Source organism: Mauremys mutica, chromosome 5, assembly GCF_020497125.1.
Source record: "Mauremys mutica isolate MM-2020 ecotype Southern chromosome 5, ASM2049712v1, whole genome shotgun sequence".
NCBI classification, from domain to species: domain Eukaryota; kingdom Metazoa; phylum Chordata; order Testudines; family Geoemydidae; genus Mauremys; species Mauremys mutica.
The window spans coordinates 130,650,677-130,722,765 of record NC_059076.1 but is presented as its reverse complement, the minus strand read 5'-3'; the positions used below and the strand labels follow the sequence as shown (position 1 = coordinate 130,722,765).

Sequence of the window (72,089 nt, the reverse complement as noted above, 5' to 3'; positions counted from 1 at the left end):
TCCCCTTGTTGTTCTGGCTTTGTCCTGCCCTACACTGAGGCGTGTAGGTGGCTCTGGGTCTGCAAAGGGAATGGACGTTTACACAGAGATGCTGCTTTGCATATTTCCTCCCAAGTGACAGTTCCCAGCTGTTCAGAGCAGATATAAATGTGCCACCTTCACACTTTGTGCTTCTGAGCTCGGTGTTTGTCACTCTAGGCGTATCAAGATGAGCTCCCAGACTCAGCTACTCTGGCTCCTTGTGCTCTGCATTCAGGGTCAGAACAACAACAGGGGAAATTCGTTTAAAATAAAGTTATAATATTTTACTAAACTGCAAATGCTCAGAATTTCCTTTTCAATCAAGCATTCCCAATGGCATTTACAATGTTATTGAAGGAGGGATACAAGATAGTCACTTAAAAATGCAGCTTTGTAGTTAGTTAATAATTAGGAAGTTTGAGTAATTTTATACCCTTTTTCTTTTAAATGTTTTTCTCCCATACAGACTCCAGCGGGCAGATTGTGCTGACTCAGACTCCAGAATCCCTGGCAGTGTCTCCAGGAGACAGAGTCACCATCAACTGCAAAGCCAGTTCCAGTGTTAGCTACATGGCCTGGTACCAACAGAAATCAGGACAAGCTCCTAAGCTTCTTATCTATTATGCTTCCACCCGTCCCTCTGGGATCCCAGACCGGTTCAGTGGCAGTGGGTCTGGCACAGACTTCACTTTTACAATCAGCAGAGTTGAAGCGGATGATGCTGGCGATTATTACTGCCAGCAGTATACCAGTTCCCTTCTCACACAGTGATACAGACCAGCACAAAAACCTCTCTGCTCTGTTTAGTTTCAGACTCTCACTCACAGTATTTCAGCTGCTTCCTGTGCAGTTTCCTGGTGTTGGTGCTTCTACTGCCCTGCTCTGGGACGCCGGGGTGTGTCAGACTTGCGTCCCCTCCCTCTTCACTCCAAATTTCTAGTCCTTTCAGGTGCTCCCTCCCACCACGTGGTTCAGCACACTTTACTCGGCAATTGCTCCCCTGCCACTAACATGGATTTGCTCTTATGGGCTGCATCCAACTTCCAACTGACAGCAGGTTACAATCCAATACCTTGTACTAAGATGAGACAACAGACAGAGAATTGTACTCCAGCTTTATAAAGCACCCACAGTGACAACTGCAATAGACTAATCCAAACAAGTCAGACTAAAAACTGCTATAGGATTCAGCTTCTTATCTAGCAAAGCACAGTCACTGATGCAGCTCCCCTTTCCTAGCAGAAACCCCTCCGCAGGGTTGGGACTCTGTGATACTGGCAAAAATGAAACCCAGAATTCCTCCCCAGTGCCCATGGAGCAGGGTTACATCACACGGTGGTAAAAACACCTGAGCCATTTTACACTGCAGCTTCCAGCAGTGCCGCCATCGCTGGAGCTGCACCCAGGATGAATTCTGGGTCCCAGTTTTTCCAGCACAGGTGAAGTCAGTGGGGTTATGGGTGCTAGGGCAGCAGGGGGAGGAACACAGCAATCGCGATACCTGAGCTGTGGTCCATCTAATCCAATATCACTCTCCACCAAGGGCCAGTCCCCGCTGCTTCAGAGCCAAGAAACTCTTCAGGAGCAGTTAGGGGATAACCGGCTCCACGGAAAGCTTCTTCTCCTAGTCCTTACAAGAGCAGTTCTCCGAGACATCCTCCCCTCCACAGCCAAGAGGAAATGGGACCAAAATCATCACTGCGGGAAGCACTATGAACTCACGCTCAATGTCACCCTTTCTCCACCACCTTGTGGATTATAAGATGGTAATTGATATTCAGAATCAGCCATGCAAAGATGCAAATAAAAATATTTCCATTCTCCACATTGCTCACTGGATTGAGGATCTCTAGGTACTGATTTAATTATAAGGTTTTCATACATTTAGACTCTGGGGGCAGATTGTGATGATTCACACTCCAGGATTCCTGGCAGTGTCTCTCCAGTGAGGCCACCGCCATTTCAGTGGCAGTGGATAGAGAACTGATTTCACCCTCATAATCAACAGGGTTGAAGCTGAAGATACTGTTGTCAGCCAGGCTACCACCTCCCTCTCACAGTGATACAGATCAGCACAAACCTTGCCTGGGCTGTTCTGTAGCTTTGCTCATTAAAACATCTTCCCTGACACAAAATCTTCTAAACACCTGCTGCTCCTGCGGCAGGGTCAATGACTGTGTCAGCCCCAGAGAGGTAACTAAAGGCTTTTGCCTTCTTCTCTGAATCACCACTAGGGGGAGCAAGGTCAAACAATTCAGAGCACAGAGCTTAATGTGGGGGAGGAAGGGAGTTCAGTTAAGTGACAGTGTGGCACATTTGACACAATTGATGGTAAAGAAGAAATTGGTGCAGGAAGGGAAGACGAGCTCTTTGCCAATGACCAGACACAACACTGGATTCCAGAACAGAATCCATAAACACTGAACCACCATGCTACTTCCAGACAGCGGGCATCCTAGAGAAAGCAGGGAGGGGTGGAGGAGGGGATGGGGAAGAGAGAAAGAAAAGACAGGAGAAGAGGAGGGAAGGGCAGCTTTACATTCCACTTCAGTCTCCATAGGCAGAGCAGCAGATGTCCAAGCTCCACAGAATGACATTTCAATCTGAGCGTATCCAGGTGATTTCCTGTCATTTTGTTTACGCTTCCTTTCAGCCTATAAACATGAGGGGGCAGAGTCTGTGCTGTGTTTCCTGAGAGATGCATCCCACAGGGAGGGGGCAAACTTAAGATTCTGCCCACACCTGGGCTACTTCAGCACCCAATGTAAGTTAGAGCAGCCCCTGGGTCTCCTGTAATTTACAGCTGCCTCCTCAGAGCCGACTGTCAAATCCACAATAGGTCCCAGCTACACTGCCAGGCTCTGCAGGCCTGAAAAAATTGTTTCAAATTGACATTTAAAAGAGACTGTTGAAGCTGTTCCATGTTGTGTACATAATTAAATATTCATTGGCCCAGGGAGAGACACTGGTTAGGGCACAACCTGGAATGTGGAAGACCCAAGTTCAAGGATCTGCTTCGATGCCTATTTAATTAGTTACACAAAGTGGACAGCTCAAACAAGAGAGATTTAGAGACACCTGCCCCACGATACCGCATAGCTCTTTTATAGCTAGAGCTCTCAGGTGACTATTCCTCACATCACAATGTCACCATCATGGGAGGCCAGCCAATCGGGATCACTGCTATGTCTGCGAAGGGCAAGGTGCCCTGAAGGAAGTGACATTTGAAGAGTGACCATATGGAGAGGGGTAAAATGAAGGCTCATGCCTACACACGGGCAGCACAGCCCAAGGGAATACCTAGGGGAGATATGTCAGATATGCTAAGATACATGGATGATCGGCAGAGGGTTCTGTGTACGTTAACATGGGAATCTTGGAAATACAAAAGATAATTCTAACAAGAAAGGAGCAGGAAATAAACCAAATATGAACATTTCAAAACTCTATTGAAACTAAAGGGCAGTAAATTTACATGCAAGTGTCTCCGGAACACAGGGTCACCTGAACTGTAAAGTCTGCTCAGAATCTCACAATTGCTTAGGCTGGGACCAACAGAAATTGGGGCAAGCGTCTTATTTATTATGGGGCTTCCACCCTTGCACCAGCCAGTTCAGTGGCAATGGACACAAAACTAATTTCACCCTCACAGTAGGGTTGAAGCGGAAGGTGCTGGAGATTATCATCATCAGCCAGGCTACAACCTCCCTCTCCCAGTGATATAGATCAATACAGAACTTTCCTGTGCTGTTCTGTTGCTTTGCTCACTAAAACTTCACCTCCTACTAAGAATCATCTAAACAGCTGCTACAGGTGGTTTCTTGTCATTTTGTTTACACTTCCTTTCAGCCTATAAACCTGAGGGGGCAGATTCTGTGCTGCGTTTCCCGAGAGATGCAGCCCAAGGGGACGGAGGCAAAGTTAAGATTCTGCCCCTGCGGGGTCCACTGCAGCACCCAGTGCAAGTTAGAGCAGCCCCGGGGGCTGTTCTAACTTACAGCAGCCTCTTCGGGGCCAACTATGGGCTGCCCTGCAACCCAGAATACCTCCTAGTGTAGAGTGCTATGGGCATGCCCTCTCCTGCCCCTAACTGTCACAACTCCTCCCCCCTTCCATCAGCCCTGTGCTGCTCCAGCACTGGGGGAATTGTCCTCTGCCATCTTGCAGCCCTTCCCTGGTAGCTGGACACCACAACAAAAAGGTGGTCCCTGCCCCAAAGAGCTTACAAACTAATAGGAAACTGTATATAAGAGAACCCAACAGCGCATGGATTGTATTCATTTGTGACTAACCTGTAGCCAACTCAAAATTCAAAACAGTCCGTTTTCATTCAGAAAAGGTGTTGAGACAATAAGGACAGGACTCAGATCCTCTGATTCCTATGGCATAAACCTCAACAACTGAAGATAAAATAGAATCTTCATTAGCTCTTAGCAATCTGGGGCCATTAACATTCATTTGTGTACTTTTGATTCTAATCAGATGAAGGTATGTGCATCCTGCACCAGATCCAGTTCATTGCAACATTAATTTGTGGTTCATTTCACTTCTTTTGGGAAAATAAGGAAAAAAAGAAAAAGTAGACAGAGATGCATTGATCACACAGCTCCTCTGAATTACAAGGGACTAACACAGACTGAATTTAATGCAGCTGTGTCTCTCTAAATGAGAAGAAAATCTGAATGGAATGGGATAGAATATTTGCACTGTTATGTCTCCTGATATTTTCATTTTTTTTACTTCCCTCACATTTGCGGGGCCTCTGGATCTGCTTGTCAGTGATTCCCCTCGAGTGTCTCACAGACCAAGTCCATTAGAAAAGGCTGCACAGCCACAAACCCTGTTGCTCAGCGGCCTGCTCTCTGTAGCAGACACAATGTCTGCATGTTTCTGTTCTCTGACATCATCTTCACCAATAACGACTCACCATGATCCTGCCCAACAGCGAAACCAGGTGTTATTCACAACAGGATTTCTGTAGACTACTAGGACAATGGTGTAAATGACATCAGCATGATATGCATTATATGGGGACAAATCTATAGCCACCTTGGAATTCAAAATGGTCACTACACTACATACTGTAACAACACAGGTTAGCCAGTCAGAATGAACCCTAGGCTCCCTGCTACATTACAACATTCCCTGTCTCCATGAGACTTGTAAAATGCGATCGCTGACATTTGTAAAACACACTTTTTATTGTTGTGTAGACAAGAGCTAAGAAATTCCAGCCATAAAGCAAAGCCTCCCTGCTTCCCCCTGAAAATCCCTATGAACTGAAGAATGTAAACACTGAATATAAATAGAGATGGTTCCAAGTGATCAGTGACACACTCACAGGGCACTCAGCACACAGGCAACTAAAGCTGATTCTGATGGACACGAGTGCAGATCAGAGCTCCATCGAAGGCAATCATGTTACATTGTTTAAAAACAGAACGAAGAGAGAGCAGACTCAGAGCCACAACATGGAAGAGCCATGTACCACCCTGATCCTTGTCTGCAGCTCTCACTGCCATTAAATGGTATTTGTCCCTTCACTGAAGTCTCCGCACTGGGCCACAGGGGATGCACATTTACATAGAGATGTTTTGCATATTTCCACCCGAGTGACATTTCCCTGCTCTATGGAGCAGATATAAATATTACAGGTGAATGCTGTATGCTCCTCAGCTCAGTATCTTTCAGTCTAGAAGCATCAAGATGATCTCACAAATCCAACTTCTCTGCCTCTCTGTGCTCTGGATTCAGGGTAAGGAAAGCAACAGGGGAGAGGTTAACTTATTGTTACCAAGATATAGATGATGACAACTGTGGCTCTGAAATCCCTGACTGCCAGACATGTTCTAACTCATATTAAACAGATGAGTGGGTTTGTTTCTTGAGACCACAATAGCTCTTAATTACAACAGTTGTCCAACAAGTGTCAGAAGGTACGAATATAGCTACACTTTAAAAAAGAGAAGAAGACACTAACATTGCATCATCCCTTTGTTACACTGTATTTGATTTACATTGACTTTCTGTTCCTTTATTTTAATGTTGTTCTCCATGCAGGATCCAGAGGGGACATCCTTGTGACTCAGACTCCAGAATTCCTCTCAGTGTCACTAGGAGACACCGTCACTATCAACTGCAAAGCCAGTTCCAGTGCTAGCAGCTATATGGCTTTGCACCAGCAGAAACTAGGCCAAGCTCCTAAACTTCTCATCTACAGCACTAACTCTCGACCCTCTGGGATCCCAGACCGGTTCAGTGGCAGTGGGTCTGGCACTGACTTCACTTTTAAAATCAGCCGTGTTGAAGCTGATGATGCTGGAGATTATTATTGTCAGCAGCATTACAGCACCCCTCTCACACAGTGATACAGACCAATACAAAAACCACCCTGCTCTCCTCAGCCTCCAGTCACTTTAGTGAGTGGCTACACTGAAGCATTACAGTGGCACAGCTGCAGCATTTATAGTGAAGACATAGCCTGAGTTTCTGCAGTTTCTGTTCCTCTGGTGTTCCAGCTGCATCCTGCACAGTCACACATTCTGTGCACCTAACACTGTCTATGCGGGGGGTTTGGTCGCCTTAACTATGTCTCTCCAGGATGTGGATTGTTCACACTCCTCAGGGATTTAGCTATGCTGATATAACTTTTCAGTACAGACCAGTCCTGTGAAACTGCTGCCCGCTACAGGGAAGATGGGGCTCTCTCATGCTTCTCGCTCACCCTCACTCCTCCAACCAGTTCTTTCCTGTCATTCCTTGACCCCTCACCTTTCAATAGCCGTTGGGTTGGAATTTATGTTACTCCTGACATTATACTGTAATGTGATCACTCAGGGTATGGCTATACTTGCAGCTGTACAGCGCTGGGAGTTAAACCTGTCTTCATACAGCTGAATAGGGAAAGTGCTGCAATCTGGCCACACTGACAGCTACCAGTGCACTGTCATGGCCACATTTGCAGCATCAGCAGTGGCATTGGGAGTGGTGCATTATGGGCAGCTATCCCAGCGTTTAAGTGGCTGCAACATGCTTTTCAAAAGGGGTGTGGTGGGGTGGGGTGAAGTGTGACAGGGAGCGTGGGGGAGACAGAGAGTGGATTTTTGGAGCCAACACTCTGTCAGCAGCTGCAAGTTCCGACCCCCTCCCCCACCCCTCTCTCGCTCACTGAAAGCAAATAGCCCTCTTTGGTTTTTTCCTCACAGACCAGATAAGCAGCCTCCCCAAAACAGACCCCACCCCCGCACGCCGTGCTGCTTCTCTCCTCAAGCCCCCTCTCTTCAAGCAAACACTAGCTGTGTGTGTTCCAAAGGGAGCTCATTCACAGCAAACAGGAGCTGTGTTTGTTTTTTTGATAAGCAGCTCTGGGAGTCCCAGTTCACAACAAAACAAACAGAGGCATCATAACAAAACAAAGAGAGTTCTCTTTACTTAAAGCATTATGGAAAGCTTCCGGAGGTCAGTTACAGCGTAGTAAGATTATTCCCTGTTTACACTGGCACTCCAGCGCTGCAGCAGCAGCAGCACCATAATCTTTATTCCTCTCGTCGAGGTGGAGTACAAGCAGCGCTGTAGCCAGGGAGATACAGCGCTGTATGTGCCTTGCCAGTGTGGACGGGGAGTGAGTTACAGCGCTGTAAAGCCACCACCAGCGCTGTAACTCTCAAGTGTAGCCAAGGCCTCAGCCTCTTTTGAATGTGTCCTTGAGTTTGAGAACCTTACCAAGTGGCACAGTTAATTTCACTTTTCCTTCTGTTGTCCTCTAACTTTTCTACAGTTGGAGACATTCTGAAAAATTAGTGTGTGGAGAAAGGAAAATACCCAAAAGAGTGGGGGTGAGGGAGAGGAACCTAGAATACATCATTTGTTCTAATCTATTACTAGGAAGGTGGTGAAGCACTGGAATGGGTTGCCTAGGGAGTTGGTGGAATCGCCATCCTTAGAGGTTTTTAAGGTCAGACTTGACAAAGCCCTGGCTGGGATGATTTAGTTGGGGTTTGTCCTGCTTTGAGCAGGGGGTTGGACTAGATGACCTCCTGAAGTCTCTTCCAACCCTGATATTCTATGATTCTATTGCATTTGAAAGGGAGAAAGGGGAAAATAAAATTGGAAATTTCAGAATTTCAAAATTAAAATTTGCGGGGGAGGGAACGTAAAAACCAAAACAAAATGAAAATTTAAATTCAAAGTGAATCCAAATCAACGTTTTCTGGTTTTGTTTAAAAATCACCCATTGAGAAATATCAAAAGCAACAGTTATCTTTCCAAAACAATTGTTTGACAGAACTAGGGTTTTCAATTTTGGTTGGGCATATTCCTGGAGGTTTCATCCCATGACATAATCTTTAATTAAAAATTAAATTTCTATTCCTGGAGACTCCGGAACAATCTGAAGGGTTGGCAACCCTAGACAAAACCCTTAATTGTGTTGAAAAATTCCAACCAGCTCTACTTGGGATGGCTGCTATCCTGCAGGGTATCTGAACAATGAGCCATCCTCCATTCTATCTCCTGGAGTTTAACAGGAGGTAGCAATTAGGAGATTGAAATAAACTGAGAACTCAATAGTGTGACATTAGCAGTGCTAAGTGGTTTTTCCATCCTTTAAAAAATTATACTCATAGGTATGTCTACACTGCAATCAAGAGGTGTGCTTGAAGCACATGTACAAGCTAGCCCGAGTAACAACAACAGTTTAGCTGTGGTAGCCAGGATGTTGGCACAGGGTAAACTTCCATGTGCAATGCCGATCAGGACCTTTGGTATATACTTGAGCAGCTAGCCTGTGACACTGATCATGCTGCCACAGTGTGTCCCTAATAGTCCCTCAATGTCTCCTGGCAAAGGGTTCACTGTCATGTAACACCAACTCCTATCTAGGCTGACCAGCTCACTACTCCATACATTGCTCCATACATTGCTCCATACATTGTGTTTATCTACAAAGAATGTCATACGAAGTATCGAATGAAAATTTGTATCACGCTGGTCACTATGATCAGTGTGTGATGTATGGATGGACAGCAATTAAGAAGTTGTACGTTTATACTGAAAATAGGTTTAAACCAACCAACTAGGCAGGGTCGCTAAACAAAGGTTTCCCAGATAAAGGAATGTTGACTTGCCTGTCTGCCCAGGTCTTGAATGTAAGCAGAACAAGGTTAGCCAGAGATGATGGGAATTCTATTTGCATACTGAGTCAACAGGAAAAGCAAATTTACATTAGGATTAGATAAAACAACATAGACAACATGGGGAGCTGACACACAGATTAGCTCCAGCAAACCTCTCTCACTGAGGCAGAGGGGTAACAAGGTGACCTACAGTTCTGGGTGCCCCGAGAAAGCATCACACACAACTACACTGCTATTGTTACTTAAGTTAGCTTTGATCTAACTCAGTGGTTTTCAACCTTTTTTCATTTGTGGACCCATAAAAATTTTCAAATGGAAGTGCAGACCCCTTTGGAAATTTTAGACAGAATCTGTGGACCCCCAGGGGTCCGCAGACCACAGGTTGAAAACCACTGACCTAGCTACATCTAAGCTAGTTTTGGGTACATCTACACGTGCTGCAATCACATCTCCCGAATGCTGTGTAGACACAGGTAAATGGCTGAACAAAGTTGCACCAGAACAGGAGGGAATCGAGTCCTTTATTGTCAACCTTCTTCCAAACCTGGCAATCCCTGTTCTTGCACAAATATGCAAAGAAGTCCAGCAGAGAAGTAAAACAGCCACATTTCACACCTTGCAAACCTCCCAGGAGAAGCTAAAAGCCACATAAAATAGAGACGGCTACAAGTCACTAGTGACAGACAATGAGGACCTCATTTACCACTATGTAACTCTACTTCTTTGCTGTATAACTCTGTTAATTTCAAAGGAGATACACTGGCATAAACTGGTGTAAATTGCATGGTGACTCAAGCAAGCCCTAAATAGTGAGTTAATGTACAAATTTAATGTTAAGGCTCCACAGTCCCTAAATACAAGCATACAATCATCACTGCTATTAAATAGGACATGTACTCACACAGGTTGTTGGTTGTTATTTGTGAACAGTCCTAGTCACAATGTGCTAGATCAGCTGTTCTCAACCCAATTAGCACATTGTGAATAGAAAAATGGAACAAATGTTGTGTTATGGAAGGTGGCAGGGTTAAAGTCTATTTTAGTTTCACTGGTGATTCTTATATCTCCATTTCCAACTCCTCACACACCTGGCCCCACTGAAGTCAGAGGCAAAACCTCCACTGACTTCAAATGGGCTTAGAATCACCCTCTGTGATTTTCTGGAGTGAGCCCATGTTTTGCATGCATACAGACTGTGCTTCTTCATAGTGCTGGGTTGGGAGGGGGAGTTGAGTGGCAGATCGCATGGCCAGAATTTTGAGGAAAGTTGCTACTAAAAAATAATAGCAAAGCACATGACACGAGAAGGCAGTGGACACATTCTTCCTAATGTTATTCTGAAGGTTAATTGTGATGGATTTTCCTCAGCATACGTTTAACACCAAGGAGAATTCTGCAAAGAGCAGCTGTACAAGAAATCAATGTGCTCATGAGATACACTTTTGCTGCATCTAATGAAGAACATGGACGAAAGAGGTTGTAAAAATATCCAATGATGTTGCATATACAGAAATACAATGAAGCATTTTAAAATAAATATTCAACCTGTCCAAGGAATCAAACAGATGAACCAAAAAAATCAAGTGCCACAGAAGGGGGCAAACAAAATACAATGTCAGATACGTAAAATCTTTCAGCCAGCACATTTCTGTTTACCAAAATTAAAGCTACTTCATTATCCACTAACTGAGTGAACCTTCACAGAAGAGACCAGGAGATGATCTGTTTGTACTACTAACAATTGTTTCTGCTTAATTATATTCTTTTGTGATTGTTAAATGTTCTTGTATGTCGTTAGATGTGTATATCCTTGTATCAAAACAGGATATTGGCAACCTAAATCATTGTGCTGCATATCCCCTGTACTGCCACCAGGTGGCACCAAACAAATGTTTCACTAATCCAGCAAAGACGTAGATCGCTAACATTCTGAATACAGACAGCACTGTATTAGTATTCTTAGGTGTGTGTGACACTTCTCAGCACAAATGAAGATAGTTTTTGACCCTGAAGAGCTTTCAAACCGTGTCCTAGATCCTGCTAACAATTATGCAGGTGAGTAACTATAGCAGGATGTATACTGGGTCTCCAAATGTTCAAAAATCATGGGATTCCCTCTAAAAATCATGAGATTTTTTAAAAATTATAAAATTTGAGTTTTTTTCATTTGACTTCCAGATTTGGGGCATTCAGGGTCAAACCTGTCTCTGAAACCAGTACAGCTGGAAACTCAGTTATTAAAAAACAGACTCTCACTTAATCATTTGCCTCCAGGAGCTGGATCTTTAAGTTAAACATCAACTATCATGAGAAGTGCTCAAATTTCTAGAGTCGGACAAACTCCTTTATGCATGAGCATGGCCCCTCCTAGTGCGCCCATGATGCACCTTAAGTCTGGAATGTAATGAATCTACACGAGTGTAAAACTGAAAATTTGCACAAGAGTTTACAGGACCAGGGTCTAAAAGACCACCACCACAAGAGGAGATAACAAGGAGATGGAATGGGGAAGGGGCAGGGCAGTGGAGAAGGTTATGTGGTTACTTGGGTAGCTAGTGAATGTATCCTGGTGGTTACTAGTTTCTTTCTCTGTTATTAGAAAGTGCTCTGATGGAATTCAAGAGATGGTATATGGGGATTTGAAGAAGTGGGGTTTGGAGAAGGGACATTGAGGAGGAGGAGTGGGCAGTTCCAGGCTAATGTGGCAGCCTGCGTAAAGGAGCAGAAGTGGGTGTGGAGGTACCCATGCGGAGGGAGGGGGGTATCCGCCTGGACACACACCTCCTTCTAACTGTCTCTGGTTCTCAGAGGGCATAAACCAACCCCCAACCATGAGGGCAGACACTCAGACCCAGGCAAGCAAACCCTCCTGGCTGAGGGCAGAAAAAATGTCTGTCCCTCTCTCCAGCCATGAGCTCAGGGACACACCCTCCAGCCCATCTCCAGTGTGTGGCAGAGTTTGAGATCACCGTGCTGTGGCTGGTCAGGTAGGTGCCCCATGCTGAAGAGCTAGCTAGAAATCCTGTCTCTTGATGACGCCTTCAACAGACAGACTGGAAGTCACCACCAGCTGGACTGTGGGATAGTCAAACCCAGAGTGACACGATAGCAGGCAGGGCTGTTCCCAGCCACTCCAGAGATTCTAGTCTCCTTCCGCTCACCAGCCCAACCTCTGCAGCTAGGGGGGTTCAAAGTCTCCAAGTTCCTGGATATTTCAGTTATTCAGACATACAAACCCAGTTCTTTTTCTGTTCAACTTCTCAGCAACGTCGGCGCCAAACATCCCAAAGGAGAATCTGCTCAAAGTTTCTACAAACATGAGTGAAAACCAGACTGATCCCAGCACAGTACATACATGGGAGGACACACTTTCCTCCACCATGTTCATTCCTTTCACAAATGTCATCTGTATGACACTGAACTTTGGTCCAGCCATCCTGGAAGGAATGCTGTGATGTAGATGACACTTGGTAAACGAATTTCCATGCTGGAGGAAAACATTTCTGAGCTGCTGCTAGGAAATCCATTTTCAGCTCCCCAGGACTGAGCCTGTGACACATGGACTGAGGTGAGATGCTTTGCACAGTTCTCTCCCATTCAAATTCCCCTGCTGCTCTCTGCTGTTAGAAGTATTTTGTTTTACTCTTTATGGCTAATGGATCAGCACTGGACAGCTCCAAGCCTGATCTCACAGGCTCTGCTCAGCTGGTTGCTAAAACTCTGGATCCAGGGTAACCAGCAGAACAAGATGATATTGCCCCTCCCTTCCCCCCCCTCCCCTCCCCCAAAAAACAGATCTACAAATGCCACCATGTATATTTCATGCTTTATATCCAACCAGTGGCATCACTTTGGTATTTATATTCAACTTAGAAACTATTCCCCTATTCCCTTTTTATGTTAAATTAACAAAACTATATAAACAATGTCACAATGTGAAAAAGTATGGAGATGTGTGCAATTAGCGAAAGATAAAAACAATTAAAACAAACCTATTATTTTTATTTTCATATATATGTAGTTACTTTTTTTATATATATAGTTCAGTCAGAGTCCAGCCAGGACATTGCAATAACTCATTCTCCAGAATCCTTATTAGTGTCTCCAGAAGAAAGTCATGATCAGCTGCCAAAACCAGTTCAAGTCCTAGCAATTACTTAGCCTGGTACTGACAGAAATCAGAGCAAGCTCCCAACCTTCTTATTTATTCTGGCTCTATCCTCCCTTCCGGGGTCCCACCCCAGGGCAGGGCCCTGTTCAGGAGCAGCTACATTGATTACACCCACACTGTTAGTGCAGTTGAAGCAGATAATGCTGGAGATTATTGACAAGAAACTGTCAGCTTCCCTTTCACATTGCACAGCTCTGAAATGAAACCTTCCTGCGCTCTGTAGTGCCTGCTGGTCTAGTGGAACAGTTGCTCCATGAAGACAAGCTCGGTGTCAATATGACTGCTGTCTTCCTGCCAACTGCTCACTCCATGCTAAGAAGCTTCTGTCTGGAACAAAATGCAGAGGGTTGGAAACCCCCTGCAGCAGCTGCTGTGAATGCACAGGGAGACTGCAATAAAAAATGTAGCACATCTGCTGTAGGGAACACTCCAGCACAGAAGATGGAGTGGATGGACTAACAGGGATTATCCATTTGGAACTGATATTCTTTGCAGTCAGCCTTAACTGCTCAGCAGGAATGTTATGGAGAAATGGGAATAATACAATGCATCTGCTTATACATATGGATGGTGTTATTATTGCCACCATATAGAGAGATAACATAGGGGTTTCCAGTACAAGAGTATTAAAGGAATACATCTGGTGGGAGATGAATCCTCCATTGCTTCAAAAGGGAGAATGACATAAGAAAGAAAACCTCTCTTCTAAAGCACCCATTTGTATGTAACACCTGAGACCAACACCTTCAAACTTGGGTGCCTGAAGTTAGGCTCCTAAACCTAGATGGAGGCTTGGTTCCTACAGCTGCTGAGCACCCACTCACTGCACTGAAATCACTGTGAGATGAAGATGCTTTGTCCCTCTGAAAATGAGACCATTTTTACTTAGGTGTCAAATATGGTTTTAGGAGCCTAACTTCTGGCACCTGGGTTTGATCATTTGGGCCCAAAAGAATATATGTCAAATGATAACTTCCAACTAGAGGGCACATTCAGTATAGTCCTAACCACAGCTCATGTGGTTTTACACCTTCAAGCCTCTGTTAATGTTGACCAGGAGGTCTTGCGGGCTGTTCTTTTTTGCTCTGCATCCATCCCTTGCTTTTATTTTCACCTCCACTTTATGCGTCTAACAGGTGTAAACCCTGTAGAACCTCAGGCCATGATGTTTCTTGGGTTTAACAACCTCCCATAGACAATCAAGGAGTTCTTATTCGTCCATTCCTCTGACTTTATCCATCATCTTTACCTGTCCTCCAATCCAGTTTTCTAACCAAACCTCGAATTGACCAGGGATTCTGCCTGCCTGAGGAAAGAGCTACAATTTAGCGCTGAAGTGGCAACAATCATCACCCACCTACCATCCAACCATACAAAGAAGCATTTCATTCCATTTCATTTTAGCTTCTCCTCTCTCCTCTTTTATCCATGTCTCTTTGTATTTGGGAAACTGTCATGTCAAATCTAATTACTTTGTCACTACGCAGAATAGTTTGGCTGCAACCTACTGTAGTTAATATTTTCATACAAACAAGGTGAATTTTCCAATCAATTTAATACTGAGTGTGGGGTGAAAAATGTAACATCACAGTCCTCCAAAAACCACAACACGTCCTTTATCATCTCTCTAACAGGGCTCAGTACGGGGCAGTTGCTCATCTGGCCTGGTGGGCTTTCTTATGCAAGGTCCTACAGGGTTCAGTTATGGTATGTCACATGATATCCAAAACCATTAGCAGAGTTATAAGGCAGTGCAGGGTGCTGTGCCTTCATTGATAGTTATATTATCGTTTAGCATCTGTCTTACAGTCAAAACCTAGAGGCCTGCTCAGGATCAGGATCCCCTACTCTAGGCACTGTACAGACATACATACTGAGCATCACTGCAAGGCATTAAGGATGGAAGCCTCAGGGGTCCCTTGGCAGAGTGGGAGAGGGGAGGACAACAACCAACCAAACTAGATGCTGTAAGAACAATGCATGAAGGGAGGAGGAGAACCAGGACAGGGCAACATCACAAAAACCAACGGAGCAGAAGACTTCTGCAATGAGTATGTGATTGACAACATCCAACGCAGCCAGGAAGTCAAGGAGGATAGGGAGGGAGAGTGGTCCAGGAAAAGGTGAGAGCAGTTCTGTGGAGTGGAAAGGGCAGAAACCAGAACAGATGGGAGGAGGGGAGAAGCAGAATTGGAGGCAACAGCTGTAAATGGCCCATTCAATGAGCTTAGGGAGGAAGCAGATGGGCAGCATTGCAACCATCCACAGCAAACAAGTTTCATCTCTTCAAGCTTAAGGACCTATTTCTATTCAGTGACAGATATTAGAAAGTAATCTGGCAATAAGGTAAAATATAATATTAACTATATAATAAGAGTAATAATTAATGAGCCCTTACAGAGCACTATACTTTTTCAAAGCCCCGCAAAACAGTCAAGAACTCACTAACCAGTATCCTGACAACCCATCTGGAAAACTTCTCTCTGAATAAGCAAACACTGTAAATAAGCCCCGGGAATTTGAAGTTACTAGTGATGCAGACACTGGATACCACTGAGCTTATGAACTCACTGACCCCAGTCCTGGAATCTTTGCTCAGGAAAAGCTCCAGAACAACCTGGGCTCATTGATTATAGTGACAGTCCCCTGCCAGACCCACCTGGGCATCCCTCACTTCCAGGAACGGGAGATGCATTACCAAACTGAGGTGTGTACGTGGCCCTGGGTCTGCAGAGGGAACGGACATTTACACAGAGACGCTGCTTTGCATATTTCCATCCAAGTGACAGTTCCCAGCTGTTCAGAGCAGATATAAACATGTCACTTTAGCACTTTGTGCTTCTGAGCTTTGTATTTGTCACTCTAGACGTATCAAGATGATCTCCCAGACTCAGCTACTCTGGCTCCTCGTGCTCTGCATTCAAGGTAAGAACAACAAGGGAAGATTAGTTTAAAGGAAAGTTAATCATTTATTAGGATTTAAATAGTACGAATTTCCCCTTCCAGCAATCACTCCTAGCAGCAATTACAGTGTTAACAGAATGAGAGCTCCAGGCTAGACTCCTGGAGATGCAGCTCTATCTATCAAATATTCTCACGTTGAAGGATTTTTATATTTCTTTTTATCCCAAATTTATTCTCCAATCCAGACTCTGGTGGGCAGACTGTGATAACTCAGACTCCAGAATCCCTCTCAGTGTTTCCAGGAGACAGAGTCACAATCAACTGCAAAGCCAGTTCCAGTGTTGCCAGCTGGGTGTCCTGGTACCAACAGAAATCAGGACAAGCTCCTAAGCTCCTTATCCACAGCGCTTCCACCCGCCCCTCTGGGATCCCGGACCGGTTCAGCGGCAGTGGGTCTGGCACTGATTTCACATTCACAATCAGCAGGGTTGAAGCTGAAGATGCTGGAGATTATTACTGCCAAAAGTGTAACAATGCCCCTCTCACACCATGATACAGACCATCACAAAAACCTCCCTGCTCTGTTTAGTTTCAGACTCTCACTCAGTATTTCAGGTGCTTCCTGTGCAGCTTAATTGCATCGTTGCCTCTGCTGCCCTGAAGTGGGGTGGCTGGGTGTGTCAGACTTCGGTCACCTCCCTCCACACTCTTTACTCACCAATTGCTCCCCAACCACTAACATGGATTTGCTCTTGTGGGCTTCATCCAACTTCCTACTGACAGCAGGTTACAATCCAAGCACCTTTCTACTGAGCTGACAAAATAGATGGAGAACTACACCTCGATTTGTAAAGCATCCACACTGGACAACTGCAACAGTCTAATTCAAACAAACTGTGCTCAGTGTAAAAGCCACTATCTGATCCAGCCCCTTTGGTTCAGTTAATTTTGCTCATTACCACATCTGCTTCACAGATGGAACCATCCAAACACCTGCTACTCCTGCTTCAGCATCAATAATTGTCAACCTTTGATGCTCTCTTAATTGCTATTAGGTGCATTGGAGTCTATGGACTCATCCAAACATCTATTCCTCCTGCCTGAGCATCATACCAGTGGACTAGAGTCCAACCGTTCAGAGAAGAGAGCTAGAACCTCAGTTCTTTTTTGAGTTCTACATAAAAGTGCAGCACGTTTGATACAATTGATGGTAAAATATAAAATTGGTACAGGAAGGAAGACTAGCTCTTTCCTAAGGACCAGAAACAACATTTAATTCCAGAATAGAGTCCATACACAGTCAAACACCCCAGTATGTCCATAAAGTGGGCATCGCAGAGACAGTACCTGTGATAGTCTAATATCAACATAGGAAGGTGGTTTCCTCTCCACATCCCCAACTGGTGCAAATGGGTTTGATCCTGTGCATTTATGAACAGAGATTCTCATTGGGACATCCTTGTCCTTCCAGCATCTGAAGGTCTCTCACCAATCAGACACAGAGAGACTCAGTAACTCAGTTCACAGAATGTCTAATTGTAACAATACCCAACATATAGATTTCTTCTATCTGACATTTCTTGTAAACCCCACTAAAGAAATTACAGCCCATCTTCATGCTGAGCAAGTGTCAAGGTTCCTCCCCAACTCTGAACTTTAGGGTACAGATGTGGGGACCTGCATGGACACTTCTAAGCTTAATTACTAGCTTAGATCTGGTAACACTGCCACCATCCAGAAATTTCAGTGTCTGGATCACTTTCTGTCCCCCCAAAACCTTCCCCTCCCTGGGCAGCCTTGAGAGACCTTTTCACCAAGTTCCTGGTGAACACCGATCCAACCCCTTGGATCTTAACACAAGGAGAATTTAACCATCCCTCCTTCTTTCCCCCACCAATTCCTGGTGAGTCCAGAGCCAATCCCCTTGGATCTTAACACAAGGGAAAAAATCAATCAGGTTCTTAAAAAGAAAGCTTTTAATTAAAGAAAGAAAGGTAAAAATTATCTCTGTAAAATCAGGATGGAAAATACTTTACAGGGTAATCAGATTTATATAGCCCAGAGGAACCCCCTCTAGCCTTAGGTTCAAAGTTACAGCAAACAGAGGTAAAATCCTCTCAGCAAAAAGGAACATTTACAAGTTGAGAAAACAAAAATAAGACTAACACGCCTTGCCTGGCTATTACTTACCAGTTTGAAACATGAGAGACTGATTCAGAAAGATTTGGAGAGCCTGGATTGACGTCTGGTCCCTCTTAGTCCCAAGAGCGAACAACCCCCAAAAGCAAAGAGCACAAACAAAGACTTCCCTCCACCAAAATTTGAAAGTATCTTGTCCCCTTATTGCTCCTTTGGGTCAGGTGTCAGCCAGGTTTCCTGAGCTTCTTAACCCTTTACAGGTAAAAGAGACATTAACCCTTCACTATCTGTTTATGACAGCAAGCCAGCCCAAAACAGCAGAGCAGCTGTAAAAAAAACATTTTCCGCAGCTGTGTTTGTGATTCATTCCACAAAGCAGGGACCCAATCATATTATTTAAAAAAAATTTAAAAGGCCAAAATTCTTGTTTCAATGGACCACATCCTCAGCTGGTGTCGATCAAGAGAGCTCCACTCACTTTAAGGGAGCTCCCTTTATTTACAGCAGCACAATCTGCTCAATATCTGTGTCAAGTTACTTCTGTATAAGAGCATTTACCCTAAGACAGCTCTGTCAGCTTAGATGTTTATCACTAGAGTGGAAGGTAATTCTTCAGAGGTCTTTATCTTTCTGATGTCTATCATATTATAAAGTTTGGGCTACGATGGAGATTTCAAAAGCTTGGCTCAGGTCAGTCATGAATTTCAGTGTGCTCTGTCATATTTTTATTTTCCTTCTAGACTCAAGGATGCATCACAGGAGTAACTAAGGCCTGGTCTATATTACGGGGGGGGGGGGGTGGTCGAACTAAGGTACGCGACTTCAGCTACGCGAATAGCGTAGCTGAAGTCGAACTACCTTAGTTCGACTGACTTACCCGTCCTGACGCCCCGGGATCGTTCGCGGTGGTGGAGTTCCAGAGTCGACAGGAGCGCGTGGGGAGTTCGAACTATCGCATCTTGATTAGACGCGATAGTTCAAACTCTGAGAAGTCGAACTCTCCGCGTCGACCCGCGCGGTAAATATAGACCTACCCTAAGTGGGAATGCGGGTGTTGTAGAAAGGAGCAGTGTGACATGTGAAGAGCCAACATGATCTCAGTGTCATCTAAGTGCCGGACTGTAGACTAGTGTCCCTACGGAGTCTGTAGTTTAATGGATTCTTTGATTACAGTGGAGCACCAGCTCTGATATATTAAGGCTGAGCTGTACTTTCTGGTTAAAGTTCAGCTCTTAGCGAATGAGCAAGCACCTGGCTCATGGAACGTGTTGTTGATCTGGTCTCATACTGCACAACCCCCAAATAATCCTTGCCCCATGGCCAGCGCCACCATGTTAAGGAACAACACACATCGTTGTGTTTATATCTAACTATGGGCTGTTCAGGAATCAGCCGTTCCTCAGTAAGAGCAACGAGAGAGTTCACCAGATCCCCAACATGGGATATCAGGTGAACTACCTGGACTTAGTTCCATGCTGCTTCTTACGCATGAAAACTCCTACCCTGTTTTGCTGAAATGGAATTGTCTCACCCATCAGGGCTCACTAATGTGTTGCAGTTACTGACCCACCCCCATCCTGTAGGACTCCCACCACCCCATTCCTTCCACTGATTGAAGTAAGGGGACAAATCTAGGGCAGGCTGATTGTATTATAACTGAAAACACTCAGCAGAGTAGCAGACCCACACCCCATTCATACCAAATGGACAATAATATTCTGAGAAAAACAGAGCTCTCTTTGCCCAGCACAGCAGTTTCAGGAGTGAATATACCGTCTCACAGAACAACAGCTGGGAAGGTGCATACTGGCCAAAGACAGGACTTCTGCTTGAACAGGATAGTTTTGTGCCATATTGCGACAATATCTCTAGGTAACAGTGGGTAGGCGGGAGAACGGGAGGCACTTAGAAAGCGTGCATTATTCGGTGAGGTGAACTCTAAGTCTCTGAACACAAAGCAGGATCCCCAACTATTGATGTTCACCAGCAATAAATCATGCAACAGGCAGACACAACCAGGAGAAATAGAACTTGGAAAAACACGCAGAGACACGTGTCACATGAGGCAGCTCTGGAGTTTGTCCCTTAGCAGCCTGGCCTCTGCTTGTTTCCTGAGGCCTGGTCTTACCAAAAACAGTTCCCCCTCAAACCTGACCCGCTTTCTTTGTTTCCGCTCATCATGCTACAATTTAGAGCCTTTTAAAAACAGATGCTTTGATATAATAGGTGAGGGAGCCACCACAGAGTGGAGGCACAAGCACCTGGCTCATAGAACCCACTGTTGACCTGCTCTCTAATTGCCACACTCCAGCCAGCCCTTGTGCCATGGCCAGTCCTGCCATGTCAGGTGGCCACAGGAGATTCTACATGTGAAATCTGCAGAGAGGTCTGAGTATATTAGCACTTGAATCCTAGAAATACTCAACCTCATTCTGTTACATCGCACTCGAGCAGGAACAGAGCCCAAGCAGAGAGAGAGAGAGAGAGAGACAGCGTGTGTGTGTATGCATATGCTTCTTTATTCATTTCCCAGCATGCTCTTATATACAAGATGGTGGCTAATTGATTAATCAAATCAACACAGCTGCAGCTGTAACCCATAGGGTAATTATCCTACACACCTGTATCCTATTTACAATTAGCTGGCCAATGAGAACAAGCCCAAGGCCAGTCCTTCACACACAACTCCCAGCATAATCAGCTCAGTATCTCACATTCTAATCCCACATCTCCCCCCTCTATTCAAAATAAAGAAGAGGGAAAGGAAAAGAGGATAAAAAACATTCACAAAACATTTCCAACTTATAACAACATAACACCACAATCTATCTTAGTCTTGTCCAAGAAGTTTAAATTATCATAATAAATATTATGGTGAAAAACTAAAGAACAATAATGTTTAAAACAGATAGGTGCAGGTCCTCAGCTGGTGTAAAATAACACCAGCTGAGGATCTGCCTCAGAGCGTTCAAATAAAATCACAATACACGACCACTAAATAATCTGTTCACAAGCCAAAAATTAAAACCTATATAACCATGCAATCATTAACATATAACCGCAAAAACACCAAACAAACAAAGACAAAATACAACAAACAAGTGATGTGAATTTTACAGGATTCCCCCCTCTCTGTTTTACCAAAGCATTCCTCAGATGTCAGGCGATCAAACTGACACTGAGGATGGGGGGGGTATTCCCCCTTCTCTGTTAAAAACACATCACTTAACAACAACAACAACAACAATTCTGGCCAGAAGACATCACAAGACAAAACAAAAAACACAAAACATAACTCTTAATAATAATAATTGCATGGTACACTAAACACAAAATTTCATGAGCAAGTGATAGAATTGTAAAAACTAAAAAGCAGTTATAGCTTTAACTCTCCAATATAGCTTCTCTAACACAATTTTCAAAACAACATCTTGAGAAGCACAAATAAAGACAGTAAACAAGTTGGACATTCTGTAGTGAATGTGTCATAAGAATAAAATCTGTGAGGCAATTTCTATAAAAAACATCACATACTGATTTAAAGGCAGCTGCAAAGCAGTCTGAGTTAACTCCCAAGTCTTAAAAATTTAAAAACAAAACAAAAAACCTTTCCATTTAGCAACACTGTTCTCTTATTAAAACTGAGTTCTTATATATTTTAACATGCACTCAATGGCACAGAGATAGTGTTTTCTTTAGAAGGAAAGGCAGCTGTTCATGCTTGAAGAGAACTCCTACTAAAGTTCTGCAGCTGCCTGAGAGACCTTGATCTTCTCCACCCCCGCCTCCAGCTTGATTTCAAAGTTCCAAGCTCCTCCTTGTTTCACAGCATGGAGTCTAGAGGACTCTGGTAATTGTAGGGGAAGTAACAATCCCACATGATGATCTCCCGGGCAGTCTTAAGGATCTCAACACTTGCTGTGCTCAATGTCCTGGAAATCAACATCATTAACTGGTAAGACCTGGTCTCCCTCCTGCAGCCTGCCCCGCTCCGCGATGCATATCTTCCGCTTCCACAGCGGTTTCCATGGCAACTGCTCTGCCCTTTCTGCGACTTATAGCCGCTCTTCCCTGGGCTCAGCCTCCCTTTTAACTGCTCTGCCCTTCTTTCGCGACTTATAGCCGCCCTTCTTCTCCGCGACTTATAGCCGCCGCTTATCTCTGCGACTTATAGCCGCCCTTCTTCTCTGCGACTTATAGCCGCTCTTCCCTGGGCTCCCTTTTCAGATGCCCTGCAGCTTGCCGCTCACCACTGAGTTCAGGTGCGCCTCCTTTCTTTTTGGGACTTCCTGCGGCTCCTAGCCACGCAACACTGAACTCAGGTGCGCCTCTTTTCGGACGCCCTGCGGCCGCTGCTTCGACTCTGAGCTCAGGTGCGCCTTCTTTCTTATTGGGCTTTCTTGCGGCTCCTAGCCACGCAACACTGAGCTCAGGCACGTCTCCTTTTTCTCAGGCCATCGGCATCAATGCCCGCAGCTTCTCCGCCATTTGTTACATCGCACTCGAGCAGGAACAGAGCCCAAGCAGAGAGAGAGAGAGAGACAGCGTGTGTGTGTATGCATATGCTTCTTTATTCATTTCCCAGCATGCTCTTATATACAAGATGGTGGCTAATTGATTAATCAAATCAACACAGCTGCAGCTGTAACCCATAGGGTAATTATCCTACACACCTGTATCCTATTTACAATTAGCTGGCCAATGAGAACAAGCCCAAGGCCAGTCCTTCACACACAACTCCCAGCATAATCAGCTCAGTATCTCACATTCTAATCCCACACATTCTAACATCTAAAAGCAGCAGGAAATTTCACCAAACTAATGTGCAGTAAATTTACATACATTTTGCATATGGGTGAGGTTTCTTCACTGAGCGCTCATAAAGGTTACAATTTACAACCCAGGTTTTTTAGAAGGTTTTCTAACCACAATCTGGCAAGATGATCTCCCACACGCCCCTTCTCTGGCTGCTGGTTCTCTGGATTCAGGGTAAGAAATTTTTAAAAAATAAAGCATTTGAGAACCTAATAATCCATGTGACTGAACATAACAAATGTTGCTGCTTGGATTTATTTCCTTAATATTTGATGTGTTTTATTTTAGTTTAAATTGCCACTGGCAAATTCAAACTGTATTTCAGTCTTTGAACACTCATCATATCCAGCATTGTATCACTGTTCATTCCCTACCCATCTTCTCTCTTTATTTAGACTCCTCTGGGCAAATTGTGATGACTCAGTCCCCGGAATCTCTGGCAGTGCCAGTGGGAGGGAGAGTCTCTATCAACTGCAAAGCCAGTACGAGCATTGGCAGTAAAATAAACTGGTACCAACAGAAACCTGGACAAGCTCCCAAACTTCTCATCTATAGCGCTAGCACCCTCCAGTCGGGGGTCCCAGCCCGGTTCAGCGGCAGTGGGTCTGGCACTGATTTCACATTCACAATCAGCAGCGTAGAAGCTGAAGATGCTGGAGATTATTACTGCCAGCAGGATAGCAACTACCCTCGCACACAGTGATACAGACCAATACAAAAACCTCTCTGCAGCAGGCATTTCAATTCCCATTTCTGCAGATATAACTCTGAGGTTTTCAAATGTTCTGTCAAACGTGAAGGAAGAGGGTAACTTATTCTATATCTAAACACACAGTAAAAAGAAGAACACCAAAGACTCAAAGAGTTTATATAATCATATAGACACTTGCATGTACAGAGACCTGAGGCCCACTACAATTTTTTCCTGCTTTATCCTCACTTTATCCCTGTGCACCACAGATACTTATCTGTTTTTCAGTACACATCGTTCCCAACAGCTGATAAGCCTACCTATCTTTCACAATAGAATGGCTTCTTCTTATAATAAACAGACTTCATTCTATTTTACAGAGCTTGTCTGAAAACAGAATTCCCATTTTGTCAGAAATGTCAAAGTTTCCTGTGAAATAAAAATTCCAAAGTTTCCTTTTGGAAAAATCAAAATGCCTTTTTCTTTTGATAAGTTTGAAACATGTTTTTTAAACTTTATTGACTTGAATTGTAGGGTATAATATAAAAGTCACAATGATAAAATCCAAACAAAATATTTCAACCTTATCAAAAGGAAATGCTTCAATCTTATCGGAACAAAGCGTTTTGATAATTTTCTGTTGAAAATTTTGACAACTGAAACTTTTTCAAGGAATGTTTCAATTTCTTCCAATCAGCATTTTCCAAATGAAAACTCTTGCGTCAGAAAAATTTTATCCAGCACTTCCCTTATAAATACATTTCCAATATGGCCTCAGGGTTTTGTTTCATTTCCATAAAACTTCAATGACACCCATTGAGAAGATCTCAGAAACCTGGGGATTTTTAAATGGCTGTGTTATGATCAGGCACCTGGTTGCTTGCAGAGTACGGTAAGACTTTGTGATCCAGATTCTCAAAGGCCTCTGTGGGAGCAAATCCCCAAATGCACATGGACCCTGAGGGAGAAGCAGGTAATAGACACACACAGGATTATTGGAGCGACTGGGTAGATGCAGAGTGTGTCCCCCAATGGGCAGGGCATTGGAGTGGCCACAAAGGGGGGTGCTCATCCCGAGTTCCAGAATGGCCTGGGGTGTGCATATGCTCAAACTGGGTCTGGCGGGCATGAAGCAGCAGGAGCTGATCGAGAAGTTCAGACAGGTTTCCAGTGGCTTCTTGGCTGGCCAAATCTGCCCTCAAAAAGGCAGCAGCTGGGAGGGATGATAGGGGGATGTAGGACAATGTCTGGGTCTGTGGGGTGTTTGTACAAGTTGGGGAAGGGAGAGGGGGTCATGATGGGACAGGGGGTGTCAGGAGTTCACTGAGGGGGCCCACAATCCAGTCACAAGACTTCACCTATGTGCTGTAAACGGAATGAGCTTGGAGAAGGGAGAACTACTAGGGACATGTAATGTGGGGTCTTCCTCTGTTAGCATCCCCTTGCAGCAGGAGGGGGAGCTACACCAACCTGGCTTTGTCCCACCCTTCTGCCACCACTTCTGCCACCACGATGTTACACCACTGAGCACATGTCCAATAAGGGGTCTCTTGGAGGGTTCAGCTTCAAAGGAGAGAGCTTGAGCCCAGCCCCTGCATAAACTCTTTCACTGTCTTGGTGTCACTGCACTTGGACCAGATGGACCCTACTCATTTCACCATCCAGATCCCAACCCACAGAACAGGGACTAACAACAGACAGACACAACCTCCTGCTTCTCAGTCAGTCTGGCAAAGCAATAAATACTCGATGGAGTAGACTCTATACACTAAGTGCCGGACTGTAGACTAGTGTCCCTACGGAGTCTGTAGTTTAATGGATTCTTTGATTACAGTGGAGCACCAGCTCTGATATATTAAGGCTGAGCTGTACTTTCTGGTTAAAGTTCAGCTCTTAGCGAATGAGCAAGCACCCGGCTAATGGAACGTGTTGTTGATCTGGTCTCATACTGCACATCCCCCAAATAATCCTTGCCCCATGGCCAGCGCCACCATGTTAAGGAACAACACACATCGTTGTGTTGATATCTAACTATGGGCTGTTCAGGAATCAGCCATCCCTCAGTAAAAGCAACGAGAGAGTTCACCAGATCCCCAACATGGGATATCAGGTGAACCACCTGGACTTAGTTCCATGCTGCTTCTTACGCATGAAAACTCCTACCCTATTTTGCTGAAATGGAATTGTCTCACCCATCAGGGCTTACAAATGTGTTACTGACCCACCCCCATCCTGTAGGACTCCCACCACCCCATTCCTTCCACTCCATCAGCGCTGCTGTGATTGAAGTAAGGGGACAAATCTAGGCCAGGCTGAGTGTGAAGGGTTCTTCGGAGAGGCTGCCCTGTGGCTCTTTTAAACACTGTCTCCTCTTTCCCTTCAGAGGAGCTGTGCAGCTGTGACTGGGCCTCACACACAAACACAATAAGAATGTACAAGGCCTAGGGCCAGATTGTTCCAGACACGTCCTGGCTCAAGGAGGAGCCCTCATTGTCAAACAATGGGGCCTCGGCGGGACTCCCAAACTGCACATCTTAGTGCTCAGATCAACACACAGGAGCATAGATTCCCCTTCCATGAGCCTACATCACAAATTGAGCATCAACATGAGGGGTTTGGACTAACCCAGCTCTGTGGTGGAAAATTGGCCCCCAAAGTATTAACTTCATATTGAAATGTACCACTGGAGAACTAAGAGGGAAGACACGCCTCACAATCAAGGGATGCAGCAGACTGTACAGTGCCGCACTCCCGAAGGTAACACGCTAACAGCTGCTTTGCGGCAGTCTTTTGATTAATTAAATTCTGTGGAAAACTCTGGCATTGGCCACTAGATGGCAATAGAAATACAGCACAGCTGTAATGGAGATTTCATTACCAGAATGGTGTTAGTTTAACACTGTCCTCCTGAGTTAATGTCACACTATGGGTGTCCGGTGAGACAAGAGGCTGGGAAGGAGCGTATGGCTCTAGAACCCTGCTAGCTGGGGAAGCTAGCGGTCCCCCAGGGTGTTGGCCTGAAGACAGTATATTAGGCATATATAGCATATACTTTGAGTGGTCTATGACTGAGTTTTGTGGAGGAGTCAGGAGGGCTTCGTTACACTGACAAAAAAGTACTCACAATTACCAGCAAAAATTCTGATCCCTTACTGATTAGATGGGACTTACGTTGTGTCATGAGCATAACTTTCCCTTTTAACAATCACTGACGATTGCCTGATTAAAAAAAAAAATCAGAGAGCTAGATCCCAGCCCCTGCATCAACTCATGCTCCGCAGGGATTTTCTTATAACTGAAAACACTCAGCACAGCAGCAAACACACACCCCCGTTCTCACCCAATGGACAATAATAATATTCTGAGAAAAACAGAGCTCTCTTTGTCCAGGCGGCAGTTTCAGGAGTGAATATGCCATCTCACAGGACAACAGCTGGGAAGGTGCATCCTGGCCAAAGACAGGACTTCTGCTAGAATAGGAAAGTTTTGTGCCATATTGCGACAATATCTGGGTAATGGTGGGTAGGCAGAAGGATGGGAGGCACTTAGAAAGCATGTATTATTCAGTGAAGTGAGGTGAACTCTAAGTCTCTGAACACAAAGCAGGATCTCCGACTATTGATGTTCACCAGCAATAAATGGTGCAACAGGCAGACACAACTGTGGGAAAGAGAACTTTGAAAAACACACCGAGACACATGTCACATGTGGAGGCACTAGAGTTTGTCCCTTAGCAGCCTGGCCTCTGCTTGTTTCCAGAGCCCCTGCTCTTCCCAAAAACAGTTCCTCCTCCAGCCTGACCCGCTTTCTCCATTTCCACTCATCATGCTACAATTCAGAGCTTTGTTTAAACAGGTGCTTTGATATAATAGGTGAGGAAGCCAGCACAGAGTGGAGGCACAAGCACCTGGCTCATAGAACCCACTGTTGACCTGCTCTCTTACTGCCACACTCCAGCCAGCCCTTGTGCCATGGCCAGCCCTGCCATGTCAGGTGGCCAGAGGAGATTGTACATGTGAAATGTGCAGAGAGGTCTGAGTATATTAGCACTTGAATCCTAGAAATACTCAACCTCATTCTAACACCTAACAGCAGCAGGAAATTTCACCAAACTAATGTGCAGTAAATTTACATACATTTTGCATACAGCTGAGGTTTCCCCACAGAGCACACATAAATGTTTCAATTTCCAACCCAGATTTATGAACAAGCTTTCCCAACCACAGTCTGGCAAGATGATCTCCCACACGCCCCTTCTCTGGCTGCTGGTTCTCTGGATTCAGGGTAAGAAACTAAATAATAAAGCATTTGAAATCTTAATAATCCATGTGACTGAACATAAAAAATGTTGCCACTTGGATTTATTTGATGTGAATTATTTGAATATTTGATGTGTTGCATTTTAGTTTAAATTGCCACTGGCAAATTCAAACTGTGTTTCAGTGTTTGAACACTCATCATATCCAGCACTGTATCATTGTTCATTCCCTACCCATCTTCTCTCTTTATCCAGACTCCTCTGGGCAAACCGTGATGACTCAGTCCCCGGAATCTCTGGCAGTGCCAGTGGGAGGGAGAGTCTCTATCAACTGCAAAGCCAGTACGAGCGTTGGCAGTAGCGTACATTGGTACCAACAGAAACCTGGACAAGCTCCCAAACTTCTTATCTATGGCGCTAGCACCCTCCAGTCGGGGGTCCCAGCCCGGTTCAGTGGCAGTGGGTCTGGCACTGATTTCACATTCACAATCAGCAGTGTAGAAGCTGAAGATGCTGGAGATTATTACTGCCAGCAGAGTAGCAGCTGGCCTCTCACAGTGATACAGACCAATACAAAAACCTCCCTGCTCTCTGCAGCGTGCATTTCAGTTACCGTCTGCTGCAGATATCTCTGAGGTTTTCAAATGTTCTGTCAAACGTGAAGGAAGAGGGTCACTTATTCTATATCTAAACACACAGAAACAAGGAGAACACCAAAAGTCTCAACGAGTTTATATAATCATATAGACACTTGTATGTATAGAGACCTGACAGCCACAAGACAGTCCACAAGATGCCAATGGGATACCAGTGGCATGGCCTACTGGTTAATGTAATAATGGAAAGTCATGAGACATAGGATCTAACACCAGCCCCGGCTCTAACTCACTCACTTTCTTGGCCAAGACATTTAATTTCTCCATGTCTTGGTTTACCATCTCTAAGAAGATACATTTCCTCCTTTCAGGGTGCTGGGACACTTAACGTGTTAATATTTTTAAAGCACCTTGAAAATCTAGGGTAGAGTGCAAGAGATTATTAAATGAAATGGAACTTTTTTTTAAATGTAGAAAATTAAAGGAACACAGTAGGAGAGGAGCAATGGTAAAGTCCTCTTGTCAGCATCCTGAACAACTCATTTGTCCACTTCTTTAGCAGCCACCTGGACTTAGTTTAATGCTGCTTCTTATACATGAAACCTCCTTCCTGAGCCACTCCACCAGGCCAACCCCTTCTCCTCACCCTTTTCCTCCCAAATACCCACTTTTACTGTGATGCACAAAAGCCATTAATGGACTAACAATGGCATGAATGAGGGGTGGCAGATAGTGCACAGACCTCACAAATAATTTCATCAAAAGACAGTATTTGCAAGACAAGGCCAGGGGTCAACCCTTTTCTCCTCCTTCTCTCGCTTGTCTGCTTTGTCTTTCAGATTGTAAACCCTTACGGGCAGGCCTGCATTATGCTTATGGAGTCCCTAGCAGAAGGGGCATTACCTGAAAGGTTAACAATAAATAAAAATAACATTTTCCTTCAATCCATTAATGGAGATGTTCCATAGAGTTTACTGCACTTGACTTAAACCAGATCCATCACTACCACTATTCAAAATTGGATTGGACAGAGCACTGGAGACCATGCAAAGGCGTAGGAGAGACTAAAATTCCTATTGGAATTATCCACCGTTCGCTCCTGTGATTCTGCTATCCTGGGGCTGCTGGGGGGAGCTAAATGTTTTGGCTTGTAACAGTGTCTTTAAAAACATGCACACATCAAAGGATGAACACAGCTGCTTCTAGAAAGGAGCCCTCTGATTAGAAATATGCCAAGCTAAATCTAAAAGGACTTCCATCTTCTTTCTCAGGATGGTCGTGTAATATTTCTGAGCTGTGGATGGCTACGTTTCTCTTAAAACAACAGCCCCTGGAAGGTGATGATCTAAGAAAAGGATCATTTCCAGATTCTAGCCTGACAGAGACAATTTACATAGCTTGGCCTCTCCCCATTTTCACACCGAGTGCCATTTCCTCACTGCTCTGAGCGGGGATAATAACTCTACCGGGTTGAGTTTTACATTTCACTGCAAGGCTCTGAGCTTCTTGTCACCCAGAAGAGCCACTCACACACTCGGCTTTTCCTGATGATGATGTTTTTTCCAGATCCAGGGTAAGAAAGAATAAAAATATGAAGTCTGAAAAAGCTTGGTAGTTTACCTGGCATGGGACACAATTCCTAGTATGTTTAATTGTGGAATGTACATTTAAAACATATTAGGACAACCACAGATTTTCTTTCTGTTCTATAAAAGCAACAAAGAATCCTGTGGCACCTTATAGACTAACAGACGTTTTGCAGCATGAGCTTTCGTGGGTGAATGCCCACTTAGTCTCTTGCATCCGACGAAGTGGGCATTCACCCACGAAAGCTCATGCTGCAAAACGTCTGTTAGTCTATAAGGTGCCACAGGATTCTTTGCTGCTTTTACAGAACCAGACTAACACGGCTACCTCTCTGATACTTTCTGTTTCTACACACCAGTGGAGAGATTGTTACAACTCGGTCCCTATCAGTCAGGGTAGGAGAAAGCATTGCTATCAGTTGCAAAGCCAGTTTGGGGATTAATGATGAAATAGCCTAGTACCAACAGAAATCTGGAAAAGCTTCTGAATCTATTATCTATGAAGCTTCTTCTAGCCTTATGGGGTCCCAGCCTGGTTCAGTGGCAGTGGATCTGGCACTGCTTTCACAGTCACCATTAGCAGTGTTGAATCTGATGATGCTGGAGATTATACCCACTGCTCTACAGCCAAAATGCTTCTGAAATAAATGTAGTCAAACTTTACTAATTCTGGGTCACTGAGAACGAAAATGATGCTTAAAATTGGTGATTGGCTCTAGTTTTCAAGGTATGCTATTGGGTCAGTATATATGACCCTTGACTTGAGAATAGCGAAGGATAAGTGAGTTATAAAGGGAAGGGATCTCAATTTAAACCAGAAATGACTAAAATACATCTTTGACTGGATCTATGAATAAATCTATGACTGGGTTTGGACAGTACTTGCTTTTTAGGCAAAACAATGAATGATGCAATCTGAAGCTGGTATTGCGTCATACATGATATGAATTGCATCATGTTATTCCTAGAAGTCATGGATGATGCAATCATAACGAAGCTTACATCACTCTGCTGAACAAATTGCCCCATATCAGCTCTAGAAATCATACAATGTCGTGCTCTCTTATTTGTCAGTGTTTGATTTTGCAAAGGGACACATTTCTGTTTAGCCAAAGTGAGCAGAGATGCCTCATACTTGTGTGAACAGTGGAGATAACTTCTGCTATGTTTGTGGTGAAGTGACTTTTGCATCACAAAAGTGCAGTATAACCACTATGGTTAAGAAAGCCTATCACCTTTATTTTGGCTGCAAAATTGGAGATCAGGACAAGAGGTGGGCCCCACACATATGCTGCAACACTTGTGCAACAAATCTTCGCCAGTGGTTGAACAGAAAAAGGAAATCTATGCCTTTTGCAGTGCCAATGATTTGGAGAGAGCCAACAGATCATACCAGCAATTGTTACTTCTGCATGGTGCCTCCAGTTGGGAAAGGTGTGTCAAAGAAGAAAAAGTGGACTGTGCATTATCCAAACATTCCATCAGCTATACGCCCAGTACCCCACGGAGAAGGACTGCTGGTTCCTGATGCACCAGAATCATTCTCACTTGAGTCAGATGAGGAAGAGGATGAAACTTCTGGTCCTGAACCATCAATGTCACAGGACCCATATTTTCTCCCATCCTCCTCCTCTGAACCACACCTCATAACACAAGGTGAACTGAATGACCTTGTCAGGGATTTGGAACTACCCAAGAGTAAAGCAGAGCTGTTGGGCTCCAGACTATAGCAGTGGAATCTCCTGGCAGGTGATGTTAGGGTTTCCATGTTCCGTGACCGTCAAAAGGATCTTGTCCCATTCTTCTTCATGGAAGGTGATCTTGTAGCCTGCAACAACATCAATGGTATGATGGTAGCCCTCAACATCGTTCACGATCCAGATGAGTGGAGACTGTTCATTGATTCATCGAAGACGAGTCTTAAAGCTGTTTTACTACTGCATAATGGCAATGTTTTGCTATCAATTCCAGTTGGTCATGCAGTCCATATGAAGGAAACCTATGACAACATGAAACAACTTTTGAGGTGCATAAACTATGACCAACATCAGTGGCAGCTTTGTGGTTGAAGGTTGTTGCTCTCTTGCTTGGTCTGCAGACTGGATACACAAAGTACTGCTGTTTTCTCTGCGAATGGGATAGTCGTGCAAGAGATTCCCACTACATCAAGAAAGATTGGCCACTCCGACAGTCATTGGAGCCTGGGAGGAAAAGTGTTCAGCATCCACCACTTGTTGAATCAAGGAAGATTTTGTTACCACCCTTACACATCAAGCTGGGTCTGATGAAGAACTTTGTCAAGGCCATTGACAAAACACAAGCAGCTTTCAAGTACCTCCGTGGAAAATTTCCAAGGTTAAGTGAAGCTAAGATAAAGGAAGGTGTCTTCGTTGGTCCTCAGATTCGTGAACTTCTTCGAGATGATGCATTTGACCATGCACTGCGTGGCAAGGAAAAGACGGCATGGAAAGCCTTCCAGTTAGTGGCAACAAATTTTCTCGGAAACAACAAGGCAGACAACTACAGGTTGTTGGTGGAAAACCTCCTCAAGGCATACAAAAGCCTTGGTTGCAACATGTCACTAAAGATACATTTTTTGCACTCTCATCTAGATTTTTTTCCACCGAAAAGCGGAGCAGTGAGCGACGAGCACAGCGAGCGATTTCACCAGGACATTGCAACAATGGAGAAACGCTATCAGGGCAAATGGAGCCCATCAATGCTTGCAGACTATTGCTGGACAATGACAAGAGATGCTCCATTTAATGAATACAAAAGACAAGCCAAGAAGCGCCGAGTAGACACTGAATAGGACTAAACTATGTACATAATAGTTTTTTGCCTTTTGTTTCATAATAAATTTTATTTATATAACCCTTTTGCTGATTTTTAAAGTGTGACATAAACAGGACAGGTGAAATATTATCATGTAAAGCAACCATAAACACATGAAAAGACCTAGGTTTACAATTTATGATTAAAACTCTACTATCTACACAATATACATAGACATCAAATGTAAAAACTTAAATATCTTAGAAACAGTAGCCAATCAGTTGTTTTAATTGTCATATTTGAATTCAGCACATCAAAATACATAATAAAAAGGACATTTTATCACTGAAGCAGACGACTTCTCAAAAATTGTAGACTAGTGTACTGTCAGCAGTATAACAGCAGGCCTCTCACAGTGATACAGACTAGTACAAACACCTCCCCAAGCTGTGCAGGGTGGTTTGTGCTGGCCAGCTGTTCTATTCTCATTCTGCATAGGCCTCTATACCTGGAAAGCACCTCTAGCTCTGACATTCTTCATTCAGTTGTGTATGTACAAGCAGTGAAACAACTTTTGTCACCCCTATATTTGTGCAGCCCATTTCTGCTGGTTTTGTATATTCCCCCATATGCATGATGTTCCCATTAAAATGTCAGTATTGATCAGTTTGATTGTACTTAGATTTCATATATAAATCTTTTTTAAACGATAATTTTAAGAGTCCACTTTGCTTAATAATCAGCCTGTACCAGAGCCAGATTATATTGGAAATTATTATGATCATTATAATTCTACCCTATTTTGCTGAAATGGAATTGTCTCAGCCAATCAGGGCTCATGAATGCATTACAGTTATTGACACACCCGTGTCATGTAGGACTCCCACCACCCCACTCCTCCCACTCCATCTGCTCTGCTGTAGTTGAAGTAAGGGGACAAGTCTGGGCCAGGCTGAGTGTGAAGGGTTCTTCGGAGAGGCTGCCCTGCGGCTCTTTTAAACACTGGCTCCTCTTTCCCCTCAGAGGGGCTGCAGCTGTGACTGGGCCTCACACACAAACACAATAAGAATGTACCAGGCCTAGGGCCAGATTGTTCCAGACACGTCCTGGCCCAATCAGGAGCCCTCATTGTCAAACAATGGGGCCTCAGCGGGACTCCCAAACTGCACATCTTTGTGCTCAGATCAACACACAGGAGCATAGATTCCCCTTCCATGAGCCTACATCACAAACTGAGCATCAACACGATGGGTTTGGACTCACCCAGCTCTGTGGTGGAAAATTGGCCCCCAAAGTATCAACTTCATATTGAAATGTACCACTGGAGAAGTAAAAGGGAAGACACGCCTCACAATCAAGGGATGCAGCAGACCGTACAGTATCGCACTCCCCAGGGTAACATGGTAACAGCTGCTTGGGCAGTCCTTTGGTTTAAATTCTGTGGACAACTCTGGCATTGGTCACTAGATGGCAATAGAAAACCAGCACAACTGGAACAGAGATTTCATTAACAGAATGGTGTTACTTTAACATTGTCCTCCTGAGTTAATGTCACACTATGGGTGTCTGGTGAGACAAGAGGCTGCTCCTGAAGCACTTGGGGTTCGGACAGTTTGATTGCTCTCTTTCCTAAGAACATTGGTATTGCTGTACTCCTGTTTCTCGTGTGCAGTAATACTCGTGGCACCAATGCTGTGAGGGATTCAAAAATCAGAGAGAGAGAGAATGTGTTTGGTCTCCGTCAAAGCTGAATGGATCTTCCCCAAGGTTCTCTCTCTCTGCTGGTGAAAGTCTGAGGTCAATAATGGGCCAGTGTAGGTCAGTCACTGCTCACACCCCACCCCCGGTCCATAACATTCTGGTTGTGAATAACCATTTTTAACTAACTGACAAAAAAGTACTCACACAATTACCAGCAAAAACTCTGACCCCTTAGTGATTAGACGGGACTTCCGTTGTGTCATGCGTGTAACTTTCCCTTTAAACAATCAGTGACAACTGACTGCTAAAAATCAGAGAGCTAGATCCAGAGGTGAAAGTAAGCCGGTACGGTCTGGTACAGTGTACTGGCAAGAACAGGTACACGGCCAACCGTACCAGCGGGGGGCAACTTTCCCAGGCTGGTGATTTAAAGGACCTGGGACTCCCAGCTGCCACTACTGCAGCAGGACCCCCGGGCCCTTTAAATCTCGATTTAAAGGGCCCAGGGATTTAAATGCCCCAACTCTTCCAGTTGAGGCCCTGCCCCCTTCCGATTGAGGCTCACACACCCCTGCTCAGGACTCCGGCGTACCGGTAAGTCCTTTAAGTTACTTTAACACCTGGCTAGATCTCGGCCCCTGCATCAACTCATGCTCCGTAGGGATTTTCTTATAATTGAAAACACTCAGCACAGCAGCAGACACACACACCCATTCATATCAAACGGACAATAATAATATTCTGAGAAAAACAGAGCTCTCTTTGCCCAGCACGGCAGTTTCAGGAGTGAATATACCATCCCACAGGACAACAGCTGGGAAGGTGCATACTGGCCAAAGAGAAGACTTCTGCTTGAATAGGATAGTTTTGTGCCATATTGCAACAAAATCTCTGGGTAACAGTGGGTAGGCAGGAGAACGGGAGGTACTAAGAAAACATGCATTATTCAGTGACCTGAGGTGAACTCTAAGTCTCTGAACACAAAGCAGGGTCCCTGACTATTGATGTTCACCAGCAATAAATGATGCAACAGGCAGACACAACCGGGGGAAAGAGAACTTTGAAAAATGCGCCGAGACACACTTGTCACATGCGGAGGCTCTGGAGTTTGTCCCTTAGCAGCCTGGCCTCTGCTTGTTTCCTGAGGCCCTGCTCTTCCCAAAAACAGTTCCTCCTCCAACCTGACCCCCTTTCTCCAGTTCCACTCATCATGCTACAATTCAGAGCTTTGTTTAAACAGATGCTTTGATATAATAGGTGAGGAAGCCACCACAGAGAAGAGGCACAAGCACATGGCTCATAGAACCCACTGTTGACCTGCTCTCTAATTGCCACACTCCAGCCAGCCCTTCAGTGTGCCCTTGTTGCCAAGAAGGCTAATGGCATTTTGGGTTGTATAAGTAGGGGCATTTCCAGCAGATCGAGGGACGTGATCATTCCCCTCTATTCAGCACTGGTGAGGCCTCATTTGGAGTACTGTGTCCAGTTTTGGGCCCCACACTACAAGAAGGATGTGGATAAATTGGAGAGAATCCAGCGGAGGGCAACAAAAATGATTAGGGGGCTGGAGCACATGACTTATGAGGAGAGGCTGAGGGAACTGGGATTGTTTAGTCTGCAGAAGAGAAGAATGAGGGGGGATTTGATAGCTGCTTTCAACTACCTGAAAGGGGGTTCCAAAGAGGATGGATCTAGACTGTTCTCAGTGGTAGAAGATGACAGAGCAAGGAGTAATGGTCTCAAGTTGCAGAGGGGGAGGTTTAGGTTGGACATTAGGAAAAACTTTTTCACTAGTAGGGTGGTGAAGAACTGGAATGGGTTACCTAGGGAGGTGGTGGAATCTCCTTCCTTAGAGGTTTTTAAGGTCAGGCTTGACAAAGCCCTGGCTGTGATGATTTAGTTGGGTTTGGTCCTGCTTGGAGCAGGGGGTTGGACTAGATGACCTCCTGAGGTCCCTTCCAACCCTGAGATTCTATGATTCTATGATTCTTGTGCCATGGCCAGTCCTGCCATGTCAGGAGGCCACAGGAGATTCTACATGTGAAATCTGCAGAGAGGTCTGAGTATATTAGCGCCTGAATCCTAAAAATACACAACCTCATTCTAACGTCTAACGGCAGCAGGATATTTCACAACTCTGTGTTGAAACTAATGTGCAGTAAATTTACATGTATTTTGCATACAGGTGAGGTTTCCTCACTGAGCGCACATAAATGTTTCAGTTTCCAACCCAGATTTATGAACGAGGTTTTCCAACCACTGTTCGGCAAGATGATCTCACACACACCCCTTCTCTGGCTGCTGGTTCTCTGGATTCAGGGTAAGAAATTTAAAAAAAATAAAGCATTTGAAAACCTAATAATCCATGTTACTGATAACATAAAACATGTTGCCACTTGGATTTATTTGATGTGAATTATCTGAATATTTGATGTGTTGTATTTTAGTTTAAATTGCCACTGGCAAATTCAAACTGTTTTTCAGTGTTTGAACACTCAGCATACCCAGCATTGTATCACTGTTCATTCCATACCCATCTTCTCTCTTTATTCAGACTCCTCTGGGCAAATTGTGATGACTCAGTCCCCGGAATCTCTGGCAGTGCCAGTGGGAGGGAGAGTCTCTATCAACTGCAAAGCCAGTACGAGCATTAGCAGTTACATAAACTGGTACCAACAGAAACCTGGACAAGCTCCCAAACTTCTTATCTATGGCGCTAGCACACTTCAGTCGGGGGTCCCAGCCCGGTTCAGTGGCAGCGGGTCTGGCACTGATTTCACATTCACAATCAGCAGTGTAGAAGCTGAAGATGCTGGAGATTATTATTGCCAGCAGTATAGCAGCTACCCTCTCACGGTGATATAGACCAATACAAAAACCTCCCTGCTCTCTGCAGCATGCATTTCAGTTGCCGTTTCTGCAGATATAACTCTGAGGTTTTCAAATGTTCTGTCAAACGTGAAGGAAGAGGGTAACTTATTCTATATCTAAACACACAGTAAAAAGGAGAACACCAAAAGTCTCAAAGAGTTTATATAATCATATAGACACTTGTATGTACAGAGACCTGAGGGCCACTACATTTTTTTCCTGCTTTATCCTCACTTTATCCCAGTGCCCCACAGATACTTATCGGTGTTTCAGTACACATCATTCCAAACAGCTGATAAGCCTACCTATCTTTCACAGCAGAATAGCTTCTTCTTATAACAAACAGACTTCATTCTATTTTACAGAGCTTATCCGAAACCAGAATTCCCATTTGGTTGGAAATGTCAAAAGTTTCCTGTGAAATAAAAATTCCAAAGTTTCCTTTTGGAAAAATCAAAATGCCTTTTTTATTTTGATAAGTTTGAAACATGGTTTTAAAACTTTATTGACTCAAATTGTAGGGGGGGGAGAACATTAAAGTTCCAGTGATAAAATAAAAACAAAACATTTCAACCCTATCAAAGGAAATGCTTCAACCTTATCAGAACAAAGCATTCTGATAGTTTTCTGTTGAAAATTTCGACAACTGAAACGTTTCCAGGGAACGTTTCAATTTCCTCCAATCAGCATTTTCCAAATGAAAACTCTCCCATCAGAAAAATGTTATCCAGCACTTCCCTTATAAATACATTTCCAGCATGGCCTCGGGGTTTCCTTTCATTTCCATAGATCCTGACACCCATTGAGAAGGTCTCAGAAATTTGGGGATTTTTAAATGGCGGTGTTACAATCAGGCACCTGGTTGTTTGTAGAGTATGGTAAGACTTTGTGATCCACATTCTTAAAGGCCTCTGTGGGAGCAAATCCCCAAATCCACATGAACCCCAAGGCACAAGCAGGTAATAGACACACACAGGGTTTTCGGAGTGATTGGGTAGATGCCAAGTGTGTTCCCCCATGGGCAGGGCATTGGAGTGACCACAAAGGGAGTGTTCACCTCCAGTTCCAGAATGTCGGGGGTATGAGCATACTCAGGGTTTGGCTAAACTTGCAGGTGTACAGCACTGGGAGTTACAGCTGTCTTCGTACAGCTTTGTAGGGAAAGCGCTGCAGTGTGGCCACATTTGCAGCATTTGCAGCGGTGTTGGGAGTGGAGCATTATGGGCAGCTATCCCACAGAGCACCTCTTCCCATTCTGTCGCCGTGGGTTGTGGGAAGGGTGCGGAGGGTGCGGGTCATTCTGCTTCCTGTCCCAATGCCCCGTGATGCATGGCTTCACATCCCAGCAATCCCTGTGTTTCTGACCACGTTTGGCACCATCTTGCATCTTTCTTGCTTTTAGAAAGGAGCCCCCTGATTAGAAACATGCCAAGCTAAATCTAAATGAACTTCCATGTCCTTTCTCAGGATGGTGTAATATTTCTGAGCTGTGGATAGCTACATTTCTCTTAAAACAGCAGCCCCTGGAAGGTGATGATCTAAGAAAAGGATAATTTCCAGATTCTAGCCTGACAGAGACAATTTACATAGCTTGACCTCTCCCCATTTTCACATCAAGTGCCATTTCCTCACCGCTCTGAGCAGGGATTATAACTATATCGGGTTGCATTTTACATTTCACTGCAGGGCTCTGAGCTTCTTGTCACCCAAAAGAGCCAAGATGATTTCACACATGCGGCTTTTCCGACTGATGATGTTTTTTCCATACCCAGGGTAAGAAAGAATAAAAATATGAAAACTGAAAAAGCTTGGTAGTTTACCTGGCATGGGACACAATTCCTAGTATGTTTAATTGTGGAATGTACATTTAAAACATATTAGGACAACCACAGATTTTCTTTCTGTTTGTACACACCAGTGGAGAGATTGTTACAACTCGGTCCCTGTCGGTCAGGGTAGGAGAAAGTATTGCTATCAGTTGCAAAGCCAGTTTGGGGATTAATGATGAAATGGCCTGGTACCAACAGAAATCTGGAAAAGCTTCTGAATCTATTATCTATGAAGCTTCTTCTAGCCTTATGGGGTCCCAGGCCAGTTCAGTGGCAGTGGATCTGGCACTGCTTTCACATTCACAATCAGCAGCGTTGAAGCTGATGCTGCTGGAAATTATTACTGCCAGCAGTATAACAGCGGGCCTCTCACAGTGATACAGACTAGTACAAACACCTCCCCAAGCTGTGCAGGGTGAGACAAGAGGCTGCTCCTGAAGCACTTGGGGTTCGGACAGTTTGATTGCTCTCTTTCCTAAGAACATTGGTATTGCTGTACTCCTGTTTCTCGTGTGCAGTAATACTCGTGGCACCAATGCTGTGAGGGATTCAAAAATCAGAGAGAGAGAGAATGTGTTTGGTCTCCGTCAAAGCTGAATGCATCTTCCCCCAGGTTCTCTCTCTCTGCTGGTGAAAGTCTGAGGTCAATAATGGGCCAGTGTAGGTCAGTCACTGCTCACACCCCACCCCCAGTCAATAACATTCTGGTTGTGAATAACCTTTTTTAACTAACTGACAAAAAAGTGCTCACACAATTACCAGCAAAAACTCTGACCCCTTACTGATTAGACGGGACTTCCGTTGTGTCATGCGTGTAACTTTCCCTTTAAACAATCAGTGACGACTGACTGCTAAAAATCAGAGATCTAGATCCAGAGGTGAAAGTAAGCCAGTACGGTCTGGTACAGCGTACTGGCAAGAACAGGTACACGGCCAACCGTACCAGCGGGGGGCAACTTTCCCAGGCTGGTGATTTAAAGGACCTGGGACTCCCAGCTGCCACTACTGCAGCAGGACCCCCGGGCCCTTTAAATCTCGATTTAAAGGGCCCAGGGATTTAAAGGCCCCAACTCTTCCCGTTGAGGCCCTGCCCCCTTCCGATTGAGGCTCACACACCCCTGCTCAGGACTCCGGCGTACCGGTAAGTCCTTTACGTTACTTTAACACCTGGCTAGATCTCGGCCCCTGCATCAACTCATGCTCCGTAGGGATTTTCTTATAATTGAAAACACTCAGCACAGCAGCAGACACACACACCCATTCATATCAAACGGACAATAATAATATTCTGAGAAAAACAGAGCTCTCTTTGCCCAGCACGGCAGTTTCAGGAGTGAATATACCATCCCACAGGACAACAGCTGGGAAGGCGCATACTGGCCAAAGACAGGACTTCTGCTAGAAGAGGATAGTTTTGTGCCATATTGTGACAATATCTCTGGGTAACAGTGGGTAGGCAGGAGAACGGGAGGTACTAAGAAAACATGCATTATTCAGTGACCTGAGGTGAACTCTAAGTCTCTGAACACAAAGCAGGATCCCCAACTACTGATGTTCACCAGCAATAAATGATGCAACAGGCAGACACAACTGTGGGAAAGAGAACTTTGAAAAACACGCTGAGACACACGTCATATGCAGAGACACTGGAGTTTGTCCCTTAGCAACCTGGCCTCTGCTTGTTTCCTGAGGCCGTGCTCTTACCAAAAACAGTTCCTCCTCCAACCTGACCTGCTTTCTCCATTTCCACTCATCATGCTACAATTCAGAACTTTTTTTAAACAGGTGCTTTAATATAATAGGTGAGGGAGCCACCACACTGTGGAGGCACAAGCACATGGCTCATAGAACCCACTGTTGACCTGCTCTCTAATTGCCACACTCCAGCCAGCCCTTGTGCCATGGCCAGCCCTGCCATGTCAGGTGGCCACAGGAGATTCTACATGTGAAATCTGTAGAGAGGTCTGAGTATATTAGCACCTGAATTCTAAAAATACACAACCTCATTCTAACGTCTAACAGCAGCAGAATATTTCATAACTCTGTGTTGAAACTAATGTGCAGTAAATTTACATGTATTTTGCATACAGGTGAGGTTTCCTCACTGAGCGCACATAAATGTTTCAATTTCCAACCCAGATTTATGAACAAGGTTTTCCAACCACTGTTTGGCAAGATGATCTCACACACACCCCTTCTCTGGCTGCTGGTTCTCTGGATTCAGGGTAAGAAATTTAAAAAAAATAAAGCATTTGAAAACCTAATAATCCATGTTACTGATAACATAAAACATGTTGCTACTTGGATTTATTTGATGTGAATTATCTGAATATTTGATGTGTTGTATTTTAGTTTAAATTTCCATTGGCAAATTCAAACTGTGTTTCAGTGTTTGAACACTCAGCATACCTAGCATTGTATCATTGTTCATTCCCTACCCATCTTCTCTCTTTATTCAGACTCCGCCGGGCAAATTGTGATGACTCAGTCCCCGGAATCTCTGGCAGTGCCAGTGGGAGGGAGAGTCTCTATCAACTGCAAAGCTAGTACGAGTATTGGCAGTTACATAAACTGGTACCAACAGAAACCTGGACAACCTCCCAAACTTCTTATCTATAGCGCTAGCACCCTCCAGTCGGGGGTTCCAGCCCGGTTCAGTGGCAGTGGGTCTGGCACTGATTTCACATTGACAATCAGCAGCGTAGAAGCTGAAGATGCTGGAGATTATTATTGCCAGCAGTATGGCGGCTACCCTCTCACAGTGATACAGACCAGTACAAAAACCTCCCTGCTTTCTGCAGTGTGCATTTCAGTTACCGTCTGCTGCAGATATCTCTGAGGTTTTCAAATGTTCTGTCAAACGTGAAGGAAGAGGGTAACTTATTCTATATCTAAACACACAGTAAAAAGTAGAACACCAAAAGACTCAAAGAGTTTATATAATCATATGGACACTTGTATGTTCAGAGAGTTGAGGGTCACTACATTTTTTTCCTGCTTTATCCTCACTTTATCCCAGTGCCCCACAGATACTTATCTGTGTTTCAGTACACATCGTTCCCAACAGCTGATATGCCTATCTATCTTTCACAGCAGAATAGCTTCTTCTTATAACAAACAGACTTCATTCTATTTTACAGAGCTTGTATGAAACCAGAATTCCTATTTGGTTGGAAATGTCAAAAGTTTTCTGTGAAATAAAAATTCCAAAGTTTCATTTTGGAAATATCAGAATGCCTTTTTATTTTGATAAGTTTGAAACATGGTTTTAAAACTTTATTGACTCAAATTGTAGGCGGGGATAACATAAAAGTTCCAATGATAAAATAAAAACAAAACATTTCAACCCTATCAAAGGAAATGCTTCAACCTTATCGGAACAAAGCGTTCTGATAGTTTTCTGTTGAAAATTTCGACAACTGAAATGTTTCCAGGGACCGTTTCAATTTCCTCCAATCAGCATTTTCCAAATGAAAACTCTCCCATCAGAAAAATGTTATCCAGCACTTCCCTTATAAATACATTCCCAGTATGGCCTCAGGGTTTCATTTCCATACATCCTCAGTGACACCCATTGAGAAGGTCTCAGAAATCTAGGAATTTTTAAACAGCTGTGTTACGATCAGGCACCTGGTTGCTTGTAGAATATGGTAAGACTTTGTGATCCAGATTCTCAAAGGCCTCTGTGGGAGCAAATCCCCAAAAATACATGAACCCCAAGGCACAAGCAGGTAATAGATACACACAGGGTTTTCAGAGTGACTGGGCAGATGCAGAGTGTGTCCTGCAATGGGCAGGGCATTGGAGTGGTCACAAAAGGGGTGCTCATCCCCAGTCCCGAATGGCAGAGGGTGTGCACATGCTCAGACTGGGTCTGGCAGGCACAAAGGGCCCTTGTTTGGAACAGGCAGAGCCAGTCACTCAGTAGCTTGCTGTTCCTGAACTACTTCTTACCTCTAGAGTCTTCCCCAGCTCCTGGACCTGCTTCTCCCTTTTCAGAGCGTTGTTCTCTCGGGAGCTTCTCCCCAGCCTGCTGGAGGGAGCCTCTCTCTGCAATCCTTCTGCCTGTCTCCTCAGTGCTTTCTCCTGGTGCTTCCTTGCCTAATTAACTGCCCCCCAGTTACTCAGTGAGTCAACTACACCCAGATGAACCTCAGTTGCCCCAGACCCCCATGTGGAGTCTGTCAGATCTAGGCTGGGCCCCCTACCCCTTCAGAGGGCCAGCTCCCCACTGACAGGACACCTCTAGATTCAGCCAATATGCTGCATCCCTCTGCTTGTGCCATGTTACAGCCGACACTGATTACTCTAGTGGGAGGGCAGCGATGGGCACAACAGAGTGACGACCAGGCTGGGTTAATGGGGGTAAGTCAAAGTGACAGCTGGGGGTGGGGCATTGGTGCCCTGCCTGTGCAGCCCCAGTGACGCATCGTTATTGAAAACTGCCCCCACAGGAGACCCCGGTGGGTTCAATGTACGGGAATCAGGAGATGAATCTGGTGCGTTACAGCCCGGGATCAGGGCTCCTACTGCTGTGCCAGAGTAGCCCCTACAATGGTTCATTCCAACAAGTGATTCAGTCCCACCCGCAGCTCCACACATGCATCCCAAGGGGCTTTGCCAGAGAACAGCAATGGAGGGAGGGCTGGAGACTCCCCTGCTCTGTTCACACAACACCCCCGTAGCTCTCAGGAGTGGGTACCTACCATGTCATGGAGGTAGTGGGTGTAGGGCACAGACCCAGCAGGCAGTGTAAAAACCTGGCACACTGATGCCACTTGTCAACATCTCTGTGCTGCGTATGCACCCCCAATCTGAGCATGCTCAGACCTTCGGTGAGCTCTTCCCAGACCTCATGTCAACCTTCCTGTGTGCGCCCATGAAGCCTTTGAGAACAGCCATCCTTGTAGGCGTGAAAAAAGCGACCGGCCCTGGTGCAGAGGATCATGCAGCTACAAGCACTGCTGCTCCCTTGGAAGCCTGGCTGTACGAGTACAGTGAAAAAGTATTAGAAAATTAATGATTGGAAAGAGACTCTGCTGACTGGATTTAAACCCCACACAAGAAATGACTGAATGGCTTTACCTTTTCTTATTTGTGTTTAAAGGTGCAGCTGGCTTGGTTACTCATTGTTAATCAGATGACTGTTGTTACTGCCTGCGTCCTGTAAAGCTAACTCTGGCTGCTTTACCATCTGGATCATGCAACGGTATTAGATTTATGACATCCAGTAACAGCTACACTACATTGAAACCATCAGGTCAGATATTTCAAAGCTCCTCCCTGGCATTAACATCTGGTTATTTACATCATTTAGCTCTCTTTGCATATTTATACATGGCTGATGGTCCTTCACTGAGCTGCTGAACATATAAATGGCTCCATTTCCACTACATGCTTCACTGACAAGCTTTTCCAACCACACAGAAGCAAGATGATCTCAAAGACTCCACTTCTCTGGCTGCTGCTTTCCTGGATTCAGGGTAAGAAACAGACAGTGTTCAAGGAGTTAATATGGAATGAAACAAACGATAAGGAAAAACAGCCGTGGGTTATTTATTTAAATACAGTCCCACGTATATTTTCTAGTTCACTTTTCCTGTTCAGTTTACAGGTGTTTCAATGCAAAGCTTTGAACAATGTTAATGCCATTTTCCCATTTACCAAACTGCCAGTTTTCATTTTCTCTCTCCAGGTTCCAGTGGACAGACTGTGGTGACTCAGACTCCAGAATCTCTCTCAGTGTCTGTGGGAGAGACCGTCACCATCAAATGCAAAGCCAGCACAAGCATTAGCTACTACATTGCTTGGTACCAACAGAAATCAGAGCATGCTCCTAAACTCCTTATCCACAGTGCTTCCACCCGTCCCTCTGGGATCCCAGACCGGTTCAGTGGCAGTGGATCTGGCACTGACTACACATTCACCATCAGCAGGGTTGAAGCTGATGATACTGGAGATTATTACTGTCTCCATTATTACGGTACCCATCTCACACAGTGATACAGACCAAAACAAAAACCCCTCTGCTCTATGAAGTGTGCAATGTAATAGACACTAGTACACACAACTAGCACCACAGTCAAGTTTTCAAATGTTCTGCTACAAGAAAAAAGAGGTGGATCACTCCTCCCATACACTTGAATAGTTTCAAACTCTACCACTGTATTGCTATTCCAAGACATTAGCTATGCTGTGAAGTTTGTTATAGCAAGAGCTGAGTGTCACTGGTGAAATTTCACAATCGTATTTCCAATTAGTTCCATCATTTTTAGAAATCCAACCTTCTTTGTGAATTTTCTGGGTTTGTGATGCTTGGTGTTCAGCTAATGACAATATCCCTGTAATGGATTTTATCTTAAATTACTAAAATGTACTCTCAGCCTTAGTGCCGTCTTATTTGTTTTCATTTATTTATTGTATTACCATCTGTAGCAGGGTGGGCACCCCACATGGGGGCTGTAAAATCCATTAGTGTCTTGCACTCCAGAGTGCGGCCCCAATATTGGCCTATTTGGCAAGAGGCCAAATGTTGCTGGTTTCCAGAAGCAAACAGAAGCTGTGTGGCTAAGCAGCTAGTGCACGTGGGCTGGCTGCACTAGACGTGCCTTGAACAACAACGTCCAGTGCCCTCCTCACTCTGAAGAACCCGAGGGTGGTTGGGTCCTTCATAGATGTTGGGATCCTGCTACAGTGGCCCTGACAACCCAACACGTACAAGTGGGGCATGTGTCTATAGTCCAAAGGGGGATCTTTTTTCCACCAGGACCCCACAAGATTTAGAAGTTTTGACCCAAAACAGGCATAACCCCTCCCCGCCCCCAAAGAACCCTTGTGTTGGGGATCCAGGACACACATCCTATGTCTATACTGTGCAATAATATTCTCCTCTGCAATATAAATGTCGCTTGTACACTCCCAGACAGAAACTACATTAAGATGGAGTTCTGGCTGCAAGTACATGTTCATGATTTAGGGTAAAATACATTACAGGGGAGTTGTAATTGTACCAAAAACAAGTATTTTAAACCTAGAAAAATCAGAGATAAATTGTTTAAAAATTGAAACATTATGCTATGGAAATACACAAATAAGGGCACCAAAACAACCTAACTCTGCACTGTAATGATGCAGTGAAATTAACATATGATTGTGATTAAAGCACTTTAGTGTTTGAGGATCCCAGAATAGATTAGAAAGATTTTTAAAGACACTTTGGAGTTTTTCATATTTCCTCCCCTAAGGGCATAGTTGCAGTGGTTTGGATGCCTTAACAGTACTTTTCTTATGTTAGAGTGTTTGGATTTTTTTCTTAAATGTAAACCTTAATTCCTTTGTTTTACATGCTTGGGTCTGGGTTAAGTACAACAAGCTTGTAATGTCATTACTCTTAAATTAATGATAAGTACTAACAATCTTAACTCTAAAGGTAGTTTTTGTCTGTGGTGTGAGTCTCTCTGTGCATGTGTGTAAATTTCGTACATGAACACTAAAACAAACCCATAGACAGTGCCACTATACAACCTTAGTATGGATATGCAGATAGGCAATATGACCCTTACTTCCTTTTATTTTACTTAGGTTCATAGGTTTTTAATGCCAGAAGGGACTATCCTAATCATCTAGTCTGACCTCCTGAATAATATTGGCTATAGAACCTAGCTGATACATTCTGCATCAAGCCCAGAACTTCTGTTTGAGCAACAACATATTATCTAGAAAGCTCTGCAGTCTTGGTATCAGAGGGCATTTATGTGTATCTCATAGCAGGCAGAGCAACCAGCCAGTTTGCATAATCAGAGCAGCCAAAGTGCCCTGATAAATCTGGCCCTTGATTTGTAACTGACTTCTTGGTTCTGGGGGCTGTTAGTGAGTCTGGTGCTGTGTGAATGAGGCAGGGAGATCCCAGTCATAGAATCTCAGGGTTGGAAGGGACCTCAGGAGGTATCTAGTCCAACCCCCTGCTCAAAGCAGGACCAATCCCCAACTAAATCGTCCCAGCCAGGGCTTTGTCAAGCCTGACCTTAAAAACCTCTAAGGAAGGAGATTCTACCACCTTCCTAGGTAACCCATTCCAGTGCTTCACCACCCTCCTAATGAAAAAGTTTTTCCTAATATCCAGCCTAAACCTCCCCCACTGCAACTTGAGACCATTACTCCTCATTCTGTCATCTGGTACCACTGAGAACAGTAGAGATCCATCCTCTTTGGAACCCCCTTTCAGGTAGTTGAAATTAGCTATCAAATCCCCCCTCACTCTTCTCTTCTGCAGACTAAATAATCCTAGTTCCCTCAACCTCTCCTCATAAATCATGTGTTCCAGACCCCTAATCCCTACTCCTTCAATCCCAGTGTCTGTGCTCTTGAAAGTTTTCATGACTGCATGCCAGCATGACCAACAGTGCTTGAAACATTCTAGGGTGCTGCTTCCTCAACTATACTGTGCACTGATGTTGCACCACCGGGGGACCTGATCAGGAGAATGGGGGGAGAGCTGTATGATGGTCTTTACTCTTAAAGTAGCAAACTATTTATCGGGTGGCCTGGGTTCCCCAGGTAACAAATGGGGAATTGAGACACAGCAAGATTAGGTGACTTGTCCAGGGTAACACACGGCGACTATGGCAGAGCCAGGAACTGAACCCAGATCTTTAAAACACCAGTCTAGTAACTTAATAACAAGCCCATCCTTTCTTAATAAGGGCCCATATGCTATCTGTACAGTACACGTGTCTCCTGGTATCTGATGAGATAATACCTCAAGGTTACAGTGATCACACAGAGGATACAAATGCTGCCCTACCCTGAACTCTGGCTGTGGTGTAAATATTGCCTGGCCTCGCCGTGCTGCCATAGTCTGAAAGGCCTCATGATTGAAAACTGGCTCCACAACATCAAGCTCAGCTTGAAACATGTGACTGGGGGCTAATCGGGGACACGGATATGAGAAGGGAAAGAAGCACCAGGCCATGTAGCACCACACTCCCTGGAGAGCGCTAGGACATCTGCTTTGGCAGGCTGTTCTCGGACTAAATTCTGTGAACAACTCTGCCATTGCCCAGCAGGTGGCAGTATTATAACACAACATTGCAGAGCTGGAGATTCCAGGCCAAACAGGCCAGTTGGACTCCGAAGGATCCATTGGTACAAGTTGACTAAAGAGGAAGGAGAACGAATGAATGACTGGGCTTCCCTGAGCACAAATTTCAAAAACATCTATAAGGCCAGACTGGGAGTCCCTTATCCCCACAGCTGAGCCCTTACTGACATGAGCAGTCCCAATGAAATACATGGGGTTACCTATGAGATTAACGGCTCCCCAAGTGAGAAAAAGGTTCACGATTTGTCCTACTTCACTAAATTGTATAGATGGGCTTATGGTCAAACATAGGTAAATTGGGAAGTAAATGGACATCTGCAGCCTGCTCTGCTACCCATTGAAGAGTTTCTTTGTTACATCATAAATCCACCACTATAACCACCTTATGCCAGGTAAGCCTCAGTCTGGGCACCTGGACACTAGAATAGTGAGTATCTATGAATAGTTCTTTCATGTAACCGCTGCATGAAACAGACAAGCCAAAGATTTCACAACAGCTTCCCTGGGGCTATAATCCTGGCGACTTCCAGGTTTTGACACTCTTGCATATTCACACAAGTGACTTCCCTTTCTGAGCATTTAGAAATGTGTGGATTTCCACTGTGTGCTCACTGACAAGCACTGCCAATCACAGTCAGGCAAGATGATCTCACAAACTCCTCTTCCCTGGAAGCTATTTGATTTCTGGCTTCAAGGTGAGAAATAATACAAATGTAAGAATTGTTGCATGTATTAAATCTATTGTATTGTAAGTTAATTTCCACTCTTCAACTGAAACTTAAATTGTGTTTCAGCATAAATCTTTGAATAATTGTGATGCCATCATCCTGCTTACCCCATCCTATTTCTGCCTCTCTTTTTTTCTATATCCAGATTTCAATGGGCAGAACGTGCTGATTCAACAGAATCCCTGTCAGTGTTTCCAGGAGACACAGCCACTATCAACAGCAAAGCCAGGGTGAGCACTAGCAACTTTAGTATCTAAAATCTAAAGGTTTATTTATAAAAAGAAAGAAATAAAAGAGTTAAAATTGTTTAAAGGAATCAAATACATACAGTAAATGCAATGTTCTTGGTTCAGGCTTATAGCAGCGATGGAATAAACTTCTGGCTTATGTCAAGTCTCTGGTTGCTTCCAAATCACTGGAAGGTCCTCAGTCCATTGTTTAGAATGCTCCCATTAGTATAAGTTTATAGTCCAGAGGCTGGAGCAGGACAGAGGCAAAATGGAGGAGTTTCCAGGGCCTTTTATAGCTTCTGCCACGTGGAGGGAAACCCATTGTTTCAAGCAAAGTCCTCAGCACAGCCAGTGGAAAATTACAGATAACAAGATGGGAGTTTGGAGTCACATGGCCAAGTCACCTGGGCATGCCCGATTGCGCTTAGTCATTGCAGGAAGCCATTACCTATCCTTCAGATGGAATGGCCACTCAATGTAGATGGCCGTTTCCCATGGTTTATTGTGAATTAAGTGTCCCTTGATGAGTCACTTAATTTGAATACTCCCTTCAAGATGTGCTGGCTAGCTACTTTGAGGGTGTTACCACAGGAGCAAACATTTGAAATCCAGGTATGGAGCCAATACTCATAACTTCAAATACAGAAATGATATATGCATACAAATAGCATAATCATAATCAGCAAATCATAACCTTTCCATAGACATCTTATATGCCATGTTTTATACAAGATTTGTTGCAAATTTATAACAGTGGTTGGAACAATGATCTATATGGTGATATTTTAATCAGATCACATCACACTCCCTTCCAGAGCTGGCCATCTCTATCTCTGCTGCAGGGGGTGGAGATCATGACTCACAATTATTTCATGGGTACTTAGTGGTGCTAGCTCCAGATATCCCTTGGGTTTGTGTTGGTCAAGGACTGCACTGTATCCAGCCCTACATGGGAGGGCTCTTAGCACATCCCCATCCTTGCACACCCATGGAGACACCAGCAAAAATCTGTCCCAAAGGAAGGTCCTTAGAGTCATAAGAATTTGGATAGGTCATCAATCCAACTATCTGCTTGGACAAGGACAATGGGGAGAATCCATGAATATTTTCATGGGCGGGGAGGAGAGTAACTGAAAAAGTAAATTGAGATAAAGGCTCTGAAAACTGCTGTTAAAATACCTGGGAGATTTTTACTGCTTAGATACCCAAGGCCACAAACAACATTCCTGGTGTCCTCTCCACAGATCACTTTCCATTATTCCATTCATAAAACCATCCGTGCCGCAACTTGACCTCATACATCACTATCAACAGGTTACAGAGACCAACACTGCACAAGACTAACAGGAAACGCCCTTGTAACTAAAATACAGTAAATTTATATCAACTGATTATTTGCATAGTCACTCAGGAGGGATGTCGCCTAGCCGGGCTGCTGAGTATTTATAAATGGCCCTGTTTGCACTGCATGGTGAGCTGTTCAGCATTCCCCACTGTGACCTATCAAGATGCTCTCGCAGGCCCAACTTCTCTGGATACTAGTGCTTTGGATTCAGGGTAAGCACTATGAATAGATATGAATCTATTATATCAACAGGGAACAGACTTCATAGGCATTAAAACGCTAATTAGGTTTAAAACAATACTGCAGTACTTATTTTACAAACTAGTGTTAAGTAACTTCTTAAATGAAAAATGCATTTAAATATCCAGCTGTAATTAATTTTAATAATGTGCCATGATTGCATGTATTCTCTTTCCATTTCTAGACTCCTATGGCCAAATTGTTTTGACTCAGACTCCAGAATCCCTGTCAGTGTCCCCTGGACAGAGAGTCACCATCAACTGCAAAGCCAGTACCAGCATTAGCAACTACTTAGCCTGGTTCCAACAGAAATCAGGACAAGCTCCTAAGCTTCTTATCTACGATTCTACTAACCGTGCCTCCGGGATCCCAGACCGGTTCAGCGGCAGTGGGTCTGGGACTGATTTCACTCTCACCATCAGCAGCATTGAAGCTGAAGATGCTGGAGATTATTACTGTCAGCAACGTAACAGCTTCCCTCTCACAGTGATACAGACCATTACAAAAAGCTCCCTGAAAAGAGAGAGAGCTCGCTGCTTACTGTTTCTCACAGCTGTGACCAGGAGGGAGAATTTTATCAATGAATGCAAATGAGAAACGAAGAGTCACTCAAAATACACTTGACACTTATACAACATCTAAAATCCCAAAGTCATCAACAAACACACCCAGGAATCAGTTCATCCTCTACTGAAATCCAGCTCCATGGGGGTGGAAGCAGCAGTACAAGTAGGGTGGTATGGTACGGTACACCATAGCAGCAAGATATTTGTAGCTGGTATGGCGTATCGGAAAGAGGAGGGGCAGAAGGTGGGCTGCTAGGCGACCCCACACCCGCAACTCCTCTGGCGCAGTGGTACCGCCCCAGCCCTGTCACACAGGGTCTCCTCCGGTCTGTACAGCAGCCAGCCCCGCTGGAGGACTCTCCCAGGAACCTCAGGGGGGAAAGGAGCAGAACCCCAGCCCCGTCCCCTGCCCTTCCATGGAGCTACGTCTCCTCCAGCTCCAGGCAGCAGCCACGCTGGGGGACAGGGCTGAGAGTGGTACAGCAGCCGCGCCAGAGGAGCTGTGGGCATGAAGCTGCCTGGTGGCCCCATGTTCTGCTCTTTTCCGTGCTGCAGTTCCCAGGTGAGCCCTGAACCTCAGGACTCTCCGGGGAACCGCCGTGGGGAAAGGAGCAGGGCTGGGGCAGTACAGCAGCCGTGCTGGGACACGGACAGACAGAGCCTCCCCCCCCTGCCCCCGAGGTAAGGTGGGTGGATCATGGGGAGGGGACGGGGAGCACATGGGAGCCCCAGGCTGGAGGCGGGGCAAGGAGGAGCCATGTGGAAGATCATGTGAGGTCAGGTGCCCCCCATGGGGTGGTGGGGAGAACATACCGGTAAGAAATGGATTCCAATTGCACCACTGCAATTCAATCCGGATTCTTTTATCTCATTAGATCTACAGGGAGCATTTTCAGTAGGCAGGACTTAAACTCTGCCCCAATACTGACACCAGTATTAATCCCTGCTACTGCAAAACTTGCTGTGGGTTGTCTGAGGACCTGGAGTGGTCATAGGTTTAGTGCCATTTTGGGGCATTCTGTGGATCGGATGACGTACACCCTGTGTTGTGATAGGCGCAGATCTCAGGGGTATGGGTCAGGCCAATTCAATTAAGCCATCTAATCAAAAATGAATCTTTGAAAACTCCAGAGGTGGAGTCAGTTTACATGAGCTTTGCACATTCAGAAACAAACACTACTTTTTCCCTGTGCCACTGAGCTCGTTTATAAAAGCATTGGCTGGCATTTCATGGGTATCACTCCAGAGCTGCCTCATACACTCATTTTCTCTGGGTCCTTGGTTTTTGCATTCCAGGTAAGAAATAAAAGCCAACCCAGGCTTTGAGGCAATATAGCATTGTTAGGGGGCTTATTCCTTCACCCTCCTTTTCCCCTGGTCCTTCTCACATGAACAGAGAGCAACAATACCCGAAGTCCAAAGGCGCAAACAATTCGATGTTTATTGGGGTGAACTTTCAGCAAACAATGATTCCAATTTCCTTCCTAAGGGTACGTCTTCACTACCTGCCGGATCGGCGGGTAGCAATCGATTTCTCAGACGTGATATATCGAACCCCGAACGTGCTCCTGTCGACTCCGGAACTCCACCAATGCGAATGGTGGTACGGAGTCGACATGGGGAGCCGCGGACGTCAATCCCGCGCCGTGGGGACGGTAAGTAATTCGATCTAAGGTACTTCGACTTCAGCTACGCTATTCACCTTAGATCGACACCCAGTGTAGACCTGCCCTTAGTGTCCCCCTTCCCAGCTCTGACACCACAGAGCCTTGCCTGTGTCCCTGTTTCTGTTCCCATCCCCTGTTCCCATTTCCCCCTTTAGCAAAACATGATCCCCATTCCCAGTCGCCATTCCCCCCCCTTACTTCCTGATTGACTGCAGACTATATAGTAAAACCTGAGTTTTTCTTAGCTATTCCTTAACCAATCACTTTACTGAAATTTAACTAACCAATCCTAATGTATTGTAACATGGTTATTTAACCAATTATATTCCACCACCTTCATTGGTTTACACCCAACAAAATTAATTATACAGCAGACAGAAACAAATTACAGAACCAGACAGAGACCATGCAAATAAACATACAAAACAATACAGAAGTGAGGATTTCACAACTACATCTATACAGACATAAGGGTTTTCCAGCTGTGTCTATTGATAAGTGAGTTCTTGCCAGACAGGATGCTATCAAACTAAGTTTCCTTTTACAGCTTCTAGGCCAGGGGTAGGCACGCTATGGCACGCGTGCCGAAAGCGGCACTCAAGCTCATTTTCAGTGGCACTCACACTGCCTGGGTCCTGGCCATGGGTCCGGGGGGCTCTGCATTTTAATTTAATTTTAAATGAAGCTTCTTAAACATTTTAAAATCCTCATTTACTTTACATACAACAATAGTTTAGTTATATATTATAGACTTATAGAAAGACCTTCTAAAAACGTTAAAATGTATTACCGGCACGTGAAACCCTAAATTAGAGTGAATAAATGAAGACTCAGCACACCACTTCTGAAAGGTTGCCGACCCCTGTTCTAGGCTCTTCCCTTTCTCTGGAGGTGATAGGAATATCAGGACAGGATTGTATTCCTAGTAGCCCAATAGCACCTTATTTCAATGTGACTAGTTTGCAGTGTGAGGATGTGACCATACACTTCCCAGCTTATGGCTGTCTTTGCTGCTTAGCTGAAGAACCAGGCCTCAGACTGTCACAGTAAAAGAAGGCTATTACACAGACAGTGATTTTGATTTTTTCTTTTATACCTCTATAACTAGCTAAGTGATAAGAATACACCTAAATTCTTAAAGTATAGGCTTTTGCAGACAGGCCTGAATATCTATATCCTAACAAGCAACAGGAGGGAAAAATCTAAAAAGATGGACAATATAGTATCACAGTACTTTATAAATTACACCTTAATACATTCTTAACCTAGAAGGGACTGTAAACACCGTCCTGAGCTTTACATAACTGTAATAATATGTCAGGTCTGTATGGCTTTTCTTTCTAAATTTAGACTCCTAAGGAGAGAATGTACCAACCCAGAGTCCAGAATCCTTGACAGTGTCTCCAGGAGACACTATCAGCTGCACAGCCAGCTGCACAGCCAGGTCCCACACTACCAGTTACACGACCTGATACCAACAGAAATCAGGGCGAGCTCTAAAGCTCCTTATATATGGTGCTTCCTCCCATCCCTCCAGGGTCCCCTCCCAGACCAGTGGGTCTCAGACCGATTTCACTCCCACAGTAAGTGCTGCTGAAGCAGATGATGCTGGGAGATCATTGTCAGCACGGCTGGGACTGGGCCCTGTCACAGTGATACAGATCAACACAAATACCTCCCTATTCTCCATGGAGCTTAGTGAGCTCACCTCTGTGGGTGTCACAGCCGGGTGTCAAACTATCGCCCTTTCACTGACTTCATGGCATATCCAAACAGGAAGGATCTTGGGTCATTGACTGATTCTACAACTGAAAACAGAGGCCTGGTCTACACTACGCGTTTAAACCGAATTTAACCCTGCATCCGTCCACACAACGCGGCCCTTTATATCGATATAAAGAGCTCTTTAAACCGGTTTCTGTACTCCTCCCCGACAAGAGGAGTAGCACTGAAATCGGTATTGCCATGTCGGATTAGGGTTAGTGTGGCCGCAAATCAACAGTATTGGCCTCTGGGTCGTATCCCACAATGCACCATTGTGACCGCTCTGGAAAGCAATCTGAACTCGGATGCACTGGCCATGTAGATAGGAAAAGCCCCGCAAAATTTTGAATTTCATTTCTTGTTTGCCCAGCGTGCAGCTCTGCTCAGCACGGGTGGCGGTGCAGTCCCAAATCCAAAAAGAGCTCCAGCATGGACCGTATGGGCGATACTGGATCTGATCGCTGTATGGGGAGACAAATCTGTTCTATCAGAGCTCCGTTACAGAAGTCGAAATGACAAAGCATTTGAAAAAATCTCCAGGCTATGATAGACAGAGGCCACAGCACAGTGCTGTGTGACAAGCATAACGGAAAGCCAAAGAATCAAATGGACGCTCATGGAGGGAGGGAGGGGGTACTGAGGACTCCAGCTATCCCATAGTCCCCGCAGTCTCCGAAAAGCATTTGCATTCTTGGCTGAGCTCCCAATGCCTGAAGGGTCAAAAACATTTTCCCGGGCATCTGCCAGGGCAATCCCCAGGGGAAAAGGACGTGAAATGATTGTCTGCAGTTGCTTTCATGGAGGAAGGATTGAGTGACGACATTTACCCAGAATCACCCGCGACACTGTTTTTGCATTGGGATCTCAACCCAGAATTCCAATGGGCAGGGGAGACTGCGGGAACTATGGGATAGCTACCCACAGTGCAATGCTCCGGAAATCGACGCTAGCCTCGGACCATGGACGCACACCGCCGAATTACTGTGCTTAGTGTGGCCACATGCACTTGCCTTTATACAATCTGTTTTACTAAACCGGTTGATGTAAAATCGGAATAATCCTGTAGTGTAGACATACCCAGAGAGAGCGTGACAAGCTCTCTGAACTGCATCACTGCTCAACAGAAACAAGGGCAAAGTAAAATCCGACTGCAGCCTGACCTGCTGTGTGTGTAGATACAGCTCAGCTGTTTGTAAGAAACTCTAATACCCTTCCTACTGCTGGGCCAAATCCTCCGCTCCTTCCTTACCCTGCATTTATGTGTCGATACAGCTGTCATACAAATACAGTCAAAGACTTTAAGACCAGAAGAGACCAACAGATCATCCAGTCTGACCTTCTGCACATCACAGGCCACCCACCCCACCCCGAACCCGCATACTAAACCCAACAACCAAAATTAGACCAAAGTATTTCAGCCCACAGCTGAGTACTATAGCTGAGTAGTATGTAAGATATGTTTCCTATTGCTGGGCCAAATCCTCAGGGACTTCCTTACCCTGAGAAGAAAATAACAGCCTTACTGGGTCAGACCAATGGTCCATCTAGCCCAGTATCCTGTCTTCTGACAGTGGCCAATGCCAGGTGCTTCAGAGGGAATGAACGGAACAAGCAGTCATCAAGTGATCCATCCCTTGTTGTCCACTCCCAGCTTCTGGCAGTCAGAAGCTACAGAAACTCAGAGCATGGGGTTGCATCCCTGATCATCTTGGCTAAAAGCCATTGATGGGCCTGTCCTTCATGAACTTATCTAATTCATTTATGAACCCAGTTATACTTTTGGCCTGCACAACATCCCCTGGCAATGAGTTCCACAGGTTGCCTGTGCGGTGTCTGAAGAAATACTTCCTTTTTTTGTTTTAAACTTAGGGTTATTAATTTCATTGAGTCACCTCTCGTTCATGTGTTATGTGTTGAGGTAGATAACACTTCCTTATTAACTTTCTCCACATCATTCATGATTGTATAGACCTCTATATCCCCTTTTAGTCATCTCTTTTCCAAACTGAAAAGTCCCAGTCTTTTTCATCTCTCCTAATATGGAAGCTGTTCCATAGCCTTAATCATTTTTGTTGTCCTTCTTTGTACCTTTTCCAATTCTAATATATATTTTTGAGATAGGGTAACCAGAACTGCACACAGTATTCAAGTTGTGGGCAAACCATGGATTTATATAGTGGCATTATGATATTTTCAGTCTTATTATCTATCCTTTTCCCAATGGTTCCTAATATTTTGTTAGCTTTTTTGACTGCTGCTGCACATTGAGTGGATGTTTTCAGAGAACTATCCACAATGACTTCAAGATCTCTTTCTTGAGTGGCAAGAGCTAATTTAGATCCCATCATTTTGTCTGTACGGTTGAGATTATGTTTTCCAATGTGCATTGTAGAAGGGTGGAACGTTGTGTTTGCCATGGCAATGCTGTCCAGGCTGCTAAGCTTTTACAGCTGCTCAGTACTTCTGTTCCTGGAGCTCCGGTGTTATCAGCATTAGCAGAAAATGCAGCCTGCTAATTCAGCAGACCTTGATGTTACTCATAAAGACAGACCAGACCAGACATGGTTTGGTGACAAAGGCACTCAGCCAGGTTTATTGCCCTCACGGCACAGTACTAGCATCCCCTAGGAGCTACAGGTACACTAACATGAGTGCCCAGTGGCCAGTGACATTTTTTGTTTGTTTGTTGATGTGCTGATTTTTGTGAGTTATTCATGTTGAGTCTTTTCCAAATGGATCCTGCAAACAAATTTTAGCGTATGGCTCATATGCAAGTGTAACCCACACACCTCCTGGGCATTGTGTTCTGTCCCATCTAGTGACACTGAGACCACTTAGGGAGAGATTAATGAGGTTGCTCTACAGCCCTAGCTAACAGTCATATGACTTTTAGCTCATGCAGTAGAGGCTCAAGCATTTAGTTTCAGAGATCCCAGGTTCGATCCCGCCTGCCGATGATCGGAGTTTGTCGGTGTTACACAAGCTTTTCCCCTGGACTATTTGCTCCTCATGGTGAATGAGTGGTCACATGAGTCATGTGGTATTTTCTCTGCTCTCTGTATGGATGGCTGTATCCTTGGAGCTGCTGACCTGACCACATTATTCATTTTTATTTATAATTAACTAAAAAACTCTTGTTTCACCCACCACAGAATTGTCACTAGACTGCCACGGAATCCAGGGATCTGCCCCAAAATTCAGGTTGAGCTTGCGACAGAGTACACAGGGCTCCATGCAGATGGCTCAGGGAGGAGAAAATGAGACCTGTTTATTCAAACTGACTTTTTAACTGTATATGTCACTTTCCTTAAAGAATCTTTTCAAACGTGTTGTTTCCTTTTATATTCAGTGAGAGGAGTTTCCATAACCCCACTAAGGAGCCTGAACAGAGTCATCAATTAGCCCTGGTCTACACTATGAGTTTAAGTCAAATTTTGCAGCATTAGATCGATTTAACCCTGCACCTGTCCACACGACGAAGCCATTTTTGTTGACTTAAAGGGCTCTTAAAACTGATTTCTGTATTCCTCCCCGACGAGGGGAATAGCGCTGAAATCGACCCTGCTGGGTTGAATTTGGGGTAGTGTGGATGCAATTCAATGGTATTGGCCTCCAGGAGCTATCCCTGAGTGCTCCATTGTGACCATTCTGGACAGCAGTCTCAACTCAGATGCACTGGCCAGGTAGACAGGAAAAGCCCCGCAAACTTTTGAATTTCATTTCCTGTTTGGCCACCATGGTGAGCTGATCAGCACAGGTGACCATGGAGTCCCAGAATTGCAAAAGAGCTCCAACATGGACCAAACGGGAGGTACTGGATCTGATCGCTGTATGGGGAGACGAATCCATGCTATCAGAACTCCGTTCCAAAAGACTAAATGATTAAGCGCAGCCAGACACCAGGGCAGTTAGAAGAGCGCAGCAGGGCATGCTGCGCATCAGAGAAGCTTTGAAAACTAGTTTCATGACTGGCCAGGGTACGGTGTGAAAGTTCTGTTTGTTTTGATGAAAACCCACCCCCTTGGTTCACTGTACTTCCCTGTAAGCCAACTGCCCTCCTCTCCCCACTTTGGTCTCTGCTTGCAGAGGAAATAAAGTCATTGTTTCAAATTCATGCATTCTTTATTAATTCATCACACAAATGGGGAGATAACTGCCAGATTCTGACAGCCTGACTCGTGTTAAGTAGTGCACTACTCTTTGAACGGTCCCAGTGATTTCAGTAGGACTATTTCAAGCAGGGCTGGCTCCAGGGGTTTTGCCGCCCCAAGCAGCCAAAAAAAAAAAAAGCCGCGATCGTGATATGCAGCAATTCAGCGGGAGGTCCTTCGCTCTGACCGGGAGCGAGGGACCCTCCACCGAATTGCCGCCGAATACCCGGACATGCCGCCCCTCTCCGGAGGTGGCCGCCCCAAGTACCTGCTTCCTAAGCTGGTGCCTGGAGCCGGCCCTGATTTCAAGAGTAGGGCCCTATTCAGGGTAAGAAAGAAAGAATCTGGCCTTGCAGTGAATGTAATAGCACAGACATCAGTGCTTTCAGGCACCCAAATCCAGCTACATGCTGATGATGTTTGCATAGCTATGCGTATTTTGCATATCCATGCATGAGTGGCATTTCCCTGTAGCTCAGAGAAGTTATAACGGCTGCATGTCACAGATCATGGTGCATTGAGCAGCAGCTGTCAGTCCAGAGCTCTCAAGATGAGGTCACACACGCTGGTCCTCTCTGTGCTAGTTTTCTTTATGAAGGGTAAGTGTATTAGATGAGAATTGTAGAAAAATATATAAAGAGATGGATGGTAAGGTATAGAGTATCATGAAAACAAAAGTGAGGAAGGATTTTTCAAATAGATATCAATTCTCATTTACATGCTTCCATATGCTCTGTCTACATAAACAACAGAATTAAAATGGTTTCATATTAAACTAAATCCTGGTTAATAACAATGCTATGACAATTTAAATCCTTACACTATCAGGTACTAACACAGAAACATGGATTTATGCTTTAATCTCACATGCAGATGCCAGTGGAGACATTGTACTGACTCAGACTCCAGAATCCCTGTTGGTGTCTCCAGGAGACAGAGTCACCATCAACTGCAAAGCCAGTTCCAGCCTTGGTAGTGCCATAGCCTGGTACCAACAGAAACCTGGACAAGCTCCTGAGCTTCTTATCTACGATGCTACCTCCCGTTACACTGGGGTCCCAGCCCGGTTCAGTGGCAGTGGGTCTGGCACTGACTACACATTCACAATCAGCAGTTTTCAAGCTGATGATGCTGGCAGTTATTACTGTCAACAGTACAATGACTGGCCTCTCACACAGTGATTCAGGCCACTACAAAAACCTCCCTCTGTGTTGGTTCATTACTTCCATTGCAACTCTGTGTGTCAGTTATACTGTCAAAGCCCTTCCAGTTTCCACAGCCCGTTAGTGAAGAACATTAAAAACACTGACTTAGACATAAATTATTACACAATATGGTATTTTCTCTTTACGGAGTTCAGATAGATCAGGTTCGAAAGCACCTCAGTGAACCAGGAGACTCCAGGTTGGAGGCTGTGGAAATATTCTACATTTCATTCCATTTATGGTGAACAAAATATCAGAAGTTGGCTTTATGCATATGTAACAATGCTGGTTCTGGTGGGACCCAACTGAGAGTGTCAATTCAGGACAAATTGCTTAAAGCAGGGCAGTTACAGCCCAAGGCTGGGTTTTTTCCACCTTTAAGGCAAACCAAACCAGCCAGACAGAGAGGACTTTGGTTTTACCCCACTGGCTAACCACAAGCCACACAAGCAATTCCCTTAGGCACCCCGTTTCCCAGTATCACCACCAGTGCCACTCGTTAAGGGGATGAATGGGGATGAAAACCAACACCCCAATAAAAGAAAAAAGGTTCTCCCAATCCCAAAGGACCAAGCCCCAGACCCAGGTCAATATACAAATCAGATCTTACCCACAAATCACGCTATTGCCAATTCTTTAGAATCTAAAATCTAAAGGTTTGTTAATAAAAGGAAAAAGGTAGAGATGAGAGCTAGAATTGGTTAAATGGAATCAATTACATACAGTAATGGCAAAGTTCTTGGTTCAGGCTTGTAGCAGTGATAGAATAGTCCTTTGTGTAGAGCTTCTGTTTGTAGCAAAGTCCCTCCAGAGGTATGAAGCAGGATTGAAGACAAGATGGAGATAAGGCATCAGCGTTTTATAGTCTCTTGCCATGTGGTCTCTGCTTTCTTTGTCCCAAAGACAAGCTGTCCATCATATGGCATGGAAAAACCTCAGAGATCTGTCCATAGGCATGTCCCTGCATACGTTGCTGAGTCACAAGGTGTATCTGCCTTCTTTCAATGGGTCAACTGTATAGCTGATGGTCCTTAATGGGCCATCAAGCGGGCTAGGCAGTGCTGATGCCACATTGTCTGGGGTGTCACCCAGAAGCATAGCATAAGTTTGAAATACAGACAGTATAAAGCCAATATTCATAACTGCAACTACAAAAATGATCCACACATATAAACAGCATAATCATAACCAGCAAACCATAACCTCTCCATAGACCCCTTACATGACAACCTTTATACAATATTTGCTGAAAATATATAACAGTGGTTGCAACAGTGATCTATATAGTTACAGATTATGTCAATAAAGTCACAGCATAATTTAGGAACTTTTGCAGATACATGGAAACTGCTAACCACTGAACTGGATAGCTCTGAAATGTAGTCTTGCCTCACCCAAAAATTACTGACAAAAATGAAGAAAGCAGATCCCCTGCCTTCTACATAATGTCTGTCCATCCACCCACCCATCCATCCATCCTTCTGAATGCTTTCTGTAGCACCCATTGCCACAGTACCTAAGCATGTACTATCCCTTCCTATCCCTTCAAAGCTGTGGGATGTAGGGGGCAAAAAAACCAAAACAAAATACTTTGTCATTTATAGGTGACATAGAACACGGGCTTAGGAAATCCTTCAATGTTTTAGCAACACGAGTCTGGTGTCTATTCTTCTAGTTGACAGTGGGACATTTTGTGACTCCTTGGGCTCCTGGGGAGCTGGCAGGTAACCCGAGGGTTAGGAAGTGGAGAATGGAGTCTTTGTCTATTGTTTCTAATTTCTGTGTGCATCCCTTTAAACAGTTTTTTACACAAAATATCTCTCCCCCACACTCCACCTGACACCTCACCCCCAGCCCAGCACTCAGGGAATCCTGCCCTCCTCTTGTCATGTGCACTATATGAGAGAGAAATACTTTCCTTTTCCTTCTTCCATGTATAAGGAGGGAAGGATGGTCCCACAGTTAGGGCACTGGTCTAGAATGTAGAAGACCTGGATTCAATTCCCTGTGTGACCTTGGGCAAGTCTCTGTGCCTTATTCCCCCATCTGTAAAATGGGGGTGATAAGAATGCCTCCCTATCACACAGGGTGTTGTGAGGATAAACACACTAGAGATTGGGAAGCTCTTTGAGATCTATTGGTGAAAAAGGCATTATTATTATAGCTTATCCATAGGAAACAGAGCAAGATTTGGCCAATGGCTCAATCACTCAAGGCTGGAGTTGCACAGGAAGGCAACTAATTAGCTAAAAACAACAACAAGAAGTCTGCAAGCCTTCCACAGAATAATTATCTGGTTATTACAACTACAAAATAAGTGTCAATGAGAATTCATATTCACAGGCAATCTTATCTCAGAGTCACCACATCTTTATGATTTACAGGTCTGATCCAAAGCCCAGTAAAGTCAGGGAAAGATTCCCAGACTTCACTGGGCTTTGGATCAGGCCCTTAAGTCTCAGCTCCAGCATTTCTTAACAGCTGCTTTGTAAGGAGGGGGATCGTTTGAAGTCATTTGGGGCAGGGGACATGACAAAAACAATGTGACCAACTGAAGGTTGGGGTGCAGGAAATTGGGCTGCACACAGAGAGCTGGGATTTTTGGAACACTTTTTTGAGCCATTCAGCTACATTAGGCATCATCATTGTCCCCTCCCCACACACCCTTTTGTCCCGTCTGCTGGTGCTTCCCGGGCACGTGATGCTCTGTTCAAAAGCAGCTATAGGGATTGATCACTGTTGAGTGTCTCCCCTCAAGAGTTTTGCCCTGCACAGACAGAATAGGTCCACTCAGCGACTCAGCTCTAAGTCTCCTCCTTTAGGGCACAGAGGTGCTCACTGAGGGTGTCAGGGAGATAGAACCTCCCCTCAGGCCACACAGTGGCAGCAAATCAGCTCTGTGGTCTCTACTCCAGCCACAGGATGGGGGCAAGTTCTGTGGTCCTAAAATCCTCACTCCATGAAGGGCAACAGCTGGTGGATCAGTGAATTGGCAGATTCGCTACCCCCTTCCCCATGGGACCAACAACACATGGAGCTCCTGCAGCATTTCCTTCCAGGGTGCACAGGGGCTATGTACTCTGAAACCCTGCCCCTCCAAGAACAGCAAAACCACAGCAGTTTCCCTGCATCTGGGCCTGTCTACACAGTGGAGGGGATGGCAGGAGTTGCTGTTTAACGAAGGGCTGTTCAAACAGTAGACCTGAAGCATCAGCCCTTGAGTGACTAGCAGTGTGGGCCAGAATAGACGTGGTTCTTGGACAGGCACACCGGAGGGTTGGGCCATGCAGGGTGCGTCGCCCACTGGGGCAGCCTGCACTAAGGCCACTCACATGAGCATGGACTGCTCGCCCCATCCATCCACCATTGACCAGTCACCCGGAAGGGATGAGGAGGGGACGACACATGAGAGGGAGAGATCTTTTCCACTGTAGAGGATGGAGTAAAGGGCCCTCACTCTAGCTCCCTGAGCAGCTCTAGCATAGACTCTGCTTCAGAAGCTCCTGCAGGGACAATTCCGCTTCAAAGCACCCTCTACAGATGATGGACCACCCAGTCCTGGCTGTGTAACGGGTCTGTATTAAATGTGACACATTCTTAAATCGTCATACACTTGTGTATTACATTCGTTAATCTGCATGATCCAACTAATGGAGCTGAACATCCCCCTGTGACAGCCGGTGGCAGCACAGACACGTATGACCCTGAACACACTGCAGACGCTGGACTTCTGTGTCCGGGCAGTACTTTGTAATAAGGGACAGCAAGAAAAACAAACAACAGAACATCTGAAATGATGCAAATAAATCAGTTCTCCATTTCTAGGGCCTGAGGTGAGATGCTTTGCATATTGACATCTGCCTGAGATTTCCCTGCTGCTCTGAAAAGTTATATATGGAATCCCTTTTTACAGTCTTTAGGGTTTATTGATCAGCACCGGTCAGTCAGGCCATATCAAGATGCATTCACAGGCTCAGCTCATCTGGCTGCTAGTTTTCTGGATCCAGGATAAGATTCCATTTGAGATAACACTGGTCTGTTGGGATAACGGGAGATTGAGCTCTGGAAACCTCTCTCACATGTATATGTAGATACAATATGTTCCTCAATCTCAACATTCTTTGGGGGTTTTTTTAATGCTCTCATTTTTTGTAATCTTGGAGTTAAATGAGAGAAAAGGATAAACTATGCTACACAACTAAAGTGAAAACATGAATTTTCTCATTCATGTAGTATGTTAATTTACATTGTCCTTGTAATTCAGACTCCAGTGGGCAGATTGTGCTGACTCAGACTCCAGAATCCCTGGCAGTGTCTCCAGGAGGCAGAGTCACCATCCACTGCTAAGCCCGTTCCAGCACTAGCAACTACGTAGCCTGGTGGCTGATTCCAACAGAAATCACGACAAGCTCCTAAGCTTCTTATCGATGCTGCTTCCTCCCTGCAAACTGGGTCCTATAGCCCAGTGTCTGCAGTACCACAGTTACCTCCTATCGTAAGGAGCAAAGACCATAACTAGGGGATGGGGGACTGTGTCCTGGAGAGCAACAACTGAAAGGGACTTGAGCTCTCAGTGCAGTGCTGTGGGGAAAAGGGCTAATCCTCACTGGCAGTGGGACTGGACGTGGCTACGCTGATCACACGCTCACAATCAGCACCATTCAAGCTGAAGATGCCAACATTATTACAGCACCCCCCTCATCCCCCCACGCCAGTGATACAGACTAGCACAAAAAGCTCTGTTAGCTCTAGTTCTCACACTCTGTTGTAACAGGCACTTCCCGTGGATTGTCCCTGTATCCTGGAGGCCCTGCATAGCAACCAATGGGCTGTGAAAACCATCCAGGCCCAGCACCTTTAACACCTTCTTTAAAGTAGAGCTTGGAACAACTCATGGCCAGGAACCTGGACTATCCTGTGTCTTGGCTGCTCATGGTCTGGAGAACTGAATCTTAGCCAGGTCAGCTGGGCCTGGATTACTGCCTCTGGGCTGCTTCTCGAGTCTATGTGGCCTAGGCTTGGCATTGCCATTGGTGCATGAGGCCAAGAAGAGTTGTCCATTGTCATCACCTTCTCCAGGCCAGCACTTCCTCCCCTCTCCAACCTTAGAGAATTTTGGGGCTCAGTTCTCTCTGTTGAGCGCTGGGTGCACTTTCCCACCTGCCTCCAATTACAACTGGCAGCAGGTAGCAACTCATCCACTGGGATCCAGCAAGGACAGGTGAGGGCAAAGATGCTTTAAGGCAGGGAGGGATGGAGGAAAACAGAGGTAGAATGAAATAGGAAGGGTTGGGGCAAAGAGATTGGAAGAGTTTGGAGGATAATCTGGAGGAGGGAGGTTTTGGGTCAGGGAGAAGGGAAATCCAACTCCCCACTGCCTGTGATATAAACCTGTCTCTGTGTAACTGATCCCAAACTATAAGGTAAAGGTACCAATGACCCTCACAATTACCCATCACTGCCAACCAATTCACCTACAATGGAGACAACAAAATATAGAAAGGACAGTGCTATGTAACTCCATGTTATAGCTGTAATGACCATTTAATGGCTAAGATGTAATACCTGCTGCAGAGCAACAATGTCCAGCTCCCCAGGGACCACAGCTACTCAGGAACGATCTGGTCTAATGGGTTCATGCAAATCATGCCCTGTTTGTGTGGAAAGACGCATGAAATTGCTCTCTCAGAGTCCTGGGCAAAACCCTGCACTGTATTTAGCTGTGCAAATTGTGAGCAGATTTTCATAACCATCCTTGAATGCTGCATTGTCAACCATTAACAAATCAGGGCCCAACGAATCATGAGATTTCCTTTATAAACAATAAATGTTGACTGCTTTTATTTCCCTTCGGGATTTCACATTTTCAGACTTTTCTCCACAACCATGTGGACTAGAAACTCTCTTTTAAAAAAAAAAATGAAAACTGAGATTCTCACCTGATCACATGACGCCCGGAGTTGGAGCTTTATGAAAAACACCAGATATCACAACATTTGCTCACCTCACAATCTTGTCTGAAGGCCAACAGCATTATTAACCTCTCCTCAGTGGACAGGGAGGGTTAGGCCCATGCACATCTTCTGCACAAATTTAGCACCTTCCACCTGGGGATCTCTGAGCACTTTACAAACACTAATCAGTAATATCTCAGCATGACTAGTGAGCAACTCCTTCCCCATTTCACAGACAGGGAAGATACAGCACAGAGAGATTTAGGGCACGATTCTGTGGCCATGGACACCAATGACAATTTTGCCTCTGGGAGCAGGATGGAGCACATATATGGTCAGATCCTGCCACCCTTACTGTGCAGATGATCCCATTGATTTCAATGGGAATTCAGAGCACTCAGTACTTTACAGGATTGGGCCCACACTGACTAGCCAAAGGTCACACATTAAGGCTGTAGTAGAGCCAGACCAGGTGTCATAGGTTTGTTCCCCACTTTGAACTTTAGCATCCAAAAGGTGGGGACCTGCATGTACCCTTCTAAGCTTAAATCCTACCTTAGATCTGATAGCGCTGCCACCAACCAAAAATATAGTGTTTTGGTACACTTTCCATTCCCCCCAAACCTTCCCTGGGGAACCCAAGACCCAAACCCCTTGGGTCTTAACACAAAGGGAAATAAACCATTCCCCCACCTTTCCCCCTCCCAGACTTTCCCTCCCTTGGTCATCTGGAGAGACTACACAGATTCAAACTCCTTGAATCTAAAACAAAGAGGGATTTACCTTCCCCCTCCTCTTTTCCCCCACCTCTCCCTGGTCTCCCCTGAGGTCTCAAACAAGGGAAAAAATCAATCAGGTTCTTAAAAAGAAAAGCTTTTATTAAAAGAAAGAAAAGAAAAGAAAAACTCTCTCTGTAACATCAGGATGGAAATGCTTACAAGGTATACAGCTTATAAAAACTAAAGGGACTCCCTCCCCCCAGCATAAGTACAAGTACAGCAAACAGAGGTAAAATATCCTTCCAGCAAATACACATTTGCAAATAAAGAAAACAAACAAAAGACTAATCCACCTTCTAGCTAGTACTTACTATCTGGCACATGAGAAACTGTTTCAGAAAGATTGGAGAAACCTGGTTGCACGTCTGGCCCCTCTTAGATCCAAGAGAGAACGGACAACAACACAAAAAGCACAAATAAAGACTTCCCTCCACCGAGATTTGAAAGTATCTTGTCCCCTTATTGGTCCTCTGGTCAGGTGTCAGTCAGGTTTACTGAGCTTGTTAACCCCTTACAGGTAAAAGAGACATTAACCCTTAACTATCTGTTTATGACACCAGGCCCCACATTTACTGTGTCTGAGTCACTGGACCATCCTACCTCCCTGGAGGGCAAGTGACCATCACACGCTACGATGATGCACAGAAACCAGCTCTATATCTAGTCAGAGCAGGGAGACCAGGATCCCGCACACAGGGGCTGCTTTGCATGTGAACTCCCCAGTGACGCTGCCCTGTTGCTCTGAGGGGCTATAAAAATTTTGTTCCACTCTCCGTGGTTTATTGAGCAGCACCTGCCAGCTCAGACATATCAAGATGTTCTCCCAGGCTCAGCTCCTCTGGTTACTGGCGCTGTGGATTCAGGGTAAGAATCAGAACTGGAGGGCACTGGCTTAAGAGCACAAAGCTCCATTGATATTTTTAAAAAATCTAAATATTTTAGCTAGACTGGCATTTAAACATATAAATGCATTTCTCACAGTTATAGTGTAGATATATTGATGATTACAAACCTGTTGTTTTACCTGCTGTATTTTATGACATTATCTAAAGATGCAAAATATCAATAATTTATTAACATATAATATTGTTCACTATTAATGGCCAATTATCTGTATTTGTTTTTATTTCATATTTAATGCAGACTCCTATGGGCAGGTCACTATGACTCAGTCTCCAGAATCCCTCTCAGTGTCTCCGGGAGAAAAAGTCACCATCAGATGTACAGCCAGTTCTAGCCTTAACAGCTACTATGTATCCTGGTACCAACAGAAACCCAGACAAGCTCCTAAACTTCTTATCTATCAAGACTCTGACAGTGCCTCTGGGGTCCCGGCCCGGTTCAGTGGCAGTCGGTCTGGCACTGTTTACACTCTCTCAATCAGCAGCGTTGAAGCCGATGATGCAGCGGATTACTATTGTCTGCAGACTGAGAGCTCACCTCTCACAGTGATACAGACCAATACAAAAACCTCCCTGCTCAAGGGGGCGGGGGATTAATGCTGCTTCCTGTGAAGATCATCACACGGTCAGTGTAGCTGCTGCACCCTGACTCAGGATGACAGATCTCAATGTCCAGGGCTCCTCACTGCAGTACCCCTCTCTGCATGCTCCCAGCATTCTAGGGCCGAGCAGGGCCAAACCTGCAATGGGTGGAGAGGATCCTGTTAGGCAGGGAGTGACTTCAGTGTTTCCTGAGCTCTCTGAACCATCAAAGAAGTTAATACTTGCAAGTAATTGGAATTAAAGAGCATTGAGGGTTGCCAGCACCTCTCAGGAACTGCCTGGCATCTTGTGGGAAGAGGCCGGAAGGGAGAGAAAATATATTGACATGCAAGGCTATTTGCATGCAAGGCTATATGTTTGCATCACTAAGGATAATCTATGCTTAGTCATTTCCCTTTGTGACTATAAAATGTTTGTACATGTTAGATGCATCTTCACATCACAACAGGCTACAGGGAAAATAAATCATTGCACTCAATATCCCTCCTACTGCCACCAGATGGCATCACACAAATGTATCACTTCTGCAGCGGTGGGGATATGTGAAATGCTGAACACAGAAAAAGAGTGTGTTATTATCGTTAGATGTGCTTAACACTTCTCAGAACAAATGCAGACCAGACCTTGCCCCAGAAGATCTTACAACCCAAGTTGCTGCTAACACTTGTGCTCGTCAATAACTTATCAGTATTGCCTACCACTAACAGTCAAAAATCATGAGACTGGTTTAAAAACTATAAGATTACAAAAATACAATTTGAGTTCTCCCATTTGCCTTCTGGTTTGGGGCCTTCAAGGGATGGCACATGGATATTTCTCTGCAACAAGTAGATGCTGGGATTCTCACAGAATCAAGGACAATATCAAATGTCATAAGACTCATGATTAAATAACAAGAGTTGGCAACACTGCTTTCTACATTTGTGCGGTCACTGAGTCCATGATTCACCCTACGCCTGTAATTCAATGGATCTACACAGGTACATAATGTTGCTGTTCTGCACATGTGTGACGCTGGGAAACCAAGTGCCAGCTCTGGCCAGCTTAGGTGTTAGCTAAGAACTAACAAAGTCATAGCTGGAAAACAAAGCAGCTCACCGGTAAGTTAGTTTTGTTCAAAATAAGTATTCGTCTTATAAGGATATATTTAGCGTTTACACTCTATGGAATGCTTGTAAATTGCTGCATGCATTACTCTCTCTTGTAATGTCTATATTCTGTGCCTTAAGGAAATATGTAAGTTTTGCTTTATAACTGAACTTGTGAACCCAGGCACAGGAATTGTCCTCTCCACCCCCATTAAGGAGGCCTATCGAGGTTAAATGGCCTATGAAGAAATTTCACAATACAAAGGATTGGTGAACGGTGCTATTACACCATGGAAATGATATGTGCAAGGGAGCTTGTTTCATGGATTGGAAGGCTACATGTAAAAGATAAAACAGGATCACAAGAAAACAGGATCATCTGTTTGCTGTTTGAACTGTCACAGTGCAGAGACATTTAAGCAGAGATGTCCAAAGGTTACCCCTGGGTCTGCCTTGAAAGACATTTTGAATTGACAGATCACTACAATGCTGTCATCTTTAAGAATCATTGACGGTAATTCATTTGTGTGTATATTTCTGCTTGCTTTAACCTGTAAGTAACTCCCTTACCTCTTTCTCCTACTTAATAAACCTTTAGATAGTTTAGTACATGATTAGCTGCAGGTGTTGCCTTTGGTGTAAGATCTGGGGTACCAACTTATCTGGGGTAAGTGACTGGTTTCTCAGGACTGGAGAGAACCTGAATATTTTGTGATTTTTGGTATGTGTGAAATGGTATGTGACCATTTATCACTAAGTCCAGCTTCCCTGCCTGGGTGGCAAGACAGACTGGAGAGTCCAAGGGGACTGTCTCTGTCTCCATGGTAACACTGTTACAGTGATCCAGGAGTTCACACTGGTTACTGCTTTGGTGAAATCTAATTCTAAAAGACACCACCAGTGTGGGGTCTGCCATTTCTGACAGTCTGCCCTGATCAGGGCCGGCTCCAGACCCCAGCGCGCCAAGCGCGCGCTTGGGGCGGCGTCCCGCGGGAGGGCGGCAGGTGGCTCCGGTGGACCTCCCACAGATGTGCCTGCGGAGGGTCCGCTGGTCCCGCGGCTCCGGTGGAGCATCCGCAGGCGTGCCTGCGGGAGGTCCACAGGAGCCGCGGGACCAACGGACCCTCCGCAGGCACGTCTGCAGGAGGTCCACCGGAGCCGCGGGACCGGCGACCGCCAGAGCACCCCCCACGGCGTGCCGCCCTGCTTGGGGCAGCGCAAATCCTAGAGCCGCCCCTGGCTCTGATGTAGGGACTCATGGGCGTGAGCCACTCCAGACAGCGTGACAATATGCTTACAGGATCATGGTCTAAAATGCCAAAGCAACAAGAGGAGGTAACACAGGGAAAGTAGAGGAAAGGGGCAGGTTAACAGGGGAGATTATGTCGTTACTTGCAATGTTAACGTATGTGTCTGGTGATTACTAGTTAGTTTCTCAGGTTATATGAATTGTTCCAGTGGAATTAGAGCAATAGTACATGGGAACCTGAAGAAGTGGGTTCTCAAGAACACACATAAAGGGGGAGACCTGGCTGTTGGGGTCAGGAAGGTGTCCCCAGGCTGATGGGGCATCTTAAAAGAAGGGGCAGAGGTGAGTGTGGAAAAAGACACGGAAGGGGGTCCAGACAAGCAGGTTAGCTGGGGAAAGAGTCCAAAATCAGGAGCCAGAAGCCAAGAGCAGACTGGTGGGGGGAGCTGAGCCCTGGAGTTTGGAACATTAATACAGAAATATACTATCTGCAATAATGCAAATCTACCCATTCTGTGGGCCAGATCCTCAGCATGTCCAAATCAGCGTAGCTCCAATGAGTTCAGGAAAGCTACACTGATTTACAGCCACTGGGGATCTGGCCCCGTATCAGGGACTGAGAACAGCTGCTTTGCATATTTGCATCCCACTGTCCTTTCCCTGCTGCTCAGAGCAGTTATGAAGGTTTCACTTCACTCTTTGTGGTTTATTGACAAGGGTTGGTCTGAGCAGAAACAACAAGATGATCTCACAAGCTCACATCATTTGGTTCTTAGTGCTCTGGATCCAGGGTAAGAATCAACCCAAAATCAGAGTAACAGCTGCTTCCTGTCGGGTGTCCCCATGTCAGTGTAGCTGCAGTGTGGGAACCTAGGTAAGCCACCATGCTGCTCAGATCCGTCCCTTATGCCCTCGCCATCATTGTCTGGATCAGACGTATGCAAGGACCATATTTGGTGCACGTGAAGCTGAGCATTTCCAGGTCAAATCCTGTCATATCACCTGTGGCATAATGTTCACGTGTTCA

General features: G+C 44.9%; 1 long non-coding RNA gene and 4 gene segments (V, D, J or C); 4 read left to right on the top strand and 1 right to left on the bottom strand.

Moving 5' to 3' along the window:
* The first annotated feature begins 193 nt into the window (after positions 1-193).
* On the top strand, positions 194-792 carry LOC123371118. The segment is given in 2 exon segments: positions 194-257; positions 488-792. Coding segments are annotated over 2 exon segments (354 nt in total).
* Positions 793-23,304: 22,512 nt separating this feature from the next.
* On the top strand, positions 23,305-23,887 carry LOC123371797. The segment is given in 2 exon segments: positions 23,305-23,358; positions 23,580-23,887. Coding segments are annotated over 2 exon segments (357 nt in total).
* A 13,175-nt stretch (positions 23,888-37,062) lies between these two features.
* On the top strand, positions 37,063-37,656 carry LOC123371116. The segment is given in 2 exon segments: positions 37,063-37,111; positions 37,346-37,656. Coding segments are annotated over 2 exon segments (360 nt in total).
* A 13,401-nt stretch (positions 37,657-51,057) lies between these two features.
* LOC123371796 lies at positions 51,058-51,728 on the top strand. The segment is given in 2 exon segments: positions 51,058-51,106; positions 51,319-51,728. Coding segments are annotated over 2 exon segments (459 nt in total).
* A 19,920-nt stretch (positions 51,729-71,648) lies between these two features.
* LOC123371119 overlaps positions 71,649-72,089 on the bottom strand; it is a 2,338-nt gene continuing 1,897 nt past the window's right edge. Inside the window, exon 3 of the long non-coding RNA XR_006579710.1 lies at positions 71,649-72,089. This exon is cut by the window's right edge and continues 67 nt beyond it. This is a non-coding gene — a long non-coding RNA (uncharacterized LOC123371119).